At 37.9% G+C, this 72,089-nt stretch overlaps 2 protein-coding genes across 3 annotated transcripts; one reads left to right on the forward strand and one right to left on the reverse strand.

Moving 5' to 3' along the window:
* Positions 1-9,523: 9,523 nt before the first annotated feature.
* Positions 9,524-14,953, forward strand: LOC149835086 (putative disease resistance protein At5g47280). 2 transcript variants are annotated; one of them, XM_090011683.1, is made up of 6 exons: positions 9,524-9,700; positions 10,379-11,308; positions 12,441-12,841; positions 13,181-13,533; positions 13,609-13,802; positions 13,884-14,953. In XM_090011683.1, the coding sequence occupies exons 2-6, from the start codon at positions 10,642-10,644 to the stop codon at positions 14,717-14,719; spliced, it is 2,451 nt and encodes an 816-aa protein (XP_089867809.1). In that variant the 5' UTR covers positions 9,524-9,700; positions 10,379-10,641; the 3' UTR covers positions 14,720-14,953. The 2 variants fall into 2 exon arrangements, with proteins under 2 accessions (XP_089867809.1, XP_089867810.1); XM_090011684.1 differs by having other exon boundaries at positions 9,524-9,690.
* A 2,493-nt stretch (positions 14,954-17,446) lies between these two features.
* Positions 17,447-52,567, reverse strand: LOC149835087 (serine/threonine-protein kinase SAPK10-like). The gene is made up of 9 exons (XM_090011685.1): positions 52,095-52,567; positions 51,504-51,578; positions 51,315-51,416; positions 51,183-51,236; positions 50,984-51,076; positions 50,528-50,620; positions 18,729-18,833; positions 18,536-18,634; positions 17,447-18,108 (listed from the first exon to the last, which is right to left on the reverse strand). The coding sequence occupies exons 1-9, from the start codon at positions 52,269-52,271 to the stop codon at positions 17,824-17,826; spliced, it is 1,083 nt and encodes a 360-aa protein (XP_089867811.1). The 5' UTR covers positions 52,272-52,567; the 3' UTR covers positions 17,447-17,823.
* Positions 52,568-72,089: the final 19,522 nt, after the last annotated feature.

Raw genomic sequence — 72,089 nt, forward strand, 5'->3', positions numbered from 1 at the left:
GATTCATGCCTAATAGTAATTAAAAAACAAAACACAGAAAATCCTAAAAGGCTAAAACCATAGCTAACCATTCATGTCAAAATTAAAACCCTAAGTCCTAACAAATATCATTATCCATATGCTATTAAAAAAAAAGCAAAAACCCTACAAAATTTCAACCAAAATTAGGAATGCATTCATAAAATCATGCAACATTGATTAAAAAAAAACATAGATCTACCAAAATAAAATACACGGGTCTGTCGTAAGACACTGCATAAACGCCCAATTCCATGCTTTCCTAGAATTCCAATTCAATTTTTTTTGTTACCAAACACCCAAAAAAGAAAAGAAAAAAAAGATGATGAAATCTCTTCTTGGTTTTCAACGGTCTATGCTCCAAAGAAATCGAGTAAGGAACTCATGAAGTAACACCACAACAAAGCAGGGTATTAGCGACGACCACATTCCGTCGCTACGCCTGTTAGCGACGGATTAGCGACGACGAGGCGACGGTATGCTTACGTCGCGAATTTTTCGACGCTAACTGGCGATGGATGTATTCTGTCGCCAGGTCCGCCGCTAATTGCGATGGACTAACGAGCGCTGTATTCTGTCGTCAATCCGTCGGTACTAAACGGCGACCACGGCTTGGCGACAGATGTACGTCCGTCGCTATGCCGTCGCTAGATTTATATGACTAGCGACGAATGGTTCCGTCGCTAATCCATCGCAAAAATGAAAAAAAACTAAAAAAAAAATATTTGAAAATTAAATACCGAGAACGGTACAATTTATATTTCCTGTACAATTTATATTTCCTGTAAATAAAAAAAAAAAAAACCACACAAAAAAATCCATATAACAAGATTCTACAATAATTAATCGTTCCACCTTAAAATTAACAAGTTTAATTATTTACAATTACAATTAGGAAACATAAAAAACTAGAACTTCTTCAACATAGTTCTCTAATCATCGCCAAGATTTTGTGCGTCTTCTTGTTCATTGTCTTTATCTGTCCCTTCAGCTCCGCTACGCTGATTATCGCTAGCAGCCTACACAAGAAAAGAACAGTCAGTATTGATAAACAAAATATAATGAAATAAATTACACACTATATGTGATTCTATCATGTGCTCATGTGTGATCTAAGGCAATAAAAAAACTCTATATGTGATTTTATCATGCTCATATGTGCTCTAAGGCAGGCAAAAAGTTATATATGTGATTCTATCATGCTCATATGTGTGCTAAGGCAGTCAAAAAATTAAATATGTGATTATAGCATGTTCATATGTGTTCTAAGGCAGACAGAAAAACTCTATATGTGATTCTACCATGCTCAGATGTGCTTTAAGGTAGGCAAAAAACTATATATGTGATTCGATCATGCTCGTATGTGTGATAAGGCAGTCAAAAAATTGAATATGTGATTATAGCATGCTCATATGTGCTCTAAGGCAGGCAAAGCAAAAAAATGTATATATGATTCTATCATAAATGATATATGTTCTAAGGCAGTAAAAAAACTCTATATGTGATTTGTGCATGCTCATATGTATTTTAAGGTAGTCAAAAACTGAATATGTGATTATAACATGCTCATATATGTTCTTAGGCAGTCAAAAAACTGAATATGTGATTATAGCATGCTCATATGTGCTCTAAGGCAGGCAAAAAAACTTTATATGTGATTATAGCATGCTCATATGTGCTCTAAGGCAATAAAAAAATTCTATATGTGATTCTATCATGCTTGTATGTGTGCTAAGGCAGTCAAAAAACTGAATATGTGATTATAACATGCTCATATGTGTTCTTAGGCAGTCAAAAAACTGAATATGTGATTATAGCATGCTCATATGTGTTCTTAGGCAGTTAAAAAACTGAATACGTGATTATAGCATACTCATATGTGTTCTAAGGCAGTCAAAAAAACTTTATATGTGATTCTATCATGCTCATATGTGTTCTTAGGCAGTCAAAAAATTGAATATGTGATTATAGCACGCTCATATGTGCTCTAAGGCAGGCAAAAAATTTTATATGTGATTATAACATGCTCATATGTGTTCTTAGGCAGTCAAAAAACTGAATATGTGATTTTAGCATGCTCATATGTGCTATAAGGCAGGCAAAAAAACTTTATATGTGATTATAGCATGCTCATATGTGCTCTAAGGCAATAAAAAAACTCTATATGTGATTCTATCATGCTCGTATGTGTGCTAAGGCAGTCAAAAAACTGAATATGTGATTATAACATGCTCATATGTGTTCTTAGGCAGTCAAAAAACTGAATATGTGATTATAGCATGCTCATATGTGTTCTTAGGCAGTCAAAAAACTGAATATGTGATTATAGCATACTCATATGTGTTCTAAGGCAGTCAAAAAAACTTTATATGTGATTCTATCATGCTCATATGTGTTCTTAGGCAGTCAAAAAACTGAATATGTGATTATAGCATGCTCATATGTGCTCTAAGGCAGGCAAAAAAATTTATATGTGATTATAGCATGCTCATATGTGCTCTAAGGCAATAAAAAAACTCTATATGTGATTCTATCATGCTCGTATGTGTGCTAAGGCAGTCAAAAAACTGAATATGTGATTATAACATGCTCATATGTGTTCTTAGACAGTCAAAAAACTGAATATGTGATTATAGCATGCTCATATGTGTTCTTAGGCAGTCAAAAAACTGAATATGTGATTATAGCATGCTCATATGTGTTCTAAGGCAGTCAAAAAAACTTTATATGTGATTCTATCATGCTCATATGTGTTCTTAGGCAGTCAAAAAACTGAATATGTGATTATAGCATGCTCATATGTGCTCTAAGGCAGGCAAAAAAAATTATATGTGATTATAGCATGCTCATATGTGCTCTAAGGCAATTAAAAACTCTATATGTTATTGTAGCATGCTCATATGTGCTCTAAGGCAGGCAAAAAACTCTATATGTGATTCTATCATACTCATATGTGCTCTAAGGCAGGCAAAAAGTTATATATGTGATTCGATTATGCTCATATGTGTTCTAAGGCAGACAAAAAACTGAATATGTGATTATACCTGAGAAGGACCTGGAATCGAAGATCTCTTGTTCAGAACAAGATTGTTGATCTCATTTCGGAGAAAGGGGGCAACGGTGTATTGGAAGTAGTTATTCAGTGATCCCGTAACGATCTGGCGTACATCATTACCGGAAAGAATAGTCTGCTGCTTGGAGCTTATGTCGGCGCAAGAAGTCGGTGAGCCGTAACTGGAAGAAGCAATAACTGGTGAAGTGTTCATATTACTCCCAAACCTGAACACGCGATCTTTTTGGGGTTCACCTGCTGCAGTCACCCATGCTGTAGGATCAAATGATGGATGCTGAGTAGCGTCATCGCCATATCGCTCTACCATCTGTTGCTCATATGCCTCCTACAAAATAATATTTAAAGTATTCATTAATAATTAATTATAACATTATGATAACTTGCATATATATATATATATTGCAATGATTATTAATTGAATAAATACATACTGTTGTCGTTCTCGCCTTCTCTGATACGAAGACTCCCGTGGTCTTCCGTTTATGTGTTTCAACAAACACATCCTTATATGGTACACTGCCTCCTTTTTCTGCTTCCTGCGAAGTTAAATGACAAAAGATTTAGTACACAAGTTTGCAACAATACTTATAAAATTAATATTATATATTGATGAGTTATCATTTTCTTCAGGTGGCTCTCAAATGTCTTAGATCCACCTGTGTGTAGATGGGCTTCGGGCATCTTCGATCGATTTTGTGCAGCCTTCGCAGAGCGATTTCTAAATGCATCTCCCGCCCACTTATCGCACATTTCATCTTAGTAATCTCTCCTGATAGTAATAGGTTCATGGCCCTTCCACAGTAATGGATCATCTACTACGCCAGATGTTTTTTTGCTGCAGTCTTCATAGTGTGCAGCATGTCTGCAAATCGATTGACAGCCACCTTCTGCCACACCTTCCTTGCATCATTTTCTTCCACCGTAGTTGCGAAGCGATTCGAAGCCTACAAATATTTTCAGAAAGTTAGTAGACATTACTTAAATAAATTAAATATGAAACACATTAATTATGAGAAACAACTGTATACCATGAATGAGGACCACAATCTGTCTAACACCTCCTTTGGGTACTCTTTCCATTGAGCAACCGGTCCTGGTAGATGTTGAAGAAGTGAATTCCTAATCTCCCGTACTACTTCTTGTGGTTCAAACCTCGTGCTGCACATGAATTATTGCACAGTAAATATCAATATAAAATATTTATAAGATATGCAATAATTGAAAACAAAATACTTACGGTCGATTATCGATATACATTATTCGAATGAGTCTTCTTGTGCCAGCCTGAGAAGACCCTATTTCCTGTGTTGGCTCCTGACTTGTGTGATCAACTGGTGTAGGTGGGTTGTGTACAGACGCAACATCATCTGTAAAAAAATATGTTAGAAATTCTCAGAATGCTCATTTGAACTAATCAAGCATCCAATTAGTTATATGATATACCTATCACAGGATCCCGTGAAGATGAAGACTGAGCCTAGCTACTACTGGAAGAGCGACCACTATAACCTCCATGAACCATATTCTAACAAATAACATGTCATACAATACATTCAAATAATTCACATCCAGTATTACAATACATTCAAGTCATTCGCATCAAGTATTACAATAATTCAAATCATTCATATCAGGTACTGCAATGCATTCAAGTCATTCACATCAAGCATTGCAATGCATTCAAATCATTCGCATCAATTATTATAATGCATTCAAATAATTGAAATCATTCACATCAAGTATTACAATACATTCAAATAATTCAAGTCATTCACATCAAGTATTACAATGCATTCAAATAATTCGTATCAAGTATCACAATACATTCAAATAAAATTTTTAATCATTCACATCAAGTGTTGCAATACAACTCATGCATTCGCATCAAGTATTACAATACATTCAAATAATTGAAATCATTCACACCAAGTATTGCAATACAACTCACATCAAGTACTGCAATGCATTTAAATAGAGGTTTGTAGTATAAGATTTTGCTCACTAGCTTGAGAATTCTTTCTCGTCACTAGTTTGACTTTCTTCTTCTTCTTCTTCTTCTTCTTCTTCTTCTTCATTGTTTGCCCATCCACTTGGTACATCATTTGGATCACATTCCTCTATGAATGTTTCATCGGCCAATGGAGATATGACATGCATATCATGAGCAACATCGTGACCATAAGCGAAGTCATAGACATCATCTGATTGATAGTATTGACACCTAATCTGACCTGTGGGATCCACTGTACTGACACTTGTCGTTGCAAATTCAATAAAACTGTCAACACCATCCATATATTCATGCAATAACTCATTGTCCACTATCCTACGATACATCCACTCACGGTTTGCAATCATTTTCTTATGATGTTACGAATGATAGCCTAACGAATTAAAAGAGAACAATCAGAATGCTACAATGAAGAACATATCAAATTTATCATGCAATATATGATGTCATACAATAACAAAAATTTTGATGCATGCATTGATAACTTAATATTTTCATGTGCAAACTATTCATGACACGATACAATTATCTGAAACATGCTTTCATTATACAATTTCACATGGAAGTCATAATCGAATTGAAAGTTACATGCAAGCATGGATACAATTACATCAAACAGTGCAATACATTGTAATCATTCAGATCAAACAAATGGCAAACATGTACCTGCAGCAAACACACTTCAATATCTCACTAACTACTACCATGCCTAGCATGGACTCCGTACTCCAAAAATAAGAACACTTCAATATTCTTACATTAAAAGCATGCTCAGCATGAGCTCCGAACTCCAACGAAGCAACCCTAAATATCAATAACTAAGTGAGTGTGTGAACAATAAAGTATTACATCTAATAAATTAAATAACATGTGATGTGCTTGCATCACTTACTCACCACGGGTATTTACCCGATTTGCATTGTTTTTGACACTTACTTACCACAGGTGGCTGAGCACGAGCTGGTTCCGTTGAAAAATCGTCACAAAAAAATACTGTTTTAAAATGAAGTCACCACGAAAAAAAAAACTGTTCTGGCAAGGGGTCGACTCCCCTGCTGTTCCGGCAGGGGGTCGACCCCCTTACGGAACATAGGGGGTTAACCCCCTTACGGAACGTAGGGAGTTCACTGACCCCCTGTTCGGGCAGCGGGTCGACCCCCAGCCTGTTACGGCAGGTGGTTAACCCCCTGTCGGGGTCGACCCCCTGCCGGAAAGGCAGGGGGCAAGGGTCCCCTGCCGGAAAATGCAGGGGGTTAGCCCTCTGCCAGAAATGCAGGGGGTTAACCCCCTGCAGGAAAACGCGGGGGTTAACCCCCTGCCGGAAAACGCGGGGGTTAACCCCCTCCGTTTTCCGGCAGGGGGTTAACCCCCTGCCGGAAACGGGAGGGGGTTAACCCCTTGCCGGAAACGGCAGGGGACGCAGGGGGTTAATCCCCTGCGTTTTCCGGCAGGGGGTTAACCCCTTGCATGAAAACGGGGGTTAACCCCCTGCCGGAAACGGCAGGGGGTTAACCCTCTGCGTGAACCGGGAGGGGGTTAACCCCCTGCCGGAAACGGCATGGGGGCGTCCTTTACCTTTCTTCGGGTGGCGGACGGTGGGACCGGCAGACGGTGGGACCGGCAGACGGTGGGACCGGCGAACGGCGGGAGTGGGACCGGCGAACGGCAGGAGCGGCGAACAGCGGGAGCAGCGAAAGAAGAAAAGGAAAAGCTGCCTGGGATTAGGGTTATTCGAAAGTTAGCGACGGCTTAGCAACGGATTAATTTCGTCGCTAAGCCAACGTAAAATCAAATTTATGAAAATAGTGACAGATGATATTCTGTCGCCACATCCGTCGCTACTTAGCGACAGACTAGATTCTGTCGCGAACGTCGTCGGTAAATGGTGCGACTGTAACGACAAAACAGTACGTCGCAACATCCGTCGCTACTTAGCGACGGACTAGGCGACGGACTATATTCCGTCGCTATTTTCGTAAGATTCATTAATTATAGCGTCGGATGTTTGTCGCTCGCTAATCCGTCGCTAACTAGCGACGGAAAGATTTTGTCGCTAACGTCCGTCGCTAACAACGTATTTTCTTGTTGTGTAAGAAGATGGATCAGAAAATTTAGGGTGGAGGATCATGAAGTAGGAGAACCACCACCACATTTATGATTGAAACGAGCTAGCGATTGGGACTGGCATTTGTAAGAATCACAGTCACAATTATGAAAGAAAAAAGAAAGAAAGAAGAAACATGAGATAGAGAGAGAGAGATTAGGGTAGGGGGAGAGCCCAAAACCCAAAGGCCATAGGGTGGGCACTACCCACATAAAATGTGGGTCACGGTGGGCACTGTCCACCCTGACCCGTAGCCCTTTGGAGAACTTTTGTGGGTCAGGGTGGGCACAATGTGGCTCCGCCACTGCATGTCATACTTAACGATTGTCATACCAGTGTTGGTAAAACTCCCAGGCTAGGACCCCACCCTTGGGCATACGCTGGGCGTCGGCTTGGACAAAGAGGAGACGCCCATGGGAATGGAATCTTTGACCACCCATCTAGTGGCCACGGCCCCACCCCACCTTGGGGCTAGCTAGTTGGGCTACATATGTAAAATAAATTTACTACTAGTTAGCAAGCCTATACGAACTTGATCCAAGCCCAACACTTGGTATTCGTCTCCTGAAAAGATTTTGCTCACTTTAACTTGGGTAAATGCTGAAATTGATATTTTTGTTGCAATAATTCACTCTAATTACCAATTAGCACCTTATCAAAGCATCCAAGAACAATGTTGTCAGTATCGGTATTGGCCCTGCATAGTTTGGCCAATTACTATTAAGGTGAATCGGCTGATACCGATACTCAAGTGAATCGTTCTGAATCGGCTAAAAAATAATTAAAAAGTATTACATGTCAAGGAGAACGTGACACCTGTTAAATTCATTAAAATAATATTAAAATATTTTTTTATATTTTATTAAAAAATAGTCGATTCAGGGGTGAAGCTTATCAATTTTATGTCGATACGGTAAGTACTGACAACATTGGTCTTTCAACTATTTCCGTGTCCTTTGAATCATTCAAATCATATTCCTAAGCAGTTGGGTCAAGCTGATTCCCGGAAAAGCAAGCAAGAACCTACCAAGGATGCAAACTGGTCGGATATGAGTTAGGTAAGGCTTGACGCATCAGTAGATTTAAATTTCAAAAAATGAATCCAGATCCAAATCCAACTTTAATTTTATAGTATTATTCTGAATCCTATTATGACTTGCAACACCGTGGTACTGGATCCTTGAAAATAGGAAACTGTACTGTTTTCATCTGGGTCGGAAGATGCAAAATGGGGAAGGTTAAGCCCAATCTTGATCAATCTGACCAATTTTTGTTTGCCAAATTTAGACACGGACCTGAATATATAGATCCAACTGTACGTGTTATAAGTCTGACCAGGTTAGAATAGATGTTGTCTGGATCTGGCAATATGGATCAGATAATAAGTGATTATTTTTTTCCAAGTGCAAATTTCAGTCACAAATAAGGGTGGCCATCGGGCCAGGCTGCTTGTCGGGCTTCAGGTACCCGGCCCGAATCAGGTCGAGGTTGGGCTGCACTTTGCAGCCCAGGCATGAATAAATAGGGCTGGGTCCGGCCAGATTAGATAATTGGGCCCTAATCAGGCCGGCCGGGTACATATGCAAAATGCATATGGCCTGATGATAAGCCAGGCCTATTAACTGGGTCGGGCATAAAGGGCCCGGCCCGACTGTAACTGGGTCGGGCTGGGCTCGGACCTCAATACAGGTCGGGGCCCTTATCTCATTCTCGGTGAAGGGAAAGCGTGGGAGGTAATTTTCAAAAGTTTTGATTTTTGCTCAAGATCTCCATAAAATAACATTATATTCTAAAACATAAAAACTATGCAATACATATAAATGTAGTAACGTATAAATAATAATAAAATTACAAAAAAGAAAAATATCTTGAATGAATTAATATCTCGTTAATTTTTTTTTTAAATATCGCGTTTTAAACAGTAAAACAACGGTCAATACAAGTTAAAATCGTGATATTTTTAAAATGCATTGATATGTTAGCATTTTCCGTAAATATCTGATACGTGAAGCAGCTTTCTGTGAATTACACTGGTTAGCGGGTCTGTGGATCAGGACCGACCCGGTTTCCGACTCCTCACTGCCACTGGTCCTCCTCCATGACGCGGGAGAGAGACGTGGAATCGTCAACTCGTCGTCCGTACGAGGAGAGAATTAGTCAAAATCTTGTCGTGATTCTGACGGTCCTTCCGAGAAATTTCGACGAGTTTCTCACTGGTCCTCAATGACGCGGGATCCTCAACTCGTCGTCCGTACGATCGAAACTGGGTGCCGTGGAAACTAAGAGAATTAGTCAAAATCTTGTGAGTGATTCTGACGGTCCTTCCGAGAAATTTCGACGAGTTTGGAAGAGTCGTTGCTTAATTGAACAGAACGGCATCCTTCAGATCATTCTGAGAAAGGGAGTCACTCGTTTTCTTCTCTCGGTTCGTCCTTGAGATCTCAAGTGTTGAAATTCCGGCGGGAGGACTCTGAATAAGAAGAGGTGCGTTTCGGTACTGCAACTTGGTTTTCAAGAAGGGTCTTTAGATTGTTTTTCTGCAAAACCATTCTTCTTATTTTTGGGGTTTAGACTTTAGATTGCTGAGGCCCATTGCCGTCTCTCTACTGTTTACTCGGTTTGGTGCATTGGGGATGCTTGGATTAAGTTCTACATTTGATTTCAGAGGTCGATTTTTGGTTTTGGGGTTGACCAACTTCGTCACACGCTGGATCGCTTGTGATTGTATGCTTAAAATTGGTTTGCTACCTTTTTTTTTGTTGTTTTCCCCCGTGGACGATTGCCAAATTTAGTGAAAAATTGAAATCTTTGGTTCATGGGGCATGTTTTAATGTTCTTTGCCTAATTCTTGTTGTGTAACTTTTCCCTTTGTTTTTAGCTTTCCCAATTTCCATATTCGCCCTCCTTTTTCTGGTTTGGGATGCATGATTCTCTTGGTTTTGAATTTGGTCCTAGTTTTTAGTTCTGTACCCTCAGAATTGCTTCGGATATATGGTTGAATTCCAACTTTAGTTACACTCACCCTTTTTTGGGTTGATGCAACCAAGAAGTTTTGCTTTTTTTTCTCCAAATGTTATTAAAGATTTGTTGATTTTAGTCAAAAGAGTTAGATGACCCATGGAGTTAAGAAGTGAATGCTAACACAATTTCTTTTTTATATTTCTGAATGTAGATTTCTGTAACTTTACTGGAGTTGTTTTTTCGGTGTCCGCAACCAAAATTCAGTCTTTCCCATAAGAGGATCGGGATGAACATGGATAAGATGGAGAGTGCTTCCTTATTCGTGCAATTGAAAGATCAAAAGCTGCACTTTTTGTCTAAATCTGGAGAGACTGAAAACCAAAGACAGTGAGCTTGAACCTGTTATTGGAGCTTGAAGACAGTGATTGGAGTGAAGTCACAGTACTTGCCTTGCACCTAAGCTTCCACACTGAAATGGCAGATTTAGTTAGTGGAGCAGTAGTAGGTGCTGTGGTTGCAGACTTACTAAAAGCTGTTTTGCAGGCAAGGAATACTGTTGTGGAGTTTAAAGAGCACTTTGATCGGCTAAAAGCAACACTAGATGCATTGGTTGTTACAGTACGCGTGGTTCAACAATTGGATGAAGAACTAACAGACAGCACAGAGATTGATGATCTAGCACTTCAAAGGAAAAAGGATATGTCTCAATTAAAAGAGTATTTGAACAATGGCATAGAGTTGATCAATAAGTGTTCCAAGCTGCCCAATTGGAAAATCTGGAAGAAATATAATTATTCCAAGAAATTACATGAGTTAGATGAACAGTTGGTAAGGTTTGCACAGATGAATATGCAGGTTGATATGTATGCAGAATCAAGAATGAGTTCAATAAATATGAAAGAGTTGATCAGGAGGTTTAGTAGCATCAGTTTGTGTTCCAGTGTTCAAGGTGCAAGTTTTCCCTACTCTAGTTGTGCCATGCCTCAACTTCCAAGTAACATTGTCGGGTTGCATGCTCCTTTGGAAAAGTTAAAAAGAAAGTTGTTGGGTGAAGATGTGTCTATGATTGGAGTATGCGCACCTGGAGGATGCGGGAAAACGACCTTGGTGACAAAACTCTGTCAAGATGAGGAAGTTAAAGGTACAACTTTATTTTCTGCCTTATATCCTTTCCACTTCTCTTACACAACCTACCTCTTAAACATTAATTTTGTCAGTACAAGCTGACAGTTTTTGCACATAGTGTGCGTGTGTGGGCACATATTAGTTAGCAGTTTAACAAACATAAGAGCCATTAATCTATCATGGTATATTAGTAAAAAAGATGAAGAGACGACAGAAAAGTGGAAATATAAAAACAAGGAAAAAAGTATGGATAGATCTATGCTGCCCATCCCAAAACCTCTCCTCCTCTCAATTTTATAGATCTCATTAATTTAGCTTTTAGTTATTTATATCGAGAGAATAGCAAATAATGCTTCAAATTTTACAATTATAGAGTTTCTTCCACAACTACAAAGTGTTTGTTTCACATTTTTTGGCAGAATTGGTAAAGTTTGCTCGAAGTTACTCTTTCCTATTTAAGCAGGGGAAAATCAAATGTGAACTGGGAGCAACTGAATTCTACATGGGATATCAGTAGTCTGAATAGTATGCAAAAAGAATGCAAGCTTTGAGGTGAAACAATAAAAGAAAAGCAAAATAGTATGAAAAATAATGTAATCTTTGAGAAAAAAAATAAAAGAAAAGCAACATAATTATTCATCTCCAAGTTTCTGGGTGATATGACTAAACGAACCAGAGACACGAGATTTTCATGCCACTAAGACTATAAAATAAGTAGTAAGAGCTACACTCTATAAGTAGGTAATATGCACTAATTCAAGTTATTTTTATAATCCTTCCATGGTTTCTTAATTGTCAAAGATGTTTCTATTCTCTATAATTTATATGCATTGAGATTTGAAACTTTATCATCAGACAAACATTTCAGGTTCTCGCATTCTCTATTCTATAGTCCTCTGGAAAGCTCCTTGTCTCCTTGGAACTTAATTTATTTCCCTCAAGCCCCAGAAAACTTTCTGTTCTTTAAAAATATGACATCTAAAGCCTTTTTCTAGGGAACATCAAATAACTCCGAACATAATATAATTTTCTATATTAGAAACCAAAATATTATGTTCGGAGTTATTTGTGGTCCTCCCTGTGAAAGAAGGGTACCATAGCTGATTTATGCTGCATTGCTAATTGCTTTTTTTGTTTGACATCTCCAGCCACGTTTCGAAAGATTGTATTTATAATCGTTTCAGAATCTCCTGATTTGAAGGAGATCTATCGGAGACTATGGGCAGAGCTGATCAATGCCAACCAAATACCTGAGTTCATGGATGAGAACGATGCAATTAATCTGCTGGCAGACAATCTAAACAAGAGAAGGCGAGACCCTGTCTTGGTGGTTCTTGATGATGTTTGGTCTGAAAAAGTACTTGAGAAGCTTCAGTTCAGGAACGCAGGCTTAAGAACTCTTGTCACATCTAGAATCAAATTTAAACTACTCGATTCAGTTTACACGTTAAAATTTCTGGGACCAAAAGATGCATTGTATCTGTTCTGTCACTGGGCTTTTACCCCTGACCAAGCACTTAATAAAGTGGATGGTAAGCTGGTGAAAGAGGTCAGTAATTGATCTGATTTATTTTTTTTCTTGACAAAATGCATGCTTACAAAAAATATACATGCAAGCATTAACAGGCTAGTCATAGTCATATATAACAGATCCGTAGAAAATTATGCACATGCATGTTTGCCCATGAATGGCAGTTTTATGTCTATTCACTATCAGGTGCTTGAGACCTATTCACATATTTGTTTTGTGCCTGCATACCATGTACTAGTCACTTACCTGGATGGTCCTCTGCCAGTTTTAGCACCATGCACTTCCATGTGCCCATATGGGTTGCCGTTGACCCTTATCTCTTCCAATAAGATGATGCCTCTAATCATTACATTGCAGATAGTGAAAGGCTGCAAAGGTCTCCCATTAGCACTAAAAGTGATAGCAAGTTCACTGAGGCAGGAACCCATGAGAAAATGGCATAAGACAGCACAGATGCTTAAACAAGGAGGCCAAATTTTTGAGGAACACGAAGATCTCCTGAAGTGTCTGCGCACCAGCTTAATTTCCTTGAAGAAAGAACTTAGAGTGTGTTTTATGGACCTGGGTTCTTTTCCTGAGGATGAAAAGATACCTGCTACCTCCGTCGTTGACATGTGGGTTGAAATCCATGACCTAAGCGAAGATGATGCTTATGTTGCTCTGCTTGAACTCTCCAGCAGAAATCTTGTCACACTTGTCGAAAGAACACGGTAGGCTTCTAGCCTTATGCAGCATTACAATCTGAAGTATTCTCTGTTAATTGTGATTTTTCAATGTCTTCATAGGGATGCAGCAGGGGACATAGATGGCAGCTTTAGTGACCTCTTTATTATTCAGCATGATCTGCTGAGGGAATTGGCCATCTATACTAACCAGGTGAATGATGACCACCAGAACACAAGGCTCTTCATGAGGCAAGCAGATCTTTCCCAACAAAAGGATCAAACATCCCTAGCTCAGATTGTTTCCATAAGCACTGGTAGGCATGAGAAAGCTACACCTAATTTTGCTGATTTTTTAAGTGTATCACAAATTGCAATTATATTTGATATTTATGCAGGTGAAAATGAAATGGCTCCCTGGAACTGGTTTGATATGTCACTCCCTCATGCTGAAGTTCTTATTCTGAACTTCTCAGCCGATTCATATTGCTTGCCTCCATTTCTGGAGAGAATGGAAAACCTCAAGGTTTTGATTATTGCAAATCACAGCTTGAACTATGCAAAAGTGAGTGGCCTTCCTGCAATAGGCTCTCTGAAAAATCTCCGAAGAATCAGGCTGCAGAAGATATCGGTCCCCGTTCTCTCTACATTTACAGAGCCATTGCCAAATCTGCAGAAGCTATCAATGGTGCTTTGTAAGGTTAGTCAAGACAGTAACGATTTAGCGCTGGATATCCCGAGCATCCTTCCTCTGGTGGCAGAGCTAGAGTTTGACTATTTCAACGGTTTAGAGACATTACCTCTGGGAATATGTGATCTTACCAATCTACAGAAACTGAGCATTACAAACTGCCCTGATTTAATTGAGCTGCCTGAGAGAATTGACTCGTTAAGCAGATTAAAGGTCCTAAGGTTGCGTGCTTGTCATAGTTTGGAAGGCCTGCCAGATTCAATTTGTAAGCTCAGAAGTCTCAAGATTTTGGATCTGTCTCACTGTTCAAAAATTGAGGATTTCCCAGATGAGATTGGCCAACTTCACCGTTTGGAAAAGATTGACATGAGCTGGTGTATAGGCATGACGAAACTGCCTGTATCAGTAACACAGATGAAAGGTCTTCAAGCTGTTGTCTGTAATGAGGATACTGCTCGTCTATGGAAGCCTTTTGAGCATGCTCTCAGGAAAGAAATTCTGCAACTGCCTAAAGAGGATGTGAACTTGAAATTTCTTATCTAGTGAGCTGGATTGCAAATCAAATCTTGGCTAATCCATTTCTTTGTACTTGTGGAAATTCAAAGGTTCTACATCATTGATTTGTTTCCTATGAATTTTAAATTACATCTGAATTAGCTTTATCCCATTTTCTATTCTGCTACTTGAATGTATTACATTGTCATAAGGACATGGATATGCACGCCTAGGCAGTTACATGTAATAATAGAAATGTTAGGCAGTTTTTTGTATACAGCAGCTAACTTAGGCAGCTTTTTGTAAATAACTCTTTTATACTTTTACTTTTTTCTCGTAGTTTTGTTGTCTTTATATATATATATATATATATATATATATATATATATATATATATATATATATATATATATACGCACACACAGTCAAACGCCAGTGAATGGCTCTCCTTGAACTTCCTTGTTGATGTTACAACTAGTTGCATCACTATCTCAAGGCTCGATTGTCAGTGTCACAGTTCTCGCTTTGGGGGGTTTTCTCGAGTCTTGACAAGGAAAAACTCTGAAATTTTCTTAAAACTCTTGTTTTGGTAAATATCAAGAGAACTTGGTAGATGTTACATAAAAATATTAAAACTTAAAATTGTGAGAGAAATACGAAATTATTAAAACCCTGGTAAAAAGTTGGGATGCATTGAAAATGTGGGATATTTTGGAAACGTCATGTGTTGTGTGTGTGTGTGGCTTGAACATATGAGGAGTCCCTTTAGGACACAATTTGAGGGAACCCATTGTGAGTGGCTTGTAAAACAGGAAACCTTATGGTTCCTTAGGTGTTAAGAAAGAATATATATATATATATAGCCATCTGCCTTTCTGCCTTACCTTTAGGCCTAGGGTACTCCTTTAGTGATTGAGACAGTGATGTAGCCATCTTTGGGAACGGGCTTTGCTTTAAGGGTATAAATAGGGGTGCCGGTCAGGTTTGGTTGGGACCCCCGTGGAATCAGACTTGGACCAGATTTTTTGGTATGATATCGTATCCAAACCAAGTCTATTATAAGAAAAAACATACCCGAATCCAATAAGAACCACATGAACTAGACCCAGACCATACTTGGTACAATAATATTTTTTATCATTTTTACATTGAAAATTTGTAACTCGAGTTGGATCCAGGTCTGGTATAAAATTTCACAAACTATACCCAGGTCCATGTATTAATCAGACCTTCGGGTCCGGATCTGGGTCTTAATCAGATCTACTTATTTGTCACCAACCTGGACCCTAATTATGGTGGGACATTGCAGGTTCAAAACCCAGTGGTACGAGTAATAACGGGTGGGGGTCTGCCTAACCCCAGCTTGCCTTAAAAAAAAAAAAAAAAGTTGGCGTAGGGCATAGGTTAGCTGTTTTGTATCTATAATCAAATTTGAGGGTCCTGGAAGCATTCCTTTTGAAAAATTCGGTGCACCTGTATAATATAATTGAAATCTGATACAAATCCACCAGACACTTGAAGCCTCAAAACTATGGGGGCTCAATGCATAGCTCACCGACCTTAAACTCGTAACCCTTACCATAGCTTTCGTTTATGTAATGCCCCCCCCCCCCCCCCCCGTCTATAATCAAATTCGAAGGTCCTGGAAGCGTTCCTTTTGAAAAATTCGGTGCACTTGTATAATATAATTGAAATCTGATACAAAGCAACCAGACACTTGAAGCCTCAAAACCAGGCGTACTCTCTCTCTCTCCCTGCTTGCTTATTAAAAAGAAGAAAAGAAAAAGATTGCTTATCCATTCCGAAGATAAAGGATGGCCAATCAAACAAGAGCATGGCAGTATTCTAGACCTTCCCAAGATTGCTGGTCCTAGAAGTCATTGCCCCAGCTTTCCCTACCCATCTTAACTTCAAGCAGTGCGGCTTTATTGCACCTCACGGGCAGGCTAAGCTGGGCTGAGGTTTAGCAAACCCATGCACAACCTAGAATATCAAATCGTGCCCTGCTCTGTTAACCTGTCTCTATGACACAAACCTGGACACGCAGTGTGGCCCTTCATGGACAATCAGGCTGCTCTCAGACCCATCTGATCTGCTTAAAAAGGTAATAGAAACAGAGAAAACCCAACAGATTTGTCCTCACGTAGTTTCCAGAGTGATATCTTAACAAATTTGTACTACAAGGCCCATGTATTTTATAAATCAGCGGGCAGAGCCACCTGAAATTTCACAAGGTACCTGCTGGACAGGTCAAACAGTATTCATAGATGCGTCCTCAGAAATCACGACGCAGAATCCACTGATTTTTGGCACTCAACGAAAACCGGGTCTCTGTTATGGCCTTAGGCATCCTCTTTAACTGATTATCCAATTGCCACTGCAAATTACCTTTAAAAAGCTTTCCTGTTTTATCCAATTTGTGGGTTTAGGTATGTCAAACCATCAGAGTTCAAAGATAATCCAAAATTTTCAATCTTTAAATTAGGATAAGAACACTTAAGTTACATAACTAGAAAAAAGTTACATAACTAGAAAGGAGGTAGATACCCCACCAAAGAAAAAAAAAAGGAAAAACTAATAACATTATAACCAAGGGGTTTCTAAAGTTATTTTTACTTTTTATAAAGCAAACCAATTTTGGTTAAATGTCAGCAAATTGCATCCTTGGCCACAAAATCCTTTGCATTCTGGGTCAGAGGAAATTTCTTGGTAGCTCGTATGAGATCACCAGTAATTGGATTTACAATAATTCTAAAGAGAAGTCCATACCAGATATATTCACAAATACAGATACTAAACATTGTGATACTAGAACAATCAAGCTACATAAATACTGTCACAACAAAGAGAATACAATGCCACTGCAAATGAGTAAAAGATTGTTATAACAGGTGCAGTCGATGCTGTTAGCGGTCATTTCAAATATATGAAATAGCCCCATGGCTACCAGTATATGGATGTGCATCGAGTGAACCGGAAAGGTATAGATTACAGTGATGAATGACTCGTACCTTCTAGATTTTGATTCAAACACTTCAGCCCAGAAGAGCGTTGTCACTACAGAAGTTTCTGCAAGCCTGACAATTCCCAAGGCACAATCCGAATGCAAAATGAATACTTAGGCCTGCACCATTGATAAAATTAATGTATAATCACATAGCATAGATGATCTCGCCACTGCTGTCGATATCAAGGTCAGGGTCAGAGTCCAGATCATCCATGTCATCATCATCTAGGTCAAAAGATCCTGGAAGAAACTGGCCAATGCGTGTCCCAGCTGCAGGGATCATAGCTTCCGCTAGTATCTGCATGATCTCGTCCACACTCTGCATTGGTTGGTCTGGCTCCTCAAAATTCATTGCATTTTCTTGCATGAGATCCGCAGGAAGGTTATTCAGAAACCATTCCTGGTTATGGATCTCAGGTATTGTAATTCTCTGAATCGCACGAGTAAATGAATAAAATTCAATAGAGAAGCTTCTAGATTTTAGTTGTTCCAAGAAAAAAATCAGTGTCAGAATTATATATATATATATATTAGGTGTATTCTACATGTTTGATTTTATAGGAATCGACTCTTAGATCGTCCAATTCTGACATAGGTAAATTTTTATAAGGTTTAAAATTTAAGTGTAAGATGTACATAAATATTCAAGGCTTAAAAAATCATGTTTTTTATCGAAAAAACATGATCAAAGTGCCCTAGAAAATTGACCATGCTGAACACATCTGCAGGTTCAGATTTGCAAAAAACAACTTGAAAACATTAGTTTGCACGTGGTATGTATATATATATATATATATATATATATATATATATATATATATATATATATAAAAGAAGATGCATGAGCTTTTACTAACCGTAGCTGGAGTGGGGACAAAAATCCTCGAGATTAGGTTCTGGCACTCTGGAGATATGTGAACATATTCTGGAATGGAGTATTGCACATTCACTATTCTCTGCCAGAAGCAACGAAAGAATCGAGTCAATTAATGAGATCTGCGGTAGCATTGACAACATGCTGCAACAACAAGACGTCATCTGAGTACTAACCTGTATAGTCTTCTTAAAATTTTTAGGTTCGGAAGGATCCTCAAAAGGGTATGCCCCCACTAACATGACATATAGTGTTACTCCACAAGACCACACATCAGCAATCTGCATAATATCAGAATGATACAGTAAAATAAGAAAAGGCACAGGTCATTTTGTCTCACCAATATCACAGATTAAGAACAGGGAAGGGTAAGAATACCATGGGATCCTAGAGAAATCAATACGTTGAAATACAGTAAACCACTTAGAACTAAGGCAATAAACCAGATACTTGGCGAACTACCCATGTTCAGCTTATTAAGTGTCATATGCTGGTTTGAGAGTTTGGGCCTGGATCCAGTTTGGGTCTGACCCAGACCCAAACTGAGAAATCCTATTGACGTGTTTACTGGGGCACGCATGTAATTTGTAACCTATTCAATTGTAACCTAATACCTAATGCTTAAATACATTAAGCCAGGCCACGATAATACATTGGAAAAGAATATCGTCAGCCTGTGTGCAGTAAAATCGACTCAGCGTCTATCTTCTCTCCCTTTTTCTTCTCACCTTTCCCTCTTTTGAGGATCAGCCCAGGAGGAAACTGAAGTTCTAACATGGTATCAGAGCGTGGTTGGACCTAAGGCTCGGTGTTGATTCCAAAAAAGGTATGACCTTAGAGATCATCTAATTTCAGCCAGGAAACCTTCCTTCTTCCCAATCTGGGTTATCGTTTTCTCTCTCAAACCACGATCTCTTCTTCTCTTCCAGTTTTTTTTTGAAAGCACTGTCATGTTTTTCATCTGAAACCCTATCTTGAAACTCGTGATTTCCTCTTTCTTCCTTCATCTGAAAACACGATTTCTTCTTTCTTTCTTCTCTAAAATTTGTTTTCTCATTCCTTTATCATGTTTTTCATCTGAAACCCTATCTTGAAACTCGTGATTTCCTCTTTCTTCCTTCATCTGAAAACATGATTTCTTATTTCTTTCTTCTCTAAAATTTGTTTTCTCATCCCTTTATTGCTGATTAATCTGCAAATACGATTAATCAATATCTCTTGAATCGTTGCTCATACTTTCCTTCTCTTTCTGTTGGATTTGTTTTCCCATTCCTTTATCTGAATATTCATCGTTGATTAATCTGAAAACTCAGTTAATCAACGTGATCTGGCCCTTGTTCACGTGATCCGGTATCTTGAATATGCATAACATTGATTAGTTGTGCTTTGGCTTGATTCATAAATATTGAGTTGATAATTTGAGTATTCTCGTGATCTGAAAAAAAAAAAAAAGGATCCGAGTTCTGTTATAGTGAGTTCTCTTCTGGACTGATTTTGAACAGTTACATTATCTTGAGTTTTAAGTAATCATTTGATTGTCTTTTCTTAGAGTGCTTTCCATTTTATATTCTCGTGTCTCGTTACCATGGATTCTTTTCCATCCCAGTCTGGTTTGTCATCAAACTTCCTCCGTCAACTTGTTTCTGAAAAATTAAATAACTCCAATTTCCTGACTTGGAAGAGGCAAATAGTTCCTTTTATCAGGAGCCAAGATCTCTTTGGTCATCTAGATGGATCAATTTCAGTCCCACCAGAGTTCATTGCAAAGGAGGAAACAAACGCTCATGAGGCTGCATCTACTCACCGTGTTCGCAACCCGGATTATGTCTCTTGGATGAGAAAAGATCAGGCATTGATTGCCTACATCACCTCTACTTTGTCTCAGGAAGTATTAGTTGCTATCCCCGACGACTGCACAGCGATGGAATTGTGGAACAAGTTGACACAGACATACTTTCAGATATCTGAGGCAAGAGTTTTATTCCTCAAGTGAGAATTCCAGCTTCTTAAAAAAGGTGGTCTATCTATCATGGATTACTTGAATAAAATGAAGATCATTACAGATCAATTAGCCATCATTGGATGTGAAGTGTCGGACAAGGATAAAGTGCAACAGACATTGAATGGTTTAGGCCCAGATTATCATCTATTGGTGACATCATTATTGTGTTTGCCCGTGCTTCTCACATTTGAAGACCTCCGAGCAAAACTTCTACAATACGAAATGTCATTGAAAGGCATCACTGAAGATTCTAGTGCTCAATCTGACTCCCAAGATGTCTTAGCCACTGGGTTCTCCTTTGGTCGTGGACGTGGAGGAAATGGCTTCAGAGGAGGAAGAGGTCGTGGCAGATTTGCAGGTCCAGGTTTGCTTCCCACACCCAATATGTCGTTCAACTCTAATGCGAAAAATCAAACTCAAAGAGTTGTCCCGACATGTTACCTGTGTAATAAAAAGGGACATATTAAGGCAAATTGCTGGTTTAATCCTCAAAATAAAGGCAAATTGCAAAACACTGAGAGCAAGAAGGAAGATAATGTTACCAAGTCTGATGGGGAGGTGAAACAACTGTTGCTGGCTGCACTGTCTGGGTTACACTTGAAACAAAATGATCAAGGATCATGGTATGTTGATTCAAGAGCAGCGACCCATGTTACAGGCGATGTTGGTAAGCTCTCGAACTCAGTTTCTTACTTTGGTAAAAATAGTATTGTTACTGGAGATGGATCTCACCATCACATTTCTCACATTGGTAATGCAATCATTCCTTTGTCAAAATCATCTCTCAATTTGTCAAATGTTGTTCATGCTCCTAACATAAAAAAGAACATCATCTTTGTGTCTAAACTTGTTGATGATACACATTCTTATGTTGAATTCACTCCCTCTTCTGTGTATGTCAAGGATCTTACGAGGGAGACATTCGCTGAAGGGGAGCGAAAAAGAAATATGTACATCTTCAAGGAAGATCCACTTGCGCATACCAGTCCCGTCTTGAAGCCCTTATTGAAGTCTAAGTCTTTTCAGTCTGAGTTATCTAAGTCAGGTCCTGAGTTTGTTTTTAGTCTTTCCAAATGTAATAAGTCAAGTCTTTGGCATGATCGTCTTGGTCATTGCAGTTATTCTTTTCTTGAGAAATTTGTATCAAGCAAATTAATTCCTAAATCAAGCTTAGCCCTTGAGATCAGTAATAAAAAATGTCTCAGTTGTCAGATGCGTAAGAGTCATGTACTTCCTTTTGATTCTATAAATAAAAGAGCTTCAAGATCCTTTGAAATTGTTTATTCAGATGTTTGGGGTCCTGCGCCCGTATGCTCTTCTTCTGGCAGCAGATATTATCTCATCTTTATTGACAGTTACTCTCGTTATACTTGGATATTCTTTATGAAGCATAAGTCTGAAACCTTTTCCATATTTCGCAACTTTCATGCCTTTGTTCGAAACCATTTCTCTACCAATATTTTGCATTTTCATTGTGATGGAGGTGGTGAGTATACATCGAAGGATTTTACTGATTTTCTCCAAAGTAATGGAATAAAGCGTAGAGTGTCTTGTCCACATACACCACAACAAAATGGGGTCGTTGAGAGAAAGCACAGGCATATTGTTGAAACTGCCATGAGCATGATGCACGACAGTAATCTTCCCATTAGTTTGTGGACAGAAGCATTTCATTCAGCTGTTTATATTATAAATCGTCTGCCTATGACAGTTTTGCAAAATAGTTCACCATTCTGTTCTCTTTTCGGCATTCAACCCGATTATAATGCTCTGCGGGTGTTTGGATGCATTTGTTATGTTCATATTGATGATTCTCTCAGGAACAAATTCCAACCAAAGGCTTCCAAGTGTAGATTTGTGGGATATGTTGATGATTATAAAGGCTATCGGTGCTATGACCCCATGACTAAACATATTAGGATTTCAAGGAATGTTGTGTTTGACGAGAATAATCTTGAAGATGTATCATTTAATACTAGTCAAGGGATTCCCAGAGAAGAAGTTTATCATCCGTGGATGAATCCAGAATTATTTGCAGATACTTATGGTGATTGCTCACCTCAGTGTACTCAAGAAACAAACTCGGCGGACCAAAATAATATTGACTCGGGTCAAGCATGCTTACCTCAATCTGGGGATCAAGTCGGTGGAGCTTCATACACTGAAGAAGGGGTAGACCCACAATCGCATCCTATTGAAAAATTTAAAGGGTATGTGTATGTGCGAAGAGAAAAAGGTACTCCCCCTGCTCCTCACATTGGATCAGATACTTATATGCCTGTTGGAAACCTGAGGAGTTCGAATAGAATCAGACATCCTATTGACAGATGGGTCAGCTACAATAATTTTTCTATGGATCTTCAACTTTTTCTGTCTCAGGTTGATAAGCATGATGAACCTATAGGGTTTCATCATGTTGTGAAATCAAACAAATGGATTGAGACCATGAATGAAGAAGTGGAAGCGTTTCATGAATGTTAGACATGGGAAATTGTTGCCAGACCTCCTAACAGAAATGTTGTTGATTCCAAGTGGGTTTATAAAATCAAATACAGACCCGATGGCACTATAGAACGATACAAAGCAAGACTTGTTGCAAAGGGGTTTACACAGGAACATGGTCAGGACTATGATGAGACTTTTAGTCCAGTGGTCAAAATGGGGACAATAAGAATTATATTGTCTTTAGCCGTCAAACATGGATGGACATTGAGTCAGTTAGATGTCAAAAATGCATTTCTTCATGGAGACTTGAAAGAAGAAGTTTATATGGAACAACCTCCAGGATATGCTGAGGGAGACCCGAGCACATATGTATGCAGATTAAAAAGAGCCATATATGGTTTGAAGCAGGCCTCACGCTCGTGGTTTGAGAGTTTCTCCTTAGAAATACAGAGGCATGGGTTCTGTAAATCTCTCTTAGACCACTCCTTATTCATCTTCAAGGATAAAGGCATACCCACCTTGTTGTTGATATACGTTGATGATATTATAGTTACAGGGAACTCCATGAATCACATTGAAGAAATAAAAGGACTATTAAGTCAAAGGTTTAAGATGAAGGATTTGGGAGATTTACGCTATTTCCTTGGAGTCGAGGTAGACAGGAAGGATGGTTACCTGACCTTGACACAACATAAATACACGCTAGATTTATTAAAGAAATTTGGTATACAAGACTGCAAGCCTTTGTCTACACCGAGTGTCTTACATCAAAAGCTCAGTTCACAGGATGGAGATTTGTACCCGGATCCCACAAGATATCGAAGTGTAGTTGGCATGCTTCAATATCTTACCTTTACTCGCCCTGACATTGTTTATTCTGTCAATCAAGTGTCGCAGTTCATGCATGATCCACGAACAGGGCATATGGATGCAGTCAATAGGGTGTTGAGATACTTAAAAGGTACTATTGGAGATGGGTTGGTGTATCAGAAAAGTTGGAAAAAAGGAAGCATGCATGATGTCATGGTCTACAGTGATGCAGACTGGGCAGGAGATCCTGATGAAAGAAGGTCGGTTTTCGAATATTGCATCTTTCTCGAGGAGAACCTAGTATCCTGGAGCAGTAGAAAACAAAAAACAGTGGCTAGATCAAGTACTGAGGCTGAATATCGATCAATGGCTGCTGCAACTGCTGAAGCTACTTGGACGAGACATTTGTTGAATGAATTGGAAGAACAGATTTCCAAGTCTATTTTATTGTGTGACAATCAAAGTGTTAAAACATATGTAATAATATGTAATAATACATCTATATATATATAAATATAGATGTATATTCACCATAATACCCGATAGGGGTATTATGGTCTTTTCACAAGTACTCAATAGGGGTACTTGTTTTATTTCTTTTATTTCACTGTTTTTTATTTTTTGTTTTTTATTTTTTAAATGTATTTTTAGATACCGAAAAGGGGCCCCACAATGGAGTCGTTGGGGCCCCTAACGGTCACAATTGTGACCGTTGGGGGCTCCCAACGACTCTATTGGGAGCCCCTTTGGTCTCCTTTTCTTATAAATAGGGGGAACCCCCCTTTATGTTGTATTGCTCTTGAGAGCTCCTCTTCAATAATAGTGATATTATTTTTCATGTGTGTAGCCTTTTTTATAAGGCCCTTCGTATATCCCTTAGTGGATTTCCTCTCTTATGCTTGTTGCATTTGTCCGTGTGGGACATAGTGAATGCTTTAGCATTCTTGGATTCTTCCGCATATTTCATTACATGGTATCAGAGCCATACGATCTTCTAAGGTAAAATCGTGTATCTCTCTACTTTTTTTTCTCACACCTCCATTTTGTAGCAATGAAAGTCAAGATCGATCTATCATTCAAGCTCAATGGGAAAAATTACATGATGTGGGCATCCGCAATGGAGAATAATCTCAAAGGTAAGAAGCTTTGGGGTTATGTAATGGGAACCGTTCTGGAACCCCAACTTAAGCTCACAAAGATGGAAGAAGATCAAGAGAAAGCACTTGAAGGCGATGCTCGTCTCAAGGCTATTGAAGATTATCATCACCAAATGGAAGATTGGGAGAGCAACCATGCAAAAATCCTAGCATGGTTTATGAATAATGTTGAACTTAAGGTATGTGCAAATATTGCAAAATTCCGTCGGGCAAATGAAGCTTGGTTTTTTATGAAGGGTATGTTTACCCAAAAGGATCTTGCAAGAGCTTATTTTTTGCAAGAAAAAGTGAGAACCACAAAACAAGATGACATGAGCATACAAGACTATTATAGTGCTCTAAATCCTTTGTGGGATGAATTGGCTCTTTTAGAGCCTAAATGGGTGTCTATGGAGGATGTGGTACTAAGACAAAAACAAATGGAACAAGATAGATTGTTTCAATTTTTATTTGGGCTTCGTCCCGAATTTGAACAAGTTAGATCCTCACTTCTCCATAGATCTACGTTTCCTCTCTTAGAAGAGGCTATTGCCGAGATTACTCAAGAAGAGACTAGGCATAATATGGGTAAAAGCATTGATGAAGTTCTTGGCGTATCTAAACCCGGCAATCATGTCAAAACATACAAACCACCTCATTTTGGTAAGCAAGGGAGTGGTGGAAGAAAAATAATTATATGTCATCATTGTTATGAGCCGGGGCATATTAAACCCGTTTGCCCAAAGCTAAATGGAGCATTCAAGCCAAAGGTGGCTTCCGTTGAAGAATCATCCACCAAAGAAGATGACGGCAAGAACGGGGATCTCAAAGATACTTTTGGACAAATTTCCTTGGCTCTCCAACAAATTCTAAAGGCTACTTCTTCCACATCCGGTGCCGTCATTGCCTCATCATCACCTCCCGGTACGTACTCTTGGATTTTAGATTCCGGAGCTTCTTTTCACATGACTCCTCATGAAAATGCATTAACCAATGTGCACACCAATTCAAAAATATCTTGTGTCTCTACGGCCGATGGAACTTTTCTCAAAATAAATGGTGTTGGAACTCTTGATTCTAAAAATGTTCAAAATTTCCTTGTTCCAAAAGTTAGAATAGTTCCAAAATTAAATCTTAACCTCTTTTCCGTTTCTCAAATAGCCGACCATGGATGTGAAATATCTTTCTCATCCCAAGGGTGCTTTGTGCAGGATCTCCGGTCCGGGAAGCGGATTGGGCAAGGCCATAGGAAGGGAGACCTTTATTTTATGGATAACTTAATACTTCCAAATACCTCATTTTGTACTTATGTCCAAGACAAAAATATTGAAACTTGGCATAAAAGGCTTGGACATCCAAGTTACTCTAAAATGTATCTTTTTCCTTTTGGACACAAGTTTTGTAAAGAAAAAGATATCAATTGCAAAGATTGCATTTTTGGAAAAATGAAGTCTACTCCTTTTCCTATTAGAACCTTTGTGACAACAAGACCTTTTGAATTGGTGCATTCCGATGTTTGGGGACCATCTCCGGTTCTATCCAAAGGTGGTTATTCGTATTATGTTACTTTTATTGATGATTATACTCGATATGTATGGATTTACTTTCTTAACTTTAAATCGGAAGTTTTTAACTTCTTTAAAGAATTTCATGCAAAAGTTCAAAATCAATTTCAAAGTCAAATATCCATTCTTAGATCTGATTCGGGTGGAGAGTACTTATCAAATGATTTTCAATCATATCTAAAACAACATGGCATTTGTCATCAAAAATCTTTTCCAAGAACTCCTCAACAAAACGGTCTAGCAGAAAGAAAACATAGACATATTTTGGAAACCACTAGATCCTTATATTCCTAAAAGTTTTTGGGTCGACGCCGTGTTAACCTCCACCTATTTAATCGATAGAATGCCATCTTCAAAATTGAATAATATCTCTCCTTATGAAAAACTTTTCAATATGACACCCGACTACAATCGTCTTCGTATTTTTGGGTGTAAATGCTTTGTTCTTTTACATAAAAGAGATAAATTGTCACCTAAAGCAATAGAATGTGTATTTTTAGGATATGGTGAAAATCAAAAGGGCTATAGATGCTTTGACCATAAAAACAATAAATTATTTGTCTCCAAAGATGTGACCTTTTTAGAAGATGAAAATGGATTTGAAATATTGGAAAAACCAAATGAAATTGATTATATGTTTATCAATGATCTTTTAGAAGATTCAAATGATGACTCTTTGAGTCATCCGGAAGTTTTAGAAAATACTCATGATTCTCATGATAATGATGTATCACCAACTAATGGTGACAATCTCCAAGTTTACACTCGGCGTGAGGAAGCCCAACCTATTAGTGCTTTAGAAAAATTCTTGCGGCTTAATGAACCCCTAGAAGAAACCTCTCTTAGGTGTTCTTCTAGAACATCAATTCCACCTAATAGGTTTGTCTCATATGAAACTCTCTCACCTAACTATAGAGCTTGTCTAATAGCCTTGCATTCTTACTATGAACCTTCCCATTATAATCAAGCAAAAAATATACCTCATTGGGTTGAAGCAATGAAAGTTGAACTAGATGCTTTAAATAAGGCTAAAACTTGGGAAATAGTTCTTCTTCCTCCAAATAAGAAAGTTATAGGATGTCGATGGGTCTACAAAGTCAAAACTAAAAGTGATGGTTCCCTAGAACGTTATAAAGCTAGATTAGTTGCTAAGGGATACTCACAAGAGTATGGCATCGATTATGAGGAGACTTTTGCTCCCGTGGCTCGCATGACAAGCGTTAGAACTTTAATAGCGTAGCATCATCTAAGAAATGGCCTATATTTCAATTAGATGTTAAAAATGCCTTTCTTAATGGTCAGTTGAATGAAGAAGTATATATGGACCCTCCGTCGGGAATTAGCGTTAACCAAGGTCAAACTCTTCGGTTATTAAAAGCTTTATATGGTCTTAAACAAGCCCCTAAGGCTTGGTATGATAGATTTAGTGCTATCATGTTAAAATTGGGATTTTGCTCATGTTATACTGACACTGCTCTTTTTGTTAAACGTGCAGGTAATAGTATCATCATCCTTCTGCTTTATGTTGATGATATGATCATCACTGGCAATGATGAAAGTGGTATTCTTAATGTTAAAAATATGTTAAAACATAATTTTGATATGTCTGATCTGGGTTTTCTCAGGTACTTTCTTGGTATAGAAGTAGCATACTCTCCTCGAGGGTATATATTGTCACAGATGAAGCTTGTTGCAGACATTTGTTCCAAATCTGGGATTTCAGATGACAAAAAGGTGGAGACTCCCGAGGTTATCAATGCTAAACTACGACTGGAGGATGGAGTTCTGCTGGATGATCCTACGCCCTACAGGCAACTCATAGGCTCCCTCACCTATCTGACTATCACCAGGCCAGATATTGCTCATGTTATGCACTCCGCAAGCCAATTTCAGCATGCTCTTACATCTGTGCATATGAGTGCTGTGCTCCGGATCATTCGATACATCAAAAATACTTTGACTAAAGGGCTATTCCAATCCTCACTCTCTTCTTTAGACTTACTGGCTTATACTGATGCTGACTGGGGAGGAAACCCAAATGATCGAATCTCAACTACTGGCTTTTGTGTTTTTCTAAGAGATTCGCTAATTGCTTGGAGGTGCAAGAAACAGCAGAAAGTCTCATTGTCTTCTACTGAAGCAGAATACAGGGTTATGGCAACTACTACAATGGAGCTTGTGTGGCTTCGAAGTCTTCTTCAAGATATGGGAGTCGAAATTACTGGGGCTTCGAAGCTTTGTTGCAACAACAAAAGTGCTATCTACATTGTCAGCAACCACACCTTTCATGAGAGGACTAAACATATTGAAATGGACTGTCATTATGTACGTGATGAATATCTTCGTGGGACAGTTACACTGTCATATGTCACTTCAGAATATCAACTTGCAGATTTCTTTACCAAAGCCCTGCCTGCTCCTCGCTTCTTGTTCCTTCTTGGCAAACTTTCGGTCATTCCCCCGTAAAGTTTGAGGGGGGGTGTTAAAACATATCTAATAATATGTAATAATACATCTATATATATATATATATATAAATATAGATGTATATTCACCATAATACCCGATAGGGGTATTATGGTCTTTTCACAAGTACCCAATAGGGGTACTTGTTTTATTTCTTTTATTTCACTGTTTTTTATTTTTTGTTTTTTATTTTTTAAATGTATTTTTAGATACCGAAAAGGGGCCCCACAATGGAGTCGTTGGGGCCCCCAACGGTTGGGGGCTCCCAACGACTCTATTGGGAACCCCTTTGGTCTCCTTTTCTTATAAATACGGGGACCCCCCTTGTATGTTGTATTGCTCTTGAGAGCTCCTCTTCAATAATAGTGATATTATTTTTCATGTGTGTAGCCTTTTTTATAAGGCCCTTCGTATATCCCTTAGTGGATTTCCTCTCTTATGCTTGTTGCATTTGTCCGTGTGGGACATAGTGAATGCTTTAGCATTCTTGGATTCTTCCGCATATTTCATTACACAAAGTGCCATTAACATATCCTTTAATCCTATTTTCCACAGTAAGACAAAGCACATTGAGATAGATCAGCATTTCATTCGATAGAAGGTTGAAGACAAAGAGATTGAACCTCATTTCATTTCTACAAAAGACCAAGTGACGGATTTGTTTACAAAGGGTTTGACGAAAAACAAATTTTGGCTCCTGAAGAACAAGTTGTCCATGGTTCAAGACCATGCACAACTTGAGGGAGAGTATTAAGTGTCGTATGTTGGTTTGAGAGTTTGGGCCTGGATCCAGTTTGGGTCTGACCCAGACCCAAACTGGGAAATCCTATTGACGTGTTTACTGGGGCACGCATGTAATTTGTAACTTATTCAATTGTAACATAATACCTAATGCTTAAATACATTAAGCCAGGCCACGATAATACATTGGAAAAGAATATCGTCAGCCTGTGTGCAGTAAAATCGACTCAGCGTCTATCTTCTTTCTCCCTTTTTCTTCTCACCTTTCCCTCTTTTGCAGATCAGCCCAGGAGGAAACTGAAGTTCTAACACAGCTCGACAAGAGTTTGGCTTGAGGCTTCCAGCAAACAAAATGGGCTCAAATCTACTAGTTTGCTGAGAGCGCCAAACTTATAATAAGGTTCATTAAGAGTTCATAAGCTTGATATATATATATATAGAGAGAGAGAGAGATGTACCTTCCAAACCATTTATCTCCCAGACCATCCCAGACCCCTTTAAAAAGCATACCTGTATGTGTTTTTTGTTTAATCCAAACCTATAGATGTGTTTATCATTGTTTATTCACTAAAAAATCATGCTTTAGATTGAATCAATTTAACAAGAATTCATGATTTTTAGTTAATCAGGTTTTGGGTGCAATATGAGCTGTTGATTTTTTTTTGTTGAGTTAAACACATTTAAACATGAAAAATGTTTAAACTAACACATATTTTCTACTAAATAAGCCATAGAGATCACATCTACGGGTTTAGATTAAGCAAAAAACACATGTATGTTTTTTAAAGGGGTCGAGAATGATGAGAGATAAATGGTCTGAAAGCTCTCTCTCTCTCTCTCTCTCTCTCTCTCTCTCTCTCTCTCTATATATATATATATATATATATATATATATATATATATATATATATATATATATATTAGCTACCCTCGAATATACCATACATTCTAGTAGAAATAACCCGTTCCTTCACATTTTCTTGATTTTTGTGCGATCAAGCCTTATAGATATGATTCTTATGGCTTCTTTAGTTAAAAACATGCTTTAGATTGTCAAATCACGTTGTATAAGTAGACTTTTTTGAGGATTGCAAAATTTAATGGTCCACAATGCGCCAAATTTCATGATTGAAAAAATCACGTCTTTATGTTGAAATAGCTCAATCCAAAGTGTGTTCCTTAATAAATGAACCATGCATCTGTGGAGTTAGATTCATTAAATAAAACTTTCACCTATGAAATTCAGCTAGAGAGTACGGTACCCTAGAGCGTGGCCAGAAACAGACACTATTCTGCCTCTTACACTATCTCAAGGGTTCAAATCCTACCATTCATTATCTTCATGTTTCTAAATAAAATTTTAAACAAGCTTAATGAAGCTGAAGTTAACCCAGGTTCAGGGGTTAACTGCCAAACTCAAGCAGGCAGAGTTGAGTTCACGTACAGCCTACTTGGAACTGCATTTCTCAGTTAAAAACTTAAAAGAAAAAAAAATCACAAGCACAAACGCCCTCCTGCACAGGAGAGCAAACACAAAGGGAGCATCCCTATCTTTTCTTGTTTCTCCTCTTAGAGAGATTACTCTTTGTACTTTGTAAAACAAAGCACCAGGACAAGATGGTTTTCTTCTAGGGATGGCAGTGGACCGAGGGAAAACGGGGGCCCGCCCCACCTCGCCCCGTTTGGACCAAGGATGGAGGACATGAAATGGGGATGAAGGTTAAAATTGTAATAAAATACCAGTTCAAAGAATAATGTCACCAAGTAACTACAAGAGATGCAAACATACAGGCAAGAAGCCATTAATGGGCAAAAATACAATAGGCCACAAAGTGGCAAGTGACAAACACACACAATATGAGAGAGAGAGCTTAAAAATATAAATAATCTCTTATTGAGAATGCTTTTACAAGCATACATTGTGGTGGGGCAAGTCCCCTTATTTATACAACAAATAGAAGCAAAGGAGCTCCCGCAGAGTCGTTGAGAGCCCCTCCAACAGGTCACATTTGTGACCATTTGAGGTCACACGAGAGGATCTCAACGGCTCTTATGTGGGCCCATTTCAAAAGCAAAAAGAAAAATAAAGAAAAACAAGAAAACAAAAAAGAATAAAAAACAAAAAGAAAGATCCCTAATGGACATGAGTATTTACAAGTGAAAAGACTAATTTGCCCTTAGTGGCCATTACAAAAAATATATATATAACATTCATATAATTTAACACTCCCCCTCAAACTGAGGGTGAGATAACCGAGAGTTTGCTTAGGAGAAAGTAGAAACGGGGGATGGCAAAGCTTTGGTGAAGAAATCCGCTAGTTGATACTCTTAAGTAACATATAGTAGTTGAATGGTGCCCTGTAAAAATTCATCTCGCACATAATGACAGTCCATCTCGATGTGCTTTGTTCATTCATGGAAGGTGTGATTGTTAGCAAGGTAGATGATACTCTTATTGTCGCAATACAACTTCGAAGGAGTAAAGATAATAATGCAGAGTATCCATATGATCAGAGCATTGAAGATGAGTTAGATGTGAATCCAACTCTCCAGACCCGATCCGAGATACGATACCCTAAAAGATCCAATTCTCTTCGGACCCATTAAGGTCCAAATGAATCTTCGGGGTAACTCCATCATTTTGGCACATCTCAACTTTTGAGAATTTTGTTTTTAGCTTCTCAAAAATTACCTTATGTGTGTGAAAATGTCTTCAAAGAGACAAAGTGTACAAAAAGTGCCAACTCCTCAATAAGTGATGCGCACAAAGGCACAAGAAGAACACTTGAACAAGTGTGTTCAAAGGCACATAATAAATCACCAATGCACAAAGGCACAAAAATAAACAATCTTTATTGAATATTGGAAGAGCTTTGGCTCAAAGCTTGAGAATTTATAAAGGAGAAAACCCTTATTTATAACAAGAGAGGACCCTTGGAGGGGCTCTTTTGTTATAAATCATATTATTGACCATTAGAGGGGCCCAACGTTCTTATGAGGTGGGCCCCTCCATGGCTACAAGACAAAAAAGAAAAAGATAAAAAGAATAAAATAAAGAAATGAAAAATGCATGAAAAGGGGAAAAAACATATTTACCCCTAGTGGGTATTACAATAGAAAGAGTATATATATGTGAGATACAATTTAACACCCCCCCCCCCTCAAACTTAGGGTGAAATGACCGAAAGTTTACCAAGGAGAATGTTGAATCTAGGAGAACAGAGCGCCTTGATGAAGAAATCCGTCAATTGATATTCTGATGTTACATAAGGAAGGTCTATAACTCTCTTAAAATATTCTTCTGTAACATAGTGGCAGTCCATCTCGATATGCTTGGTGCACTCATGAAATGTGTGATTTTTGGCAATATAGATTGTGCTATTGTTATCATAGCAGAGCTTTGTGGGCCCTTGAACATGAATCCCCATGTCTTCTACTAGCTGACGAATCCAGACAATCTCCATGGTAGTGGTTGCTATGGCTTGATATTCGGCTTCAGTAGATGATAAGAACATCTTTTGTTGTTTCTTGCATCTCCATGAAATTAATGATTCTCCTAGAAATACACAAAAATCAGTGGTAGAGTGACGATTACTTGGGTCACCTCTCCAATCAGAGTCGGTATGAACTATTAAATTTAATTCAGTACATAAGATAGAAATACTCCCTTATTCAAAGATCCATTTATATATCTGATGATCCGGAGAATTGCACTCATATGAATTGATATAGGTGCATGTTGGAATTGGCTTGCAATATGGACAACATGTGAAATATCAGGTCTAGTGATACTCAGGTACATTAGAGATCTAACAAGTTGCCTGTAAGGGGTGGGGTCTTTTAAAAGAATTCAATCATCAATTTTCATCTTTGTTCCTACTACTTCAGGGGTTTCGCAGATTTTATCATCTATAATTCCTGACCTGTCAATAATCTCAAATACAAGTTTAGTTTGAGATAAAAAATAACCTCTATGGGAATAGGCAACTTCAATTCCTAAAAAATATGTTAGGAATCCCAAGTCCAGCATTTCAAATTTATCTTTTAGAATAGATTTTATGCTCTTAATTTCTTTAGTATCGTCACATGTTATTAGCATATCATCAACATACAATAATAAAATTACTATCCCTGCATTGGATTTTCCGACAAACAAGATTGTGTCAGTAAAACATGAAGAAAAACCATTTTCCAACATTACATTATTAAATCTATCAGATCAAGCCTTGGAAGCTTGTTTCAAACCATAAAAAGCTTTTCGTAGGCGAAGCACTTTATCTTTAGGAATCTTCATACCTGAAGGGCATCCATATACACTTCTTCATTAAGATCATTATTCAAAAAAAACATTTTGACATCCATGTGATAAATGTTTTATTTTTTAATTGAAGTAATGGTAATGAGACATCTAACAGTAACTATACGCGCAACAGGGGCAAATGTCTAATCATAGCCTATTCCATATTCTTAACTATATCCTTTGGTAGCTAAGCGGGCTTTGTATCTTTCAAGAGATCCATCACTCTTGGTCTTGACTTTAAAAACTCATCTAAACACTATAGTTTTCTTTCCACTGGAAAAAAATTGAAATTCTCATGTCTTAGCTTTCCTAAAAGCTCTAAGTTCATTATCCATAGTTTCTCTCCATTCAGCATTCTTTTTGGCTTCTTTAAAGTTTTTAGGTTCTACATATGAGTGAATGGTGATAAGACAAGCTCTATATCTAGGTGAAAACGAATTATAGGATATAAACCTAGAAGGAACTTTTCTAGTCTTTTTGGTTCTTCGAGGTTTTATATCTTGTTAAGAGGTAGATTCACTAGGTTCACTATATTTTTCAATTGCACTTCTAAAAACACTTGTATCTCTATGTGCATAAGTGATAGGATCATTAGATGCTCTTTCGTCAATATGATGATCGGTAGATTGATGAAAAGAGTTGTTATTTTCTTCTACTTCATTATCATTAAGATCATTATATGTGAATTTGTCATCACTAGAAACATCATTTCTAGACAATAATTCAAACAGGAATCGTCAACATTCTCTTCATGAGGTTCACATTTTTCAAAACCACTAATGTTTTCCAAGAACGTTACATTTCTAGACACATGATTTGTCATTCTTAATATCATAACATCGAAATCCTTTTTGAGTTTCGAAATATCCAAAAAAAGCACAAAGAATGACTTTTGGTGAGAGTTTGTCATTTTTATCCGTAAGAACAAAACATTTGCATCCAAAAATTTTCAATCTATTGTAGTCGGGTTCTTTTTTATATAATATTTCAAAAAGTGAAATTTTATTTAAATTTTTGGATGGAAGACGATTTATAAGATAAACGGATTCAAGGGCCGCCTCAGCCCAAAAAAAAATTTAAATGTTTTGAGAAATAAATAAGGTTCTAGTGGTTTCAATAATATGCCTATGTTTTCTTTCGGCTAAACCATTTTGTTGAGGTGTTTTTGGACAAGACTTTTGATGAACAATTCCAGAATTTTCAAGATAATTTTTCGAAAGATACTCACCTCCGGAGTCGGTTCTAAGAATCTTTAAGTTTCCATTAAATTGATTATCAATCATCATGTGATATGCTTTAAAAGATGCAAAAACCTTATGTTTATGTTTAAAAAAGTATATCCAACAATATCTAAAGTAATCATAAAAAAAAATAACATAATATGCAAACCCTCCTTTTGATATAATAGGTGTCGATCCACATATATCCTAATGAACAAGTTCAAATGATTTGGTTGTAAACATAGATCTTTAATCAAAAGGAAAGCTTCTCATTTTTCTAAGAATACAATCATTACAAGTGAAATCACTTTTACAAAGATTTTTAACAAAATGTAAATAAGAAAGCTTGATGATATTAGGATGGCCAAGTCTTTTGTGCCAAACATTTATATATCTATGTTGGGCAATATTACAAAAAGAGTTCTTTGATATTTGAAAAAAATCCACGTAGTATAGATCTCTCTTCCTAGAACCTTCTCCATTCAACTCCCCGGACCGGCGATCCTGTATCCAACATTTGTTAGATAAAATTTTTATATCACACCCATGGTCCGAGAGTTGAGAGACAGAAAGCAAATTTAAATTTGGTTAGGTATAAATCTAATTTTGAGAATAAAAATTCTTTGATTTTCAAAATTTTCAATCCCCTTGATTTCAAGAGAAGTGTCATCCGCGGTTGAAACAAAAGATGGAGATACATTTTTTGAATATTCGGAAAGAGAAAAACTATTTGGAGTCATATGAAAGGAGGCACTCGAATCTAAAAGCCAAGAAGTCTTACCGAGAGGGGAGAATGTTGACATGAGGGCCTCAGAAGTTGCTCCCTTAGAAGTGGTTGAAGAGCTTCCACGATTTGACTTAGAGATAGAGCTCCAATGGTGGAAGTAGATGGCCCATCTTCCATATGTGGTTGAAATATGGTAAACATAGCTACCATCTTCTTCCATTTTAGACACACTGGTTTGATGTGTCTCTGCTCTTTACAAAAATGACATATAATTTTGGTATAATCTCTTCCTTGGTACCTTCCATTTTGACCACCATTTTCTATCGCTCCTTGATTTTGATTTTTAAAATGAGGGGGTTTGTATGTTTTCAAGTTGTTCCCTGATCTAGAAACGGCATATATTCCTTATTTTTCTTCTTGGTTTGAAGGTATTTCAAGAACACTCGGATTGGTCTTGCTCATTCCCATACGAGTTTCTTCTCCACTTAAATTAGTAAGAACATCTTCAAGTGGTGGGAAAGTGAAAGAAGATAGAAGAAAATATCTTATTTGTTCGAACTCGGGTCTAAGCCCGTTCAAAAAATTAAAAAACCGATCTTCCAATTGCTTGTGTCAAAGCTCAATGGCTTCTCCACTTCATTTTTGTTCAAGCATAGCAAGCTCATCCCAAATAGAAGATAATTCGGCAAAATATTCTTTAATAGTTAATTAGTCTTGTTGAAGGGTCAAAGCCCTTTTTTGAAGATAATACTTGTGGGACAAATCCCTTGAGGTATACATTCTCTCAAAATATTCTCATACTTGAGACGCCTTCTTAAATTTCAAAATATTTGCATTGATTCGGGTCTCAACCGAAGAAAAAATCCATGAAAGGATTTTGTAATTCTTCATTTCCCACTCCTCGTGCTTCTTATTATATTCTTCAAAAGCCTTCTCTCTTTCTTCCCCATCAAGAACCTTAATTTCACCTTTTTCAATAATGGTGATTTTTTGTTTGGGTTCGGGAATAGTGCCTTTGACATAGCTCCAAAAGCCTTTTCCCTTAATATGGGCTTTCATATTGCTAGCCCAAACATGATAGTTGGACCCATTGAGTTTAAAACATAAGAAAAAATGAGAATCCTTTTCCCTCATGAAAGTGCCTTTACGAGAAAGAAAGAGTCTTCAAGAATTGAAATCTTACCACAACAGGTCATATTTGAGCTTACTTGATGTATTGCGCTTTACTTGAAATGATTTTCAAAAGCTTTTTGTGCCAAAAGAATGAGAAAGAGAAATGGGCACGTTCTTTGAGGAGACCACCATGATGACGTAATACCCGAGTTATTCTTCTAAAGACCAAGCTCTGATACCATGTGAAAATGTCTTCAAAGAGACAACATGCACAAAAAGTGCAACTCCCCAATAAGTGATGTGAACAAAGGCACAAGAAGAACACATGAGGAAGTGTGCTCAAAGGCACGTAATAAATCACCAATGCACAAAGGCATAAAAATAAACAATCTTTATTGAATAATGGAAGAGCTTTGGCTCAAAGCTTGAGAATTTACAAAAGGGAAGATCCTTATCTATAACAAGAGAGGATCTTGGAGGGGCTCCCTCATGTGATCATTGGAGCCCCTCCAACGATCATATTATTGACTGTTGGAGGGGCCCAACGTTCCTATGAGGTGGGCTCTTCCATGGCTACAAGACAAAAAAGAAAAAAAAAGACAAAGAATAAAAAGAAAAGGAAAAAGAAATGGAAAATGCGTGAAAAGGGGAAAAGTCATATTTACCCCTAGTGGGTATTACAATAGAAAGAGTATATATATATATATATATATATATATATATATATATATATATATATATATATATATATGTGTGTGTGTGTGTGTGTGTGAGAGAGAGAGAGATACAATTTAACGATGTGGCGATTCCATTTTTGTGAATATTGGAATCAGTTCTGCATTTTTTATTTTTTATTTTTTTAGATGTCGAATCTTATGGATCCGGATAGTTATGGTGTCCGGTAGGATTATTTTAGGGCACTAGAGGGTGTATGGGGTATCAGGATAGATTTTTATTTTTTTTTAATAATTTTATTTTGCTCTAAAATGATTCAAGATCTATTTGCATGAATTGGATCTTGAACCATATCCAATTTGTCTTAAATGGATTCATATTGGCCACTCCATGGCTGGACCAATATGAACCCCATTTGGATTTGTTTGACCAAAGTCAAGAGGAGTGTAGCTTGAATTCGTATTGGTGCTGATGGAGGTGGACTTAAAGTCTCTCTAAGCCCAAGTCACCTCCAAGGTGGCCAATAGGAGGACACCTCCTTCTTGACCGTCTAAAAGAAAGTATTTCAAATTTGGCCTTCTCATTAGCCACTAAGGAGGTGGCCTCTAACATGGCCAATGAGAGGCTATGCCACCTTTCTTCCTCCTTTAAAAGAGTACAGAAAAAACGAGGAAGGGTCTTCTCTCCCTTGGTTGAAAAAGTTTGTTGAAAAAAAAGCATGGTAGATCGTCCCTAGTTGTCTCCTACATTGGGATGTTTCGTTGAAGCGTGTTGCAAGCAGACCGTGGTGCAGACCATAGCTCCATTTGGGTGTGAACCGAAGTTGCGTGTGAACTTGTTTGTGTGTCCATAGTAACTATTCAAAATTTGTTCCAATCGTTGTGGCCACTTTCTTGTCCGTGGTGCCCTTGCCGAGTTGGAAGAGAGTAGATTTTATGTTGTTTGTGTTTGTGTGAATCTTGATACTTTGTTAAAACTTTACATTGAAACTTCTAATCGGGTTTGCTTAAACTTGCCTCAGTTTGAACTAGTTATATATCTTATTTGATCTAAGAGGTTACCTTCTAAGCATTGGATCTTGAATATAATTTTCTTGCTAGTTTATTTGTTATTTATGGCTTATTTATAATCCTTATTTAGTCTAACCGGAGTTGGGATAAGGTGGAAGGGATTTGGCATTGGAGACTATACTTTATAAGTGTTTGTTTGTGCAGGTTGAACAATAAACCCATAACATTAAAATTTGGATTCAACTAAATGTGTTGTTGAATCGTGTAACACCATTCGGTTATGTGATTGTCGGTGTATCAGACACAGTTGCACTAATAGAAGCATAACTTTTAATCTATTTCATGAAAATTAGCGTATGATAGCTTGTTAGAAAGCTAACATCTGTGGCTACAACTTATATGTTTAGAGAGTTTTATGATTTATTCGTTTTGCCTGTCAAAACTGGTCTAAAACTGAGAAAATAGTCATTTGGGTGACTGTTAGAACCCTACCGGTCTGAACCCTTGTTTGGTTCACAGCGGAGTCATCCGAACTCCGATTCAAGTGATTTTTGTTGCTCTGATTTGATAATTAATTTATCTACAACTTTCATGTTAGACAATTTTGCTGATCTGTATGGTCAAAAGTATCTTGGAACGGACAGAACGGTCCTACGAGTGACTGTACAGAACTGTATCAGTCCGTTAATTTGCTTGGGTCATATCGGAGTCTATCGACGTCCGATTTCAGTGATTTAAGTTTCTTTGGTTTAAAAACTAAATTTCCTACAACTTTGGTTTTCGGATCATTGACTGAATCCATAAGGAACAGTCCTGTTCTGACTAGTCCATACTGGACTGTTATAGCAGACCCACCTGTGAACACTGATCCATTGGTCTGGTGTCTGGTCCGTATCTCGACCATCAGTGGTCGTATTTATGAGTTTTTGAACTCGTTGGAAAGAGCAATTTGTTATCTATAAGATTCGTTTTGGCTTTGTCCTTCCATTTGGAGCGCAACATGATCCAAACACTCCCGTATTAAAAACTATCAGTTTTTCAAGTTATCCTCATTAACTTCCACGCATCAGGATCCATTTAGATCGTGGATCGTGGATTGGCCCCTTGCTGGATCCACGTCAGATAATGACTCTCATATCTTTGAGTAGACTTTTCAACCAGACAAGTTCACTTATAGTTGTAGTCATCGCCCAATACTCAATCTCCGTGGAAGATAGAGACACATTCTGTTGTTTTTTATATCTCCAAGAGATTAATGATTCTCCAAGAAAAACGCAATAACCTTTTGTAGAAATACGATCATTGGAGTTACCACCCCAATCAGAGTAAGTATAAGCAATTAAATTAGGAGATGAAGAGAAAGATAAGAATAGTCCTTTGGTTATGGTTTCCTGATAATTATCATAATGATAACCATATAAATGGTAGTAGGAGCATTTTGAAATGGACTAACACTGAGAACACCATGAGCAATATATGGCCTGATAATAGACAAATATGTTAGTGATCCAATCAGTTGACGATAAGGAGTGGGATCTTCTATAAGAATTTCATCATTGGCTCTCATCTTAGCATTAATTACTTTTGGAGTTTCCACTTTCTTTCTGTCAGTTAAGCCAAACTTAGCAATAGTATCTGAGGCAAGCTTCATTTCAGACAAAACATATCCCCGAGAAGAATATACAACTTCGATCCCTAAAAAATACCTTAGAAATCCAAGGTCAAACATATCAAAATTATTTTTAAAAATATTTTTAATAAGCTCAATGCCCTTTTATCATTACCAGTGATGATCATGTCACTAACATATAATAATAAGATAGTTATGTGATCACATAGATACTTAACAAATAGAGCAGTATCAGTATAACAAAAGGTAAAACCATTATAAAAAACAACTTTACTAAAGCGATCATACCAAACTTTTGGAGTTTGTTTAAGACCATAAAGAGCTCTATTGAGTTCAAGAATTTTTCCTTTTTCAATCTCAAAACCTGGCGGAGGATCCATATAGACTTCTTCACAAAGCTTTTCATTTAAAAATACATTTTTAATATCTAATTGATAGATAGGTCATTGTTTAATAGACGTTAAAGCTATTAAGGTTCTTACACTAGTCATCCTAACAACTGGGCAAAGGTTTCCTCATAATCAATTCAATATTCTTGTACAAACCCTTTAGCAACTAACCTAGCTTTGTATCTTTCTAATGTTGCATCACTCTTGGTTTTGACTTTATAAACTCTACATCCAATATCCTTTTTTCCTAAAGGAAGACCTACAACTGTCCCAAGTGTTAGCTTTGTTGAACGCTTCTAACTCAAATCTCATAACATCAATCTAATGTGGATGTTGCTTATCTTCTTTAAAATTGGAAGGCTCATGATAGGAATGGAACATCATTAGACAAGTTCTATAATTTAAAGAAAATGAATCATATGACACAAATTTTTGAGGAGGTCTACTATTCCTAGAAGATCGCCTAGGTAGGGGTTCTTCAACTTGATCTTCTAAAGAAATGTCTTGAGAGTATATATCGAAAGCATTTTGATGTCCATTGCCCTATCACCGAGTACACACATGTATATCATTGGGATTCACATTGTGAGAATCATCATTTTGATGCAACAAAGCATCATTTTGATAAGAATTGTCATCACAAATATTATCACAAATAGTATCACTAAAATCTTTAAACTTAAAGAGGAAAGAATAGTCAATTTCTTCCTTAGATTTTTAAAACTCAAACCCATTTTTTTCTTCAAGAAAGGTCACATTTCTTAAAACATAATTTTTTTTTATTTCTAATATCATAACATCTATACCCTTTTGATTTTCACCATAGCCAATGAAAGCACATTCAAGAGCATTTGGTGAAAGTTTATCTTGTCCTTGAAAAAGAACAAAGCATTTACAACAAAAAATTCTTAATCTTTTAAAATCCAGAGACATTTTGAACAATTTTTCAAAAGGAGAAACATTTTTTAAGGATGAAGAAGACATCTGATTTATAAGAGAAGTTGTGGTAAGAGCGGCTTCGGCTCAAAAGTTCTTTGGAATATTTTTAGAGATAAGAAGAGTTCTTGTTGTTTCAATTAGATGCCTATGTTTTCTTTCGGCAAAACCAGTTTCTTGAGGAGCTTTAGGATAAGATTTTTTATGAATAATACCACTTTGTTTAAGATAGTTTTGAAATTCATTGGACATTATTCACCTCCGAAATCGAATCTAAAAATGGCTATGTTATTTTGAAATTGATTTTGAGTAAGAATATGAAATTCTTTAAAGATAGAGAAAACATCGGATTTGTTTTTTATAAAATAAACCCAAGTCTATCTTGTAAAATCATCAATAAAAACAACATAATATGAATATTCTCCTTTAGACATAAGGGGTGCCGGTCCACATACATCTGAATCAATGTTGTGGAAAGCGTTGAGGCTTAACGAGGCACTCTACCAAAAACTGAGGTGAGGTTTTCTTCTTCTTCTTCTTTTCTTTCTTTTTTTCGTGCATACACTGATCCGAATGCACTAATTCAAATGGTCGCTTGGAAATAAAATTGTTATGTGGATAAGGAAGATAATGCATTTTTTCAAGGATACAATCATTGAATATAAATTCTTTTTCATTACAAAATTTTTTCAAAAAAGAAAAACGATATAACTTAAAAATACTAGGGTGACAAAGCCTCTTGTGCCAAGTACCAAAATCTTTAGATTGGATATGATTACAAAATGATTTGGATGACAAATACAAAAAATCCATGTAATATAAGTCTCTTCTTATATGGCCTTGCCCAATCCGCTTTTGGACCGAAAATCTTGCACGTAGCAATTGGTTGGTGAAAAATAGATACTACATCCAAAATCGGTTATTTGAGAAACGAAAAAAAGATTTTAAGTTTTTGAATGATTCTAATCTTTGACATATGAAATTCTTTGCCTTGACTAAAAACTTTTTCAAAGTTTTCCATTTCTTCAACATCTAATGATGTTCCATAGGACGTGAAAACGAATGATTTAAAAGAATTAAGACTTGGTTTGGATAAAAGAGATGCATTCAGACATATAAGAAATGAGGCACCCGAATCAAGGATTCAAGAGGACATACCGGGAGTTGATGATATCGCGGCACCAGAGGTGAAAGGTGTAGAAGAGTTAATTCGCATGAATTGTTGGAGAGTTTTTGTAAGTTGAGCAATAAAGTCCTTTATGTCTCAATCTCTTTGATTCTTCATTTGAATTGCTTGGACTATCTCCAACATAATCCACCTTGATTTTAAGCTTAGGACAATTCGGACGAAGACGACCCGATTCATTACAATGGTGATAAATAATTTTTCTTCCTCCGCCATTGTTATTTTTCCAAAAATGAGGAGGTTTATATGTCTTCATGTTATTTTTTGGTCTAGATACTGCATGGACCTCATCAAAGTCCTTTTTAAGAGACAAGTGAGTTTCTTCTTAGCATAAGTCGACAAGGATTTCACTAAGAAAACTAGAAGCCCTATGAAGAAGGGATCCTCTTAGTTATTCAAATTCGAAATGAAGGCCATGAAAAAATTGAAAAAATCTCTCTCTCCATTTGCTCTTACCAGGGTTACCGGAAGCGCCTAGCTAAAAGGGGAAGCGCGAAACGTTGCACTTCCGAAGCGTGGGGGGAAGCGTCCCCCTTTTTTGGGAAGCGTGCTTCCCTTTAATGGGGGACGTGTTTCCCTTTAATGGGGGACGTGCTTCCCTTTAATGGGAAGCGTGCTTCCCATCACGCTTTCCCCACGCTTCCCCCTCGCTTCCCCTGTTTTTTTCAATTTTTTTGTATTTTTATTTTTTTATTTTTATTTTTTTTCGCTTCCCCCTCGCTTCCGAGACGCTTCCTAGGTCGCTTCCGAGACACTTCCCGAATAGGTCCTAAGTGGTCCCACGCTTCCCCGCTTCCTAAAATTTTGAAAGTGCCTCGCTTCCCGCTCCCACTTCCCGTATCGCTTCCCGCTCTCGCTTCCTCAACTGGCAACCATGGCTCTTACCTTATGGCAATAGCGCTTCATTTCCATTATAGTTCGAGGAGAGCAAGTTCATCCCATAGAGGGAATAGAGTATTATAATAATCTCTAATACTCATATCCCCTTGCTTGGTTCTTCATATTTTTTCTTGTAAAAAGAAGTGCCTAGCAAGGTCATTTTGAGTGAACATACCTTTTATGAAGAACCATGTTTCGTTTGCTTTTTTGAATTTGGCTATATTAGAACAAATCTTGAGTTTCACGTTATTCATGAACCATGTCAATATTTTGGCATGCTCACTTTCCCAATCTTCAACTTTAGATTGGTGTTCTTGAATAGCTTTGGCCTTTTTTTAATCACTTAAGGTTTTTTCTTCATTCCCCTCTTTGGTGCACTTCAATTGTTGTTCTGGAATGGTTCCATATATATATCTTCAAAGTTTCTTACCTTTGAGGTTGTTTTCCATAGCGGCCGCCCACATTCTAATAGTTAGTCCCATTCAATTTAAAAGAAAGGTCAATCTTTGCATCTTTGTCAACCATCATGGAAGGAGTTGAAGAAGAACAAGGGCATGAATCTCAAAATCACTCAAACATAAGAAAGAGTAGTCTCAATAGTGCTTCCAATACCTAGTGGCTCTAATACCATGTAATAAAACACTAGTGCAAAGAACAATGTCATCAAGTGACTACAAGAGATGCACAAGCATACAAGCTAAGTCACAGGGATTCGGCCAACCGGGTGCTGCACCTGCGTCGACGCAACGCGATGTGGGTGCGGCACCCGACATGGTCAACCAAATTCTAGGTGTGGTCAACGCACCCAAGGTCATTTGTGTCCAAATTTACAACAACAACAACTACGCCTTCATCCCAAAACTTGTGTCCAAATTTAGGACTAAAAAAAAATCGCCCGATGTTTTATTGGTTGAGAGGAGGAGGATTAGGGCAAAATACTTTTGCCCTAATCCTCCCGAGCCTCCCTCCTGAAGTTGACGCCTTCGCTGACGCCAATGGTCTCCGACTCCTTTCGGTCGCTCCTCCTCAGTTGTCAGGTCTCTCTCTCTCTCTCTCTCTCTCTCTCTCTCTCTCTCTCTCTCTCTCTCTCTCTCTCTCTCTCTCCATGATCTAGGGTTTTTATTAATAAGTGTTTTGGACATTTCAAAAAAATTTCAATAATGTTTTTTGGGGGTTTTGGGCATTCCGAAATTTTTTCAATAATGTTATTTAGGGGTTTTGGGCATTCAGAAATTTTTTCAATAATGTTATTTAGGGGGTTTGGGCATTCCAAAATTTCTCGATGAATTGATGATGCTATAGCTATGTCACATGGGTGCGAGGATTCGGCACTTCCAAAAAACCCGGGTCCGGGGGTGCAGCAGGGGCAAAAATGTAAAATATATATATAAGGGGGGGGGGGGGGCCTTGCGGGGGGTTATAGGGGGCAACGCCCCCCCCCCCCCTCCCAAGAATTTTTTTTTAAATTCTGCAGCCCATTTCATAGGGCAAATTTTAAAAAAAAATCCAAAAAAAATGGATCGAAATGACCCTGGGTGCGGTCACCGCACCCAAGGTCGGGTTGGCCGCACCCGCGTCGAGTCGCATCGACGCGGGTGTGGCACCCTGCTAGCCGAATCCCTGTGACATAGTGCTATAGAGGTATATAGTTAATGAAATTTGTATTTATTTTTTGGAGATCTTTGACTATTTGATTTTGGGGCTTTTGATTCTATGCTAAAAATTAAAATGGGTTTTGTGGAGCTTGATCAAATGAATGGATTTTGACTATTTCATGCTAACATAATGTGGAATTGTAATATATCATTTATACAGATGGATTATTCAGGATGTCATGATTAAAAGATGGATAATCTAAATTGTTATATGGTTAAGTTGGTTGCTCAGCTTTGTTTTGATGCTTAGAAGCTTCTGCATTTATGTCTTTTCTTTTTTTGGAATTTTAGTGACAATTTTCTGAAGGTAATGTGTATTCTATGATGGATTGTCTATGTTTTGTTTTGAGTTGCACATTTTGACCCAGTTTTTGTGGAGCACTTGATGGTAATGTGCTAGTTTTTATGATGTAGAATAGAATTATAGATTGTTAATTTGATTTATTGCATGCATGATGAATGATATTACGACAATGTTAAAAATTATATATATATATATAATTTTTTACATTTTTTGCCCTGCCGCACCCCCCGCACCCAAGGTTTTTTAAAGTGCCGCATCTCCGCACCCGCACCCATGTGACATAGCATATAAGCAAGAAGCCACTAATGGGCAAAAATACACTAGGCCACAAAGTGGCAAGTGACAAACACACACAATATGAGAGAGAGAGAGAGAGCTTAAAAATATAAACAATCTCTTGTTGAGAATGCTTTTACAAGCATATATTGTGGTGGGGCAAGTCCCCTTATTTATACAACAAATGGAAGCAAAGGGGCTCCCATAGAGTCGTTGGGCTCTTATGTGGGTCCATTTCAAAAGCAAAAAGAAAAATAAAGAAAAACAAGAAAACAAAAAAGAATTAAAAAACAAAAAAAAAAATCCCTAATAGACATGTGTATTTACAAGTGAAAAGACTAATTTGCCCCTAGTGGGCATTACAAAAGATATATATATATATATATATATATATATATATATATATATATATATATATATATATAATTTAACAAAAATCAAAACCCGTGTGGGGATGGAGGTGGGGATGGACTTACGTTTTATCTAGACCCGCCCTGCCTCGCCCCGCCCCGCCCCCGATCCCCGTTAGTAAAATAACTAAAATACCTTTAGGGATGGCAGTGGACCGGGGAGAATCAGGGCCCCGCCTCGCCCCGTTTGGACCGGGGATAGAGGTTAAAATCAAAACCCGTGAGGGGATGGAGGACAGAATTTTGAGACGGGGCGGGGGTGGAGACCTTGTCCCCCGCCTCGGCCCTGGTCCATTGCCATCCCTATTTTCTTCATCATACAATCATTTTATCATCTTGGGACAAGAAGTAAGCTTGCACAACCGCTTGACTAATAACTATGTCAAAAGCAAGGTCCAACTTGCATCTGGCCAACACAAGATAGGTTATCACAGGTTATCTACGTGGCAACAAGTTAGACTAGGCAATCTTATAGGCTGCTTATATTGCCCACAGTAAAATGCTGAAATTTTATGGTCTGCAATCATGTCTAGGAATAAATTGCTCAGTTTTCAACCTTAATACAAAGCAATCAAAACAAACTAAACGGGCTTCTCTTTTTTCATCAACTGTTGGTTCTGCTACAGTAATTCCAAGTCAACCTTGAGGTGAGCCTACAAAAAAAGATGAGAAAGAGAGAGGCCATTTTATTCAAAAAGCATGTTCCAAAAATCCTCAAATTGGACAGTCAAATCAGGGAAATACCATAATGTACAGGCCAGATCAGTCTGTAAAAGAATAGATGCTGGTTTCAGAGGTATAGTGTTGAATTCCTGGGGCTTGAACCATAAATTATTCTAACAGAACACCTTTTTGGTTTGAAGTTGCTCTTTTAAACACCCAAAACCACTTTAAGATAATGAACCTATTCTCCATGAGCCACAGAATAGCGTCTATTAATAGGAGAGAGAGAGAGAGAGATCATTACACCTATTCCCACTTGTTCTAGGGTTATCCAAGCATCAAATGGAAGACTTGGGTGGACATTTTCCTAATTGGGCATGCCCTTCTGCTTTTTTGATGAATGACCATCATCACCAAGCCAAACCGAAACCATAGGCAGAGTTGCTTTCCCTGATGTATCTATGTATGACCAATCTCCACTATTAGCAATGTAAGACAGTATGAAATCCCAATGACCATTCGGAGAAATAAATGTTCGACCCTTAGATTGTGCAATCCCAAATAGAATCAGTAATCTTTATTTGACTTCCATTTTTCAAGAATAAATACAGTTTGAACCAAATCCAAAGCCCACAGCATATCTCAATTATTTCTTGTTCAATCCATCACTTTAAAGTGCCAAATATTAACATCTTGAACACATGACATCCTTATGGATCATCCTTAACTCTTCATGTTGTCTTTAAGTTTGCAATGAACACTGTAGGAAGAATGACTTGGTTGCTTGGACAGGTTAGATCAGCCAAAACCTTTATACAAGGAGACTGCATAAAAACAAAATAATGATAGTAAAGGCATACAAGAATTTCTAACATGTGGATGGCTGAAAATATTACACTGCTGGAAGGTCCTTTAATTTTGTTTATACTTAGGGGCCTAGTCAACTTGAAAACATAACGTTCATCCCAAGATGATTCTCTAAAGCAAGCCATCAGAATAGTAATGCATCCCTTAGAATAAATCAGTAAGGAAATTCAATGCAAATTGTTGGACATTGATGCTCACTGATGCAAACAAACACATGCACAAGTCCACACATACACGTACATGGACATGCATGCATTATTTTGGATCATGCTTGCTGATATCAGTCGGCCCAATTCAACTGCTGGACCATGAGCAGGTTCCAGTGGTGTCACTTAAGATGCAGAACCATGTCATTTTATATCCAAGTAAAATGTCAACATTATATCCAGTTATCCACTCAATCATTCTTTCAACGATTCACTTTAGCTCAATATCAACTCCAACAACCTGCAAGAATTTTCAGAAATATCTGATAGGTCAATCCTTTCTGTACACGTGTGTGGGTGAATTTTCAAGCGACAAAGGTATCAGACAACAACACTTAAATGACTGGAAGAATGTCTTTCTCTCAGCGGGTATATGATAGCAAAGAATTCATCATTTGGATAAAACAGTCTAGCTTTTCTTGAGAAGTGGTGGAGGAAAAAGCATGTTCAATTATGAAACTCCAGCAATCCAGTTGATTATAACAAAATATACCCTTCACTCCACCCTTAGGTGTTGGCCCATTGGTTTTGGGTTATCAGCAAGTCACAGACCTTCGCGACCTTCGAAATTTTGAGTCAATAATTTCATGTTGGTGGGAGATGGAGACTAGTGTGACAAAAGAACACCCTCTAGTTGAGGAGGTTCCTCCAAATTATTATCCATTTCAAGAAATACATAATACGTGAAGTTAGAGAGCCTTGTTATAGTAGGGCAAAAGATTTATATACGGTAAAGGCCTACAGAATGTGGATTTGGTGAATGGTTAGATCCCACGGGCTTCCTTTTTTACAACATGTGTCTTGTAGTCTCTAATGAGCTAGGTTTGACTATGAGTACCAAGCATTTGGTAGGAACCATGAGAACCTGTCATCCCAGAAAATATCATATTAATAAATAAAATAAAAAACTGTAAGGAAGTTGAAAGCATCATCCGAGTCCTCTCCTTTGAGTAGCCAGTTAACCACAAGAGGATTTACATCAAGATGCAGGACAGAGTCTTACAATGGGAAACACAATAAAGGACTTATTTTCCTTAACTACCTTGCAGCCTCTTCTTTCCCGCTTGTTCAAAAAGACTAAGTTATCGATTAAAAAAGATATCGGCCAGATTGGGCATTCTCCTATCACCTGAAGGTAAGAAATGGATGGCATTTGGAGATGCTATTATCAGCTTGGTGGGGACCTTTTTAGGAAGTCAGTGCTATAAATAAACAATATGTGCATTGACTCACTATCAATTTTACAAACCAAGCCATTCTGATGTCTAGCTTGGGCACCTGACCTCAAGACAAACCTTCCTGGGACTATGTCAAATTTGCACGAACAGTAGGGTCAAAGATTTTCACAGGTGTTACACATGATTAGACTCAGGAGTTAGCTTATTTTATCCAGTATCTTTCCTCTCCCTCCTCTTGAATGGTAATGCCCTCTGTCTCTCCCCCCTTCCCTTTATTTTGCTATCAGCCAACACAACCACTGGAATTCTTTTTTCTGCACCTCAGTATTGCTTCATCTTGTTAGCTTCAAAAAGGTAATAGCCATCATTGTCATCATGACACAGAAATTAATTGGAAGAATCATAGAGAATTCCTTTATTTCGTAAACAAGCATCAATGTCCATTTTTCTCATTAGTTTGGCATTTTGTTTCATTTCAACATTTTCTCAAAAGATTTGGTCAACCAGACCCTCCCTTCCCCATTAAATCTCCTCTCTTAGTTTGAGAGAATTCATAATTCTCTCAGCTTCATGGACGCTTATGCATTCATAGACCACAGAAAACCTTTAGTATGTGGTATATGTAAAAAGCTTCCTGTTTTTTTCCATTCTACGAGTGGTCAAACGCATAGACAAGACAAGGAAAAAAATAATCAAGCTTTTAAAGTTAGAAAGGAGCAAGTTTTGCTTATAAAAGAAAAGGAGAAAATATGCTGAAGTTAACATAGAAAAGCATAGAGCAGATACAAGATACTTATATAGGAAAAGCACCAGAATAACAAGACAGAGTAGGTAGCAGAGCAATCCAAATAAATTGCAAATATGAACTATAGAAATTGTACTCTTGAAACTGGAGTACACATTATCCATCAACTCAAACATACATGGCACTAGCACAATGCACGAATTAATTTAGCATGATATGGAAGTTTCTCACACAAAATGTGGCAAAAGCCACAACAACAATAATAGCAGCAGTAGCAGCCGTACTAGTAATAACAGTAGCCGTACAAGTAGTAATAGCAGTAGCAGAAGCAGTAGTAGTAGTAGTAGTAGTAGCAGTAGTGGTAGTACCATAGTAGCAACAATAACATTTTTTTGTCGTTATTGATACCTTTGCAAAGGGGCTAAAGGATGCTTATCTTACCTTCCCATCATATTCCTTGTTCAGTAGTACTTCTGGTGCAATGTATGCAGGAGTACCAACAGTAGACTTTGGCTGTGAGTGCAACACAGAGGACTAAAAAGAATTTCAAAATTTCCCAAGATTAGAATGACCGAACATGAATATCACAGACTCTTGACCATCACTCACAAATTATATAGTCAATGATGCTTCCACTTGCATAAAAATTGTCTTTTAAAAAAACAGGGAAATTTCCACTATAGAAACAGTAATTTTTGGCATAGCAAGATAGTTGAATGGGTGAAAACAATTTTAAAAGAGGATATCATATTGCTTGCTAAGGCAAGAAGTGTAAGTGTGGATATGCATGGTACAAGCATGTTGAAACAAGGTTTCCGACATATATATGGAAACCATGTAACAAAACATGTAGCCATATCACAAAAACACGAACAATTTTGGATACAGCATTTTTACCTTTGAATAGCCAAAGTCGCAAATCTTCAGACGAGGAGCTGGACTCCCATCTAAAAGTGTGTTTTCGAGTTTCAGGTCGCGGTGACAAACTTGCTTCATGACATAAAGGAGAAAAGGTTTACATCATCAGTAATACCCTAACAAATAATGGGACGATATTGTTGGACCAAAATAGCATTGAAGAACAATGAATAAGTACCATAGAGTGACAGTAACTAACGCCTGAGATTAGTTGCTGAAAGAAGAAACGTGCCTGCACAGACAACAGAATTTAACAGCACATGAACCAAGTGCCAGAAGAACAAGAGCGTTCAGACATATATTAACCAACCTCATCCTCACTGAAGCGACCTGCATTACAAATGCGATTAAAAAGCTCCCCACCGGCTGCATACTCCATAACGATCGCCAAATGTGTTGGTGTCAATATAACCTATACAATTCACAATGAGAGAGAAAGAGAGAGTCATCAGCATACTTCCTTCCAAAGAAGCAGGAACCCATAGTGAGTCAAACAAACCTCTTTGAACCTAACGATGTTAGGATGCCTCAACGATCTATGATTAATAATTTCTCTCTGTACATTTTCATCAATCTGTTGCAGAAAACACAACATGGTAAGAAGAAGAAGAAAAAAGTACTTTCCCAAAAGAAAAATCTCTAACGAGGCAACACAAACTGCAATTGCGGGACTCTTTATGAATCTCAGAAAATAAACCAAACTATTTGTTGTCAACACAGGTTAAATTCTGATCGTCCCTTCTGCACAAAAATTGGCTTGAAATCATCTAAAACTAAATGAGCTTGATAAAATATATGGGATCGGGACTTCAACATCACAACAGATGATGACAACAAAGCATATTTTGCACGTCTAGTGACTAACTTTACAATTAGTTTGAAGGAAAAGTAAAATTAGATAAATCGACAAAGCTCAGAGAAAATCAAACTCAACTTTATCAAAACATGATAACTAAATTAATTTAAAAAACATCTGACGAAGAAGCTAACCAAATCGCTCAACCGAATTTAATGGGGAAAATACATAAAGTTCACATGCAGGAAGAAAGATATCAGAATCAGAAAAGAGAGAACGTCGGAAGGGTAGTACCTTCTCTCCGCGCTCGATATATTTGACGGCCACGAGTTCCTTCGTCTGCTTGTCCCTCATCAGCCTCGCAATGCCAAAATTCCCCGAGCCGATGTCCCGGACGAGCTCGTACCGATCGCTGTCGTGCATTATCGGCATGTCCATGCCAGGGCCGACGGTAATTGCGGACCGATCCATGTCTCCGGATGCCGGGAGGAGGAAACGACCCTCGCCCGAACTCCCTTCACATTATCCTGCAAATTATGCCGGAAAACCCCAAAGGAAAGAGCCGATTCCAGCCGAACGTGACCCCTCGCGGATGCAGAGAAAGGGGAAGAAAGGAGCGGACGAACACGGATGAAGCAAAAAGGAACCACTCAGATCTGATCCGTGAATTCTCACGGGGAAAACGATCTCTCCCTCTGATCTAGGGCACAAAAATTAGGGCTACTCGAGAGAGAGAGAGAGAGGGGACTCGTGAACTGCTTTAACCAGAAAGAGAGAGAGAGTGATTTAATTTCTCAATGGATTAAACTGCATTTGATTACCGCCGGTTGACAATACCGCTAGCGGTGCCACGTCATCGGTTTTACGGCTTTAGCCGGTTGTTGCTGGTGGGTCAGAGCTGCGCGCCTTTCGAGATGGCTGCCCGTAAGGGGTGCCGGACCTCCGGTTACTTAAATGACTAATTTATCCTCCTCTTTTTTCAGATCGACTGTGATATCCTCCTGGAGCGAAGGCCCGCGGTGGTCTAAAATTTGGCCGTTTTGCGGAAACCAACAGAATGAGATCAGAGGTTATTGGCCGGCGTGAAATCTAGCCTTTTTATAGGGTGACAAAAATGCCCTTAGGTATTTATGGAAATATGTGCAAGTCGGGCGGTGGCCGGTAACGGTTAAAAAGTCACATGCGAGTCCCACTCAGGTGATCCGTGCTGTTTTTTGGGGAGCAGCATGTGGCTGTGCAACAGTGGCATTTTGGTCATTTAAGAAAAATTACTTGGTAATTTTCCCTAATGACCAAAAGGTGAAACAAGCGCTTGTTATGTTCATGTGTCAAAAATCTATGGTTGTATTCAATTATTCAGATATTGTCCATATAATTGCGGCATATCTGTAATTATGTACTTTAAATTTAGGCAAAAGGAGACAATGTAGAGATGGTAACCATGATAAACAGTAAGAAGATATTGGTGTTTTTTTTTTTTGGTTTGATGATTAAAGAGCTTTTTTTTTTCGATAGAATGATGAGACTTATATGAAAAACTGTATTATATAAATGAAATGCAATCTAGTCAATTCACCAATTAAATCAGCTTGTTAAATTTTAAAGTATATTTCTAGAGTTAAAATCAGTTTTATAGAGAGTTTAAAGATATCTGCAAGTTTTTTGTACTTGCCATCCTTACAAACTGGACCAATAACCACAATTCCCTACTTGCCAATTCAAAATTGTATCTTCAGGTCTCAAATATTTTAAACAAAAAGGATGTTCCAAACTGATTCTGACCATTCATTGGTCTAAAAGGATGACATGATCGAAAAGGCGTTGTGGGGGCACATCTATGTAGGGGACCCTTTCCTGCTGTTGGTTTTTGGGTGATGAATGGCATTCAAAGCTCATTAAACACTTTTCCAATCAAGATTTCCTTGTGCCTCATCAAACCTCTTTTATCAACCATCATCAATGGTCCCATTTGCAAAGGGACTGTCCTTTTGCGAGAGGGCAGATCTCCGGTGCAATCACATTACAAGCTTTGAGTGTGCCGCTGCACCTGATTGCCTTCTATCTCTAGGGTACAAACTGTCAGCTGTGGGGGGCTCGGAGGCAGATTAGGTGTGGCAGCACACTAAAGTGTGCAATGTGATTGCACCCGATCTGTCGTCCTTTTACCAGGCCCAAAAAGGTGGTGGTGATGCCAAAGGAACGACTCAAAACCCATCAAGTGTGCTGCTTACTGTTGCAGCGTGGACCACGGTGTCTGTGCACTATTAATAAGTGACCCTGCATGCACTCAAGCACATATGTCAGCGTCTATTTAACAAAACACATAAATGCGTGCACCTTCATGAGTTGCCATGAGCCCATGACCACGAGGCAGCGGTATGATGATTCGAGCTCCCTCATTTTAATAAGCTAGGTTGGATATGCATGTGTGAGGTACACATTTTACTTTGGCTGGCCACACACAGGTTGGTGCGCTCGTGGGATTGGACCCGAGATCTCTCTCAGCTCGTGGGTTCGTCTTTGTATAGACTCAGTGTCTACCACATTTTTCATGTTGTACCAGAGTACTGACATGTTTTGTGATACAAATTTACCGTCATATCCATATGAGGAATTTGTTAAGATTTGCGATCAAATAGTTGATTCCTAGCAAATTTATCATGCCAAACACATGTACATGGTTGGATTTGCAAAAAAAAGCTTTGAAAATGCTGATATTTTTAGTTCTCATATGCTAGTGAAATACACACACATGTGCAACCTCCTTGTAAGGATGGGCTATTTATAGTAAGTAATAATAATAATAATAATAATAATAATATTATTATTATTATTATTATTATTATTATTATTATTATTATTATTAAGTTTCCACTTAGCAGTTGAGCCAATGTAAGGTACGGGCTGTAATGAGCTTTTTGTTTTATGTTTTTAAATGATAAATGAATCCTGGCTGAGAACTGGTTCACTTAATGGGCCTGCCTCCTTGTGAAGTAAAATTCCTGGTTGAAGATATGATCACCCAGTCTTATCTGCCCCAACCGTGATAAAGCCACAGCCCCCATGAGCTATCAAGATTTGATCCTGGGCCCATAGTGACAAACATTTTTTTTCGACAAAATCTCATTTTTCAAAACCTCGTGAGAAATTGAAATTTTTTATAAATCTTGCATTTTTTTGGCAAAATCTCAACAATAAAAAAATAAATTCAAAAATAATAAAATATTTTTTATAAGAAAATATTAATAAAAATTATTTGAAAATAAAAATACACATTTTTTCATGATAAATAGCCATTTGAAAATAAAAATACACGGTATTTATGTTTTTTCATAAATCTCATGATATTTTGAAAATCTTGCGAGAAATTGTCGTTTTAAACTTTCAGGCAAATTCTCGCAATATTATCTCAAGATTTTCATAAAGCTCACGATATTTGTCACTATGCTTGGGCCTTCAACTGAGCTTTAAAGTTTCAAACTGTACAACCCTTTGGTTGTGGCGGATGTAAGATTCTTTAGGGCAATGAGGAGGCATGGACTGCCTATTAAATCGAGAGAAGCAAATAATAAGTAGAAATGGAAACAAGTAACATAAAAGAGCATTTAAAAATTGGAAATGGAAAAAAGATAAAAGAGCATTTAACAATTCTATTTTTGCTTAAACACCTTTTGAAGCCTTTTAAATTTGACCAAAATTACTAATCATGTAATTGGGGTTTACAATAAAAACATGGTTTCTGAATTATAGTACAAAATTCCAACATAAAAAAAATCTATATTTCCAATATTAAAGAAGTTCAATTTAATATCATATTTGAAGAAACAATCTTTCCATTTTTCAAATGCAAGTTTCTCATAAAAAAAGTTGGAAGCATAGAAGAATGTGTTTAGTCTCACACTATCTTGTCGAAGTGAACTTCATGAGAAGTTTTAAATGCTTTCGACAACTTTACATGTGTGTGAGTGTGCACATAGTTAGCAAAACTCCATTTAGAACACGTTATTTTCACTAAAACTTTGAAAATGGGAAAAACAATTGAAATTCAGTCTCTCTCAAAAAATCGGCAAAAAAATGTGTTCTTTTCAGAGAAGCATTTAGAACACAAAAACTTATAATATTCAAGTAAAATACTTACAAAAACTCAGGGATCCAATTGGATCAGATCTTGCGTTCATATTATACTGATTCTTGAAACTCATTGTTCTTATATCTTAACTTGTTTCTCATAGAAAAATCTCATATACATGTTTACTTTTTTACCCTGTTTTGTAAAATTAAAACTGAATTAAACCCATACATTTTGTTCACCATTTTATTTGGGACACCTTATTCTTTGTTGTTCTCAGCCATCTTTTTCAATGTGAGAACTTTCATATAACGCATTCAGTATTTAATGATTTTTGTTGTTTGACATATTGCTAACTATGTGTGTGTGACTAGGGGTGTCAAAGGGTCGGGTTTGGTTCAGACTCAGGTGGAAATAACGTATAACATTTTTCATTATCTTCCAATGTGAAATGTCTGAATTAGACTGATATTTATCAAGCATTCTCACAACAAATACAATATCTGATCATGTGCAGGTCTGTGTGCACTGTAAACTCTCAACTGCTGAAGCATATGAGACCGTTGCTATTTGAGCTTTTTCATTTTCATCCTAAGGACAGTCCTTTAGGCTCAATTTATCCCCTTTCACTATGAGTGTCGATTCAGAAAAATAATTCTATGTCTCATATCTTTTAAGAACCTTAAGAATATAGGATTTATGAGAGAGGGCAAAAACATTGTTAGTTCTATCACGACGGATCTTAATTCCAAGGACATATGTGGCCTTACCCATGTACTTCATGTCAAAATAAAAGAAAAGAAAATTTTTTGTCTCATGTAGAAAGCTCAAATTATTAGTTGCAAGAAGAATAACACTAGCATATAAAATCAAAATTGCAAATTTACTTTCATTAGCCTTAAGGTATATGCACTGATCAAAAATGCTTTCAGTGAATCCAAAGTTCAAAATTACATAATTGAACTTTTTATATTATTGATAAGAGGCTTGTTTAAGTTCATAAATTAATTTCTTCAATGTATAAACAAAATGATTTGAGTCATTTACACTGAAGTCAAGAGATTGTTGCATATATATCTCATCTTTCAGATCCCTATTAAGAAAAGAAGTTTTTATATCCATTTGATGTAGCTCTAAATCAAAATGAGCTACGAGGTCCATAATTATCCTTAACAATTCCTTGGTTGAGATAAGAGAAAAAATCTCATTATAATCAATGCCCTCTATCTGTGTGAAACCCTTTGCAATGAGCATAGCCTTGTACCTCTCCACTTGCCCTTTGGAGTCTATCTTGGTCTTAAAGACCCACTTACAACCAACAGGTCTTACTCCATAAGGTCGAAGTATAAAATTCTACACTTGATTTTCTGTCACAGAGTCAAGCTTTTCTTTCATGACATTGATCAAATGTATCATTCTTTTACTTTCAATAGCTTCTGCAAAGGTAAAGGGATCATCATCAATGTCTATGAAATCATTGAGCTCTTGCAAATACATCACATAGTGTAGATGAATAACAAATTTCTTGATCCTTGTAGACCTCTATAGATGTGTTGCAGGTGATTTAAAATAAACATCTACATTCTATTATTGTTATATATCTTTATCAATAACTTATTCTACTTAGGATTGATGTTCATTGATCGGATTTTTCCTAGCATTATCCAAATGAACAATGATAAGAAAAAATGAACTTTTTTCTTTCACAGGTATGGAACCTTAATCCTGCATTTTTTTGAATTCAAAACTTTGAGATGCATATATCCCAATAAAACTATTTTCAAGAAATGTTGCTTTATCTATTTTTACTATCTGTGGTATATAAGATGGACAATAAAATCTAAAACTCTTTGATCTTTCTGGATAACTAATGAAAAATCAATTAGTTGTCCTATCTGTGGGTTATACAATTTAGTTTTAGCTGGATATTTTCATATGCGCATATATGATAAAAAATGTTTTCTACCAGTCTATAGCTCATAAGGAGCCTTTTAGACAACCTTCGTAGGAACCTACGCTATTTGTGTGATTCATAAAGAAATTTACTCCACAAAGTCATGAGAAGGTTTGTGTGATTCAACATCATTCGAGCAATTTTTTTAAGCATATGGTTTCTTCTTTCAATTAGACCATTGTGATAAGCACTACCAGGCATAATATATTAAGGTACAATATATTTCTCTTTTGGAAACTACGCTTGTAATGCCCCAACTTTTTATAGTAAAAATTTTGGAGTAAATTTTTTTTTTTGAAATAGCGGAAGTGCGGAAAACACAAGTTGGGTGCATTACAGGGTAAAACAGAGAAGTACTAAACATATCATTCATTAATTAAAACATTAATGTCATTAATTACATCCCATAACAGAAATGTAAATCTACTAATCAGAGTTCAAATATAAAATACTGAATAAATGAGATCTCTTGGCTTTATCCAAAACGACACTCCGATGCTCCAATTAGTTGCTACCTGAAAAACATTTAAAGCAGAAGGGTCAGACTCCCCTGGCTGCGTAAGAAGCATTATATTTATATGTGGTGCTCAGTGACCTATGTACAAATATGTGCAATAACTGCAGATATAACTAGCATGAAAGTTTATAACATTCTAAGAAGATGATTATGCTTTCTAATTCATGATACAGTGCAAAAGATGACTGAACTAGAGGTATAATTATCCACATTAGTACAAGTTGTAGATTCCACAAGTTTTACTAAAGTCAAATCAACAGTATATAATTCTTCAGAGATAAGTTTACAATCAACTTAAATTATTTAATGCTTATCTTACTCTTACTCTTACCCTGTGCGTACGCACAGGCTTAGACCTCGTAGCGGACCGAGACCATACGGGTGTCTATTATTTAATAGCCCGTATGACTAGCTGTACGGATATCCAAAGGGGACAGTCAGTGACCGAGAGAGAACTCCCTAGTGGCTAAAACAAAAATTAGGATGCACCCCGTACTTCTGCAGAAGACTTGCATCTACCACCTAGGATATACTGGTAGTCCAGGTCCCCTAACTTCGTGGACTGGGGACCGGGTGAGACGCCTAGCTCTCACAAAAAAAACTAGAATGTCCACGAAGCTTGTACCACCTACCCTCTCCAAGGTTGACCATGGGTCCAGTAACATACACCATCTTTCAGGTGTACCCAGAGCCCTGGGAAACCTGTAACATATACCGTTTTTAGGTATACCCAGTATCCCAGGAAACCAGTAACATATACCGTCTTTCAGGTATACCCAGAATCCCATAATTATTATATATGTGCATAATTTTTATTCTTGTTTTGTTTGGATCCAGTAACATACATCGTCTTTCAGATGTACCCAGAACTCTGGGAAACCAGTAACATATATCATCTTTCAGGTATACCCAGAATCCCATATTTAGGTTATGTGTGCATATTTTTAATTTTATTTATTCTTATGTGCAAGTCATTGCACCACAGGGGATTTTCAAAACCCCAACCCACACTCAGGTTGATCTTAGTATATGCACATTACCCATCGAATGCCTCGAAGGCACCAACCACAAATTCTCATAATTCTGTTTCAACTTTATGTCGAGTACTTAAACATTCGGCATTTTCAGTTTTATTTATGAGCTCGAGTGTACGTTTCGTACCCCCACAGGTTATGCCGCAACATGGCATTATCCAACTTTATCATGCGTGTTCCATGTATTCGACATAATCCTAAAGTCCATATGTGAATCACATATTTAGTTTACCATCGAAACTATTTTCTTCATAGATATTTCAATGGCATTTCACCTAAAAAGTCTTTAGAAAAACTTTTCTAAAAGAACCCTTCATGAAAATCATTTTAGAAAACTCTTTACTCAATTTTTCATGTTTATTAGTCGACCAATAGGCTCACCGGTCGACCAACCTTTTTGCTTCAAATCTTCTAAGCAAAACGTTATTTTTTTTTATAAAATTAGTCGACCAAAAGTTTTATCAGTCGACCGGACAGAATGTTTGTTTTCTGGAAAAAATTAGCAGCAGTCGACTGAAGGGTTTATCAGTCGACTGATCATAAAATTAGTCGACCGAAAGTTTTATCAGTCGACCGGACAGAATGTTTGTTTTCTGGAAAAAAATTTAGCAGCAGTCGACTGAAGGGTTTATCAGTCGACTGATCATAAAATTAGTCGACCGAAAGTTTTATCAGTTGACCGGACAGAATGTCTGTTTTCTGGAAAAAATTTAGCAGCAGTCGACTGAAGGGTTTATCAGTCGACTGATGATATTATCAGTCGACTGATGATATTATCAGTCGACTAACTACTGTTCCAGTCGACTAATTTTGCCATTTTTCTGTAACTTTTTAAAAGGGCGCTTCTTCTTATTTTTTTTCTTCTTTGTGAGCGTTCAATACAAGGCTAATACTGCCGATTCCACTGTATAGAGTAAATCGATGTATGGACCAAGGCGTTTTCCGGCAACCCCTCATAGGTTTCATGTCATTCGCCTACCTAAGATTGTTTCGACCTTGGATCCGTTATGGCTAACGCCCACACCAAAATATATGTATTTTCCTACATATAATTGAACTATAGATTTTGATATGAGTACTACACATCACCAGGCATACACATAGGAACATAATGCCCTTACAAAGAATACCACAGTGCCCCAACATTGGCCAAGGGTGAGAACCATTGGCTGAACCACTACATATTGACCTATTGGCGAGTAGGTGTTTCAGCTTGTGCCACCTCAGTCTCGAGGCCCTAAATGCACCTACATATAGGTGGTGCTTGTCGCGTAAACTCCATGATATTGCAACATAGATGTGCAACAAGGCATCAACCACTTACATACAAATAGCAATGCTCCTTACCTCTTTGGAGACTCACGACGGCAAGGCTGCAACTTCGTACCTTCGTCGAAGCAGCACACACTTCGACAATGGAGTCCACACGTCTAGCAAAGAAGGTCCACTTGACTAGCAATGGGGTCGACCCTCACGATGGGAGAGGAGGAAGAAGGTGAAATGTTAAGAGAGAGAGAGATACGTCTGGTGTAACTCCTTACCAAAAATCTCTCATTTAACTCCTCTATTTAGGAGAAGTTACTAAATTTTCAAAGCATTAAATCTTCACCCAAATCTCATGTTTTTGGTGGGTGATGTTTATTTTCAACAATGCCCTCTCCTCTCTTTGGCATGATTTTCTCTAACTTCCCTCACTATTTGTTTTATGGGTACCCCTCTTCCATGTCACATGGGATTCTCCTCAATCCTTGGTAGAGTGAGATGAAAAAGCCAAAAATTTAGGCTTAACTTAATCTCACGTTTTTACCCTTTTCACCAAAGTAGAAATCATCACTTTCTTGTGAAAAAAAAATAATTTGTGCACAGAGGGTTTTGAACCTGGGTCTTCAACCTAAGGGGTAACGAGCCCCACCAGTTGTGCTACATTATTTTTCGTTGCAAAGTGTGTGGATTAAATTGTATTTAACCCTTTCAGTTTCGTTCCGGATTTCATGAAAAAGCAAGGTTTTTCACTTCTACGTGGGCGCTCCGAGTTTTTGAGCTCGGGTTGTGGATCCACACGACCGTGCGTCCTACCACTACACCACACCATCACTTGGTGTTTACTTTTGTAGAAAATTCTCTTTATGTCACGATGGGACGTTTTTCCTTGTTGATGGATTCTTCCGTTTTCACATTGATTTTTCACCCGTTTGTTCTAAACTTGCATTCTCTTGCCTTAAATGTGATTTGGATCTCACGCTGTTATCCCAAAACCATTGGATTTTTCCATTGGGCCCTATGAGTCGGGTCGGATCATCGGATCTTGCCAAGATCCGGATCCAAAACCACTTGTGAGAGTTTGTTATCGGTTTCGTTCTAGAAACCACAAATCATAAAAATTGTACTGCCTAGCTTAAAATCTTACTATTTCACATAACTGCTCCCTTTTATTCATTTAGAATTTCATAAATTTCATGGGTTTTATATCCTTTCCCTCTAAAAAGAAATTTCGTTCGCGAAATTTGTAATACATATCAATCAAACAATTGTGGGTATTTGTCCTTCATTGCTGCTTCCGGTTCCCACGTGCATTCTTCTAAGCCATGATGTCTCCATCTCACTTTGACTAATGGGATGATCTTGTTTCGTATCACCCGCTCACTGCGATCCACGATTTCAATCAGTCTCTCTTCTACGGTCAGATCTTCTTGCACACTGATGTCCTCGAACTTAATCACATGTGACAGATCTTGAATGTATTTTCTCAACATTGATACGTGAAATACATTATGAATCTTGGCAAGTTGAGATGGTAACTCAACTCGATAAGCAGTTTCGCCGATCCGTTCCAATATCGGAAAAGGTCTGACATATCTAGGACTCAACTTTCCCTTCTTTCCGAATCTGAAAACACTCTTGGTCGGCGATACCTTGACAAACACTGCATCTCCCACTTTGAAACTAAGCTCTCTGTGTCTCTGATCCGCATAGCTTTTCTGTCGACTCTGTGCTGCTTTAAGTCGATCTCGTATCTTCTGTATTTGCTCTGTGTAATGCTGAAGTATCATTGGCGACTCAACTGTTCTTTTGCCCACTTCATCCCAATATACTGGTGACCTACAAGGCCGCCCATACAGTGCTTCGAAGGGCGCCATGCCAATACTCGCATGGTAGCTATTATTGTAGGCGAATTCTGCTAGTACCGCGTGAGCATCCCATTCTCCTTTCCAATCCAGCATATAGGCACGTAACATGTCTTCCAGTGTCTGTATGGTCCTTTCTGACAGTTTGTCGGTTTGTGGATGAAAGGCAGTGCTGAACTTCAACTTAGTTCCCAATGCCTTTTGTAACTGCCCCCACAGTCGTGAGGTAAACCGAGGGTCTTTGTCGGATATGATCGAGACTGGCACCCCATGTAGTCGTACTATCTCCTGAATATACAGGTCGGTCAAGCTCTCAAGTGACTGACTCTTCCTCATCGGTAGGAAATGTGCTGACTTAGTGAGTCGGTCAACCACTACCCAAATAGAGTCATGGTTCTTTCGGGTTTATGGTAGCCCCATCACGAAATCCATTGTGATATGTTCCCATTTCCATTAAGGAATTTCCATCAGCTGCATCGTCCCTCCTGGCCTTTGATGCTCAATCTTGATTTGTTGACACGTTAAACACTTTGCAACGTATCTCGCAACATCACGCTTCATTCCATTCCACCAGTACCTGAGTTGTAGATCTTTAAACATCTTGGTACTGTCCGGGTGAATAGTATACTTGCTTTTGTGTGCATCTGCCAATAACTCTTCTCTGGTCTCTAGGTTGCTCGGCACCCATAGTCGATCCATAAACCATATACTTTCATCCTCTTTGCGCTGAAAAGCGGTGTATTCTTGCAGCGCCAACGCCTCCATCTTCCCATACTGCGAATCTTCTTTTTGCTTAACCATAATCCGCTCTCGCAGTTCTGATCGTACTGTCAGGCTAGACAGCCTAAGTATACCTTGATTGTCGGAGAAAGGCCTCCATTCTGTGAACTCATAAATCATCTTCCATCCAAGACTTATCAAGCTAGATAGATTTCCCCCAGCCTTGCGACTAAGGGCATCCGCAACAACATTTGCCTTTCCGGGATGGTACGAGATTGTAAACTCGTAGTCCTTGATAAACTCGAGCCACCTTCTTTGTCACATATTGAGTTCCTTCTGAGAAAACAGGTACTTCAAACTTTTATGATCAGTGAAAACTTCAAACTGCTCTCCGTATAGATAATGTCTCCAAACCTTTAAAGCAAAAACCACGACCGCCAACTTTAGGTCGTGAGTGGGGTAGTTTCTCTCATGAATCTTCAGTTGTCGTGATGCATATGCAATGACCTTGTCGTGTTGCATCAGTACACATCCCAATCCAGTACCAGAAGCATCCGTGTACACCACAAATCCTCCGCTTCCAGATGGTAAGGCTAACACCGAAGTTGTGGTAAGCTTAGCTTTAAGGGTTTGAAAACTTTCTTCACTCTTCTCATTCCATTCGAACTTTACCCCTTTTCGTAAAAGCTTTGTCATTGGCATAGCGATTCGAGAGAAGTCTTGAATGAATTGCCGATAGTAACCGGCTAATCCTATGAAGCTTCGAATTTCGCTGACATTCTTTGGTTGTGATCAATTCATCACAGCTTCAACCTTGGTGGGATCTACTGAAACTCCATCCTTCGAGACTACATGTCCAACGAACATGACTTCTTCAAGCCAAAATTCTTATTTCGAGAACTTGGCATATAATTGATGTGTTCGGAGGGTTTCTAAAACGATTTTCAGATGTTCTTTGTGTTCCTCCACATTTTCTGAGTATATCAGTATGTCATCAATGAAGATAATGACGAAGGAGTCCAAGTATGGCATGAATACCCGATTCATCAGGTCCATGAATGTCGCAGGAGCGTTAGTGAGTCCAAATGGCATCACCACAAACTCAAAATGCCCATATCTGGTTTGAAATGCTGATTTTGGGATATCTTCATCTTTTATTCTCAACTGATGGTAACCTGACCTCAAATCAATCTTAGAAAAGACTTTTGCTCTTTTCAATTGATCAAATAGGTCCTCAATACGGGGTAGAGGATATTTGTTCTTCACTGTTGCTTGGTTCAACATTCTATAGTCTATGCATAGTCTCATAGACCCGTCCTTCTTTTTCACGAACAGGACCGGTGCTCCCCATGGAGACGTACTCGGTCGTACAAAACCACGCTCCATCCGCTCTTGCAACTGCTTCTTCAGTTCTTCCAACTCTGCTGGGGCCATCCGATAAGGTGCTCTTGATATTGGCTTTGTACCTGGCATCAGTTCAATCCCAAACTCGACTTCCCGCTGAGGAAAAAGTCCAGGAAGTTCTTCTGGGAATACATCGGCAAAATCGCGGACAAATTCCAAATCCTCAATCGGAGTTAGTTTTGTTTCACCTCCGATCATACTAACCAGGAAAGCCATATCTCTCCGACGGAGATAGTTTTGGGCCTTGAGGGTCGAAATAACCCTTTTCTTGATTCCAGGCATCCGGTCGAGACAGAATTACCTTTCCTTCTCTACAGAGGACTCTAGCATAGTGTTCAAAGAGTCAATCCATACCCAGTATGACATCGTATTCGGTCATATCAAGTATGATTAGGTTTGTAGGTAAATTGTGTTCTCCTAAAATAACTTCTACTTCTGGCATGTAGTTCACACAAATTTCATTGAATCCTATAGGGTTATATACTACTAGTTCTTGATTCAATGATTCTGTGGGGATTCTAAGTTGTTTTGCAAAATATAAAGAAATGAAGGAATGAGAAGCTCCACAGTCAAATAAGACAATGGCAGCTTGGCCCGAAACAAGCACGGTACCTTGCACAAGGTCCCCCTTCTTCAGTTGGTCAGTTGTAGTAGCATACACACGTCCTGCTACACATTGTGGAGCCGCTTGAGGCTGTGGTGGTGGTGCATGGTGCTGCTGAGGCTGCTGTTCTCCAGTGTCGCGCCGTGCATCATCGGCCTGCTTCTTCCGACACTCCTTGATATAGTGCCCCATCTTTCCACAGTAGAGACACCCTCCTGTCTCACGGGGACACTGTTGTCCGGGGTGAAAACGGTTGCACTTCTGACACCTTTGATTTTGTCCTGGATTGGGTCTGGTACCTCCGTCATGCCTTGCTTTCTTGGTTTGATGGTTGAAACGTTTTCCACCAAACCTCTTCTTGAACTCAAGTTTCTGAACCCCCGTTCTGTTCTTTTGCGACTTTTGCTCCTCCTTCCAGTCATCGTTGAGGAGAGTCGCAACCTGAATGGCTTCGTCAAGGCTCTTTGGCCCACGAGTATACAGACGGTTCTTCAGGCCCATCTTCAAGCCTCGAGCAAACTTCATTGCCCGATCCTTGTCCAATGTGTACACGTTCGGACAATAGCGTTCCAAACTATGGAACTTAGTGATGTAGTCTACTAAGGACATCTCACTCTGCTGCAGGTCCAAGAACTCCTGCAACTTCTTTGCCCTCTCGTGCTTGGGAAAATAGGTGGCATTGAAGACTTCTACGAATTCAGTCTAGGATACTGGGCCGTTCTAGAACTTGACTGCCCTGGTGGTTTCCCACCAGTTTTCAGCATGATCCTTGAGACGATAAGTCCCAAAGTCCACTCGACGCTCCTCGGACACCTCCAGTACACGAAAGATACGTTCAATCTCCCGGATCCAACTCTCAGTAGCTTCTGGATCTGTCTTTCCAGAGAAAGCAGGAGGATCCATGTCCATGAATTTCTTGTAGGACATAGTCCCACCGTTTGTACTCTTCTCATGGGCCACATGTTGTAGATTGTCACCCATCTGCTGCATTGTCGTAGCTTGCTAGCCTACTACTTCGGCCAGGTTATGTAGCGTTTCCATAATATCGTTGCAGCGGTTTGCCCAAGCCATCTATTTAAGCAATTTAAAATTCATTATAACCTTAGCCATAATTTCGTGAAATACTCATACATACTCATATGGTTTTTTTGTTTCTATAGTATAAAAATAACATTTCTACATACTTACAGAGTCATCGCGGTCGCTGAAAGAGCCAAGATCTCAAATTATTCAGTCCTGCTCTGATACAAAAGTTGTAACACCCCAACTTTTTATAGTAAAAATTTTGGAGTAAATTTTTTTTTTTAAATAGCGGAAGTGTGGAAAACACAAGTCGGGTGCATTACAGGGTAAAACAAAGAAGTACTAAACATAACATTCATTAATTAAAACATTAATGTCATTAATTACATCCCATAACAGAAATGTAAATCTACTAATCAGAGTTCAAACATAAAATACTGAATAAATGAGATCTCTTGGCTTTATCCAAAACAACACCCCGATGCTCCAATTAGTTGCTACCTGAAAAACATTTAAAGCAGAAGGGTCAGACTCCCCTGTCTGCGTAAGAAGCATTATATTTATATGTGGTGCTCAGTGACCTATGTACAAATATGTGCAATAACTGCAGATATAACTAGCATGAAAGTTTATAACATTCTAAGAAGATGATTATGCTTTCTAATTCATGATACAGTGCAAAAGATGACTGAACTAGAGGTATAATTATCCACATTAGTACAAGTTCTAGATTCCACAAGTTTTACTAAAGTCAAATCAACAGTATATAATTCTTCAGAGATAAGTTTCCAATCAACTTAAATTATTTAATGCTTATCTTACTCTTACTCTTACCCTGTGCGTACGCACAGGCTTAGACCTCGTAGCGGACCGAGACCATACGGGGGTCTATTATTTAATAGCCCGTATGACTAGCCGTACGGATATCCAAATGGGACAGTCAGTGACCGCGAGAGAAGTCCCTAGTGGCTAGAACAAAAATTAGGATGCATCTCGTACTTCTGCAGAAGACTTGGATCTACCACCTAGGACATACTGGTAGTCTTGGTCCCCTAACTTCGTGGACTGGGGACCGGGTGAGACGCCTAACTCTCACAAAAAAAAACTAGAATGTCCACGAAGCTTGTACCACCTACCCTCTCCAAGGTAGACCATGGGTCCAGTAACATACACCATCTTTCAGGTGTACCTAGAGCCCTGGAAAACTAGTAACATATACCATTTTTAGGTATACCCAGTATCCCGGGAAACCGGTAACATATACCGTCTTTCAGGTATACCAAGAATCCCATAATTATTATATATGTGCATAATTTTTATTCTTGTTTTGTTTGGATCCAGTAACATACATCGTCTTTCAGATGTACCCAGAACTCTGGGAAACCAGTAACATATATCATCTTTCAGATATACCCAGAATCCCATATTTAGGTTATGTGTGCATATTTTTAATTTTATTTATTCTTATGTGCAAGTCATTACACCACAGAGGATTTTCAAAACCCCAACCCACACTCAGGTTGATCTTAGTATATGCACATTATCCATCGAATGCCTCGAAGGCACCAACCACAATTTCTCATAATTCTGTTTCAACTTTATGTCGAGTACTTAAACATTCGGCATTTTCAGTTTTGTTTATGAGCTCGAGTGTATGTTTCGTACCCCCACTGGTTATGCCGCAACATGGCATTATCCAACTTTATCATGTGTGTTCCATGTATTGGACATAATCCTAAAGTCCATATGTGAATCACATATTTAGTTTACCATCGAAACTATTTCCTTCATAGATATTTCAATGGCATTTCACCTAAAAAGTCTTTAGAAAAACTTTTCTAAAAGAACCCTTCATGAAAATCATTTTAGAAAACTCTTTACTCAATTTTTCATGTTTATTAGTCGACCAATAGGCTCACCGGTCGACCAACCTTTTTGCTTCAAATCTTCTAAGCAAAACGTTATTTTTTTTTTATAAAATTAGTCGACCAAAAGTTTTATCAGTCAACCGGACATAATGTCTGTTTTCTGGAAAAATTTAGCAGCAGTCGACTGAAGGGTTTATCAGTCGACTGATCATAAAATTAGTCGACCGAAAGTTTTATCAGTCGACCGGACAGAATGTTTGTTTTCTGGAAAAAAATTTAGCAGCAGTCGACTGAAGGGTTTATCAGTCGACTGATCATAAAATTAGTCGACCGAAAGTTTTATCAGTTGACCGGACATAATGTCTGTTTTCTGGAAAAAATTTAGCAGCAGTCGACTGAAGGGTTTATCAGTCGACTGATGATATTATCAGTCGACTAACTACTGTTCTAGTCGACTAATTTTGCCGTTTTTCTGTAACTTTTTAAAAGGGCGCGTCTTCTTCTTATTTTTTTTCTTCTTTGTGAGTGTTCAACACAAGGCTAATACTGCCAATTCTACTGTATAGAGTGAATCGATGTACGGAGCAAGGCGTTTTCCGGCAACTCTTTATAGGTTCCATGCCATTCGCCTACCTAAGATTGTTTTGACCTTGGATCCGTTATGGCTAACGCCCACACCAAAATATATGTATTTTCCTACATATAATTGAACTATAGATTTTGATATGAGTACTACACATCACCAGGCATACACATAGGAACATAATGCCCTTACAAAGAATACCACAGTGCCCCAACATTGGTCAAGGGTGAGAACCATTGGCTGAACCACTACATATTGACCTATTGGCGAGTAGGTGTTTCAGCTCGTGCCACCTCAGTCTCGAGACCCTAAATGCACCTACATATAGGTGGTGCTTGTCGCGTAAACTCCATGATATTGCAACATAGATGTGCAACAAGGCATCAACCACTTACATACAAATAGCAATGCTCCTTACCTCTTTGGAGACTCACAACGGCAAGGCTGCAACTTCGTACCTTCGTCGAAGCAGCACACACTTCGACAATGGAGTCCACACGTCTAGCAAAGATGGTCCACTTGACTAGCAATGGGGTCGACCCTCACGATGGGAGAGGAGGAAGAAGGTGAAACGTTAAGAGAGAGAGAGAGAGATACGTCTGGTGTAACTCCTTACCAAAAATCTCTCATTTAACTCCTCTATTTAGGAGAAGTTACTAAATTTTCAAAGCATTAAATCTTTACCCAAATCTCATGTTTTTGGTGGGTGATGTTTATTTTCAACAATGCCCTCTCCTCTCTTTGGCATGATTTTCTCTAACTTCCCTCACTATTTGTTTTATGGGTACCCCTCTTCCATGTCACATGGGATTCTCCTCAATCCTTGGTAGAGTGAGATGAAAAAGCCAAAAATTTAGGCTTAACTTAATCTCACGTTTTTACCCTTTTTACCAAGGTAGAAATCATCACTTTCTTGTGAAAAAAAAATAATTTGTGCACAGGGGGTTTTGAACCTGGGTCTTCAACCTAAGGGGTAACGAGCCCCACTAGTTGTGCTACATTGTTTTTTGTTGCAAAGTGTGTGGATTAAATAGTATTTAACCCTTTCAGTTTCGTTCCGGATTTCATGAAAAAGCAAGGTTTTTTACTTCTACGTGGGCGCTCCGAGTTTTTGAGCTCGGGTTGTGGATCCACACGACCGTGCGTCCTACAAATACACCACACCATCACTTGGTGTTTACTTTTGCAGAAAATTCTCTTTATGTCACGATGGGACGTTTTTCCTTGTTGATGGATTCTTATGTTTTCACCCGTTTGTTCTAAACTTGCATTCTCTTGCCTTAAATGTGATTTGGATCTCACGTTGTTATCCCAAAACCATTAGATTTTCCCATTGGGCCCTGTGAGTCGGGTCGGATCATCGGATCTTGCCAAGATCTGGATCCAAAACCACTTGTGAGAGTTTGTTATCGGTTTCGTTCTAGAAACCACAAGTCATAAAAATTGTACTGCCTAGCTTAAAATCTTACTATTTCACATAACTGCTCCCTTTTATTCATTTAGAATTTCATAAATTTCACGGGTTTTACAACGCTAATGGCCCTTTTCTTTTGTCCAATTTAAGTAAAATTATTATAATATTCACCACCTCTATTAGACCTAACCACTTCAATAACTTTACTAGTTTGTTTCTATACTTCTTTCTTGAAGTCTTTGAAAACCTAAAAGACTTTAGATTTTTCAAATAATATATAAAGATATATATACCATGAGTAATCATCTATAAAGGTGATAAAATATTTTTCACTCGTGTAGTACAAGAAAAAAAGCCCCCAAACATTCGTATGCACGATATCTAATTTTTTATCTTTCTTATATGTATTAAATTGTTTAGCCTTTATGCAGTTAACACATGTTTTTGTATATGTGAAAGCAAAGGATCCAAAAATGCTTTCTTTCACAAGTCTTTGGACTCTCTTTTTTGAGATATGTTCTAACCTTCGATGCCAAAGCAAATAGGATTGTTCATCCTTTAGGCTATGTTTATTATCAATCATTATGCTTTCGACAGAGTGAGATTCTGAAATTTGGAATTTGGTTTTCAAATGATATAAGCCATCATACAAAAACCTACATGAATAAAAATTTTAACAATAATAAGCTTAGAGTTTTCAAATTTAAAAATAAAACCAAACTTATCAAGTTTAGAAATCAAAATAAGGTTTCAACTATAGGATAAAGCATAAAATATATCAATTAAATTTAAAATGAATCCAGACTCCAACACAACTCTACAGGTTCCAACGTTCTTGACATTCCAACAGATCTTATTTCCTGAGAAGATATTTCTTTCATGCTCTATTAGTTTCTTTTTGTTCAGAAATGCCTGCAAAGAGTTGACAATATGCACAATAACACTAAAATCAATATACCAACTATGCAGTAGAACATTGATTAAATTGCACTAATGATAAATAAATGACTTATTATCATTATTCTTGAGTCATTTCTTATGCTTTAAGCAATCCACCTTCTTATGTTTTTTCTTTTTGCAAAAGAAACACTTTATAAAAGAAGCTCTTGCTTGGGATTTGACTTTGCCTGAGAGTTTAAACTCACCCCAGAGGTTTTCTTCTTGTTATTCTTCTTGAAGAAATTTTTATTTACCCGTGGCCTATGTTTTTCCTAATGAGAGGCCATATATTCATCCGGCACCCTCTCACCTTTTAGTCTTTCTTTCTCTTCAACACACTTGGTCAAGTGGTCACTAAAAGATTGCTCATCATTATGTATGTTGTAGAAGATCTTGAAGGGTCCAAATTCAATAGGCAACAAGGTCAAAATCAGATAGACTAGAAATGAGTTTGAAATGATGAACTTCATATCATTCAGTTGAGACACAATATTTTTCATCTCCAAGATATATTGTCGGATGTTACTATCACTAAAATATTTTATAGACACCAATCTGGATATCAGTGTACTGACCCTAGCCTTATTAGAACTGACGAACTGAGCTTTAATGGCTCTCAGAAATTCTTTAATTGTCCTGCAGTGAGAGATAATGCCTCGAATGTTCTTAGTCACTTAATATTGCAAAAGTAACATGCTAAGTCTATTTGAGTGCTCTCACTTCTTAGAGATTGCCTTCTGTTCGACTGTACTTTGCTTTGTAAGAGCGAGATGTTCGTCAATCCTAAGAGTCAAATCTAGGTTCATATAACTCATAGTGAATAATACTACTTCTTTTCAATTCAAAAAATTAGATCAGTCTAATATGGGAATATTACTAGAATCATCAATGATGAAAGAACTTGGTACAATAAGAAACGAAAGGAAAAAACCTTATAATTGCTCAAACGATACTCATGTTGAAAACGTAAAAACTGAGACCATTTATTATTTACCTTTCATGTGACAAGCATAATTGGGTAATTATCATTCCACT

The sequence above is a fragment of the Nuphar pumila genome, chromosome 6 (assembly GCF_984573655.1).
Source record: "Nuphar pumila chromosome 6, dmNupPumi1.hap1.1, whole genome shotgun sequence".
Classification (NCBI taxonomy): domain Eukaryota; kingdom Viridiplantae; phylum Streptophyta; class Magnoliopsida; order Nymphaeales; family Nymphaeaceae; genus Nuphar; species Nuphar pumila.

What these genes read in the sequence shown, in the direction of transcription:
- LOC149835087 (XM_090011685.1), bottom strand. Translation starts at nt 52,271, where the DNA reads ATGGATCGGTCCGCAATTACCGTCGGCCCTGGCATGGACATGCCGATA. An exon ending in ATATCGAGCGCGGAGAGAAG is followed by an intron (nt 51,579 to 52,094) that starts GTACTACCCTTC and finishes TTTCTGCAACAG; the next exon opens with ATTGATGAAAATGTACAGAG. An exon ending in TTAGTTACTGTCACTCTATG is followed by an intron (nt 51,077 to 51,182) that starts GTACTTATTCAT and finishes TATGTCATGAAG; the next exon opens with CAAGTTTGTCACCGCGACCT.
- LOC149835086 (XM_090011683.1), top strand. Translation starts at nt 10,642, where the DNA reads ATGGCAGATTTAGTTAGTGGAGCAGTAGTAGGTGCTGTGGTTGCAGAC. An exon ending in TCAAGATGAGGAAGTTAAAG is followed by an intron (nt 11,309 to 12,440) that starts GTACAACTTTAT and finishes TGACATCTCCAG; the next exon opens with CCACGTTTCGAAAGATTGTA. An exon ending in GATTGTTTCCATAAGCACTG is followed by an intron (nt 13,803 to 13,883) that starts GTAGGCATGAGA and finishes ATATTTATGCAG; the next exon opens with GTGAAAATGAAATGGCTCCC.